At 35.4% G+C, this 55,264-nt stretch overlaps 1 protein-coding gene across 3 annotated transcripts; it reads left to right on the top strand.

Annotated features, from left to right (window-relative positions):
- Positions 1 to 2,254: 2,254 nt before the first annotated feature.
- LOC139685672 (leucine-rich repeat protein soc-2 homolog) lies at positions 2,255 to 52,752 on the top strand. 3 transcript variants are annotated; one of them, XM_071582644.1, is made up of 13 exons: positions 2,255 to 2,642; positions 3,315 to 3,588; positions 5,832 to 5,963; positions 6,054 to 6,122; positions 24,110 to 24,325; positions 26,408 to 26,503; positions 30,705 to 30,934; positions 31,025 to 31,338; positions 48,798 to 48,922; positions 49,026 to 49,183; positions 49,340 to 49,577; positions 49,667 to 49,748; positions 51,095 to 52,752. In XM_071582644.1, the coding sequence occupies exons 2-12, from the start codon at positions 3,352 to 3,354 to the stop codon at positions 49,700 to 49,702; spliced, it is 1,851 nt and encodes a 616-aa protein (XP_071438745.1). In that variant the 5' UTR covers positions 2,255 to 2,642; positions 3,315 to 3,351; the 3' UTR covers positions 49,703 to 49,748; positions 51,095 to 52,752. The 3 variants fall into 3 exon arrangements, with proteins under 3 accessions (XP_071438745.1, XP_071438744.1, XP_071438743.1); XM_071582643.1 differs by adding an exon at positions 3,089 to 3,136 and having other exon boundaries at positions 49,667 to 52,752; XM_071582642.1 differs by having other exon boundaries at positions 49,667 to 52,752.
- The last annotated feature ends 2,512 nt before the right edge of the window (positions 52,753 to 55,264 follow it).

The following is a 55,264-nucleotide window of genomic DNA, read 5'->3' as shown; positions in this document are numbered from 1 at the left end:
CGCCAATCGTTAAAATAGACTCTTAAATATGTGAAGCGGACTGAATTGGACTCTGAAAAGCGACCGATTTCGTATTAAAGACTCACAAGAGAAATTGTTGTGTCAGCCTAAGTTTTCTGTCTATTCCGGTAGATCACAGCTCATTTTGATCAGTGTGAATTTAATTCGCTTATTGCATTCGTAAGGATGATCAGCGTAAGTTGATTAACCTCCTCGCCCTACAAAATATGTTGCATTGGTGACTTAGTCAGCTGTATTGGAATTAAAATGATCGAACCGTTTCCAAGTAGCTAGATCCGAATAACCAAATTATATTTCAAATAATGGGTTCGATAATTTTATTATATTAAACCTGGTTAATTTTTAAGTCAAACATATGCTGTCGGTGGGGAGGTAAATTAACTCACGCTGATTGTGAATGCGATTAGTGAATAAAATTCGCATTCATCAAAATGAGTTGTAAAAGCTATGGTCAAATGTGATATGACTTCTCTCCCCACAAATGAAATGTCGTTTAACTGGGGTTCATTCACAATATGAAATCAATCATTTAATTGCCCTTGCAGCCCTCGATATTCCACGGCTCCTATATCTTCTTAGAACAGAAGCCACCAATAAGTAGTATCTCTCCACTTCCGGTCAAAATTTGTCAGCAAATGAAAGTCCTCAGAATGCAGCCTGCGTTCCGAACTACTAAATGCTTTCCGATCCATCCCGCGAACAGAATATACCTATATATTTTCATTCAATTCTTTTGCACGTGAGTAAATGAAAAATTTCTTGATAAACCCCCCTCCCGTCAAATTCCTTCTATGGGACTCGTTTAATCATTTAAATCAACGCTTTTGCCTTTTCCAAAAGAAAATATCCTCCACGGAAGCACTCAAGACATATATGATGCCTGGAACTACGAATTCACGTTTCACTTCTTCCTAGCAAGGTGAAGGAATGACTTTTTCCCATTAACATATTTATTTCCCACGCCGCACCGTGATTCGTTCCATAAAACATATCTCATAACGACCTTCCAATGCCGTCCAAGTGTATATATGAATACTTAGGCGACATCTCTGAATTGCTTATTCATTTACGGTTATCAGCGTATTTCCTTCCTTAGCACAGATATTCTCAGGATACATCTTGCATTCCCATTCCTGATACTGTACAAGTTAACAGTTCAGTGGCAATCGTTGCTACCACATTTTTTATTTGTTCGTTTAAGGGTTTATGTAGAGAAATCGCCCATGGTCAATTACTAATCCGCAATAATTCATAGGGATAAGCAAAGCATCGCTCACCGTGCCTCTCACTGTAGATGACTGAACCGTTCGTCACAACGGCAAGGGAGATTATTAGTTTCGGAAATTAGAAGGGTTAAGTGTAATAATAAAAGTAATTACCTTTCACGGCGAGACTCAGAGAATGAGACCGTATTAATACCAAAGAAAAGAATCGTGCTTTGGTGTGATTGAACTCCAAAATGCATATGGTATCAATGATGATCAAAAACGTGAAAATGAACAATCGCGAAAAATTGCGAAGGTCATTGTGTCGCAGGGGGCGGGTTGGTTAGCACAACCAGGCGAAAGTTGAGGCCTATCTGGGAGGTCTGGATCCCCAGAGAATTTCATCCCTTCCCCTCCTTTCTCTCAGCTCCCCCATTCTCCGCCGTCCCCCTTCTGTAGGGAAATTCTGGTTACCGCTCCTTCTACGGGCTAGGATTTAGTTGTCCGATAAATTCTCTAGTCTTAAATCAAAACAATGATGGAATTGAAATTTAAATTATAAATTAAGAGTTACTACGTCAGGAGCTGATAACGCCACGGGCTGGAAAACATAATGTGAGGTTGCAATCGTAAATAAAATTCATACATAATTCACGTTAGTGGAAATATCTAGAAAGGAAATCGCGATTAATTTCCTCCTATAAAAATGATGGCACGTGGTATAATTCTGGTTCGTAAAATACATTAATCGTTTTTTCCAGTTTTCTCATGGTGGTGTTTGCGTGATAACAAACATAACATAATTATTATCGATGATTGCTCATGAGTATATCGCGAATTCAGTAAAGTCATGCGAAACATTAGCGTTACCAACCCCTCCTAATGAGGTTTATTAAAACCCCTAACTCGAATTCTATCGGGGTGAGGGGTTGACGTCACTTCGCCCGGGAATTGGAGGCTACTACGCATCACAGTCTGCGCAGTTAGACATAGCTCAAGAACGGGTGTCAGACTAGGGGGTTGTGCTGTGTAGAGATGGCGTGAGACGAGTGAGGTTGTACGAAGTAACTGTGAAAGATTTAAGTAACTAATTACAGCCATTGAACACCCAACAGTGATTTTAATGAAAATACGGGTATTTATATGAAACTGGATATTGAATTTGCTGTTATTGGGCCTTAAATACGTTAATAGGAAAGACAGTTGAAATTGTGTACTTAACAAGAAAATAACATAGGTTTCGTGATATTAAGGATTGTGACGTGGAGAAGGAACTGTTATATTTTTACGAATAGTGGTCTAACTTTAGAACAGCGTGGAAGCTTATATTGTTGTAAACATGAATGAAACTGGAATATTTTTTGCCGAAGCTGAGAAACGACTAACCACTTTTCAACTGGAAACAGAGGTTCAATCGTGAGTAAATTATGTAAAAATCTTGAGGAATTACATGAAATTGTGAATCAAAAGAGATCGTCCAGAATTTGTGATTAGCATCCGACGTTCAGTGATAGTCTTATATCTGTCAAGGTTATTTAAAGTGTTGTTTTTCGAGTGAATTATGGAATGTAGCCTGTTATGATTCATGCTGTGGTGATACTTGCTAATTTTCATCGTATGCACATTTCCATTTGTAATTGAATATTGTGATGTATGGGTATGAACGATTGGCGATATGTTTACTTTAGGCCAACTGGCCGCTAGTGTTTACTCTATGTATTAAGCGTACGTAATTTGACATTGCAAAATAGTGGATCAATCTCATATCTGAATCAATAGAATTTAGTATATTCAAGTATTTCCTCGGAATTCTGCGATGTGATACGTACTTCATGGAATGTAATGCTAAGCTCTTGTTTCAGTTGAATGCATATTCTTTGTAACTCAGAGAATTGCTGTTTCATTGAATTGTAAGTACCCTGTGTCTACTATTGAATTTTTGGATGAAATATGGCCACTTCTTCTGAGTGAGTTGTCAGCTTAGCTTACATTTCTCAAAGGTGCAGTGTTTTGTGGTTGTCATCATTCCAAAGAAGTGTTTAGCTGGAAAACAGCTGCCACTGAATCCTACCCTTGGCATCCTTTCAGAGCCTGCTAATCAAAGGGATGCACATGGCGGTGTATCATGAAGAAATCTATCAAGTCCCGTAGTACCGAGAGTAGTGCTGCTGCCGAACGCCTTGCTGATTATAAAGGAGAGGGAAGTGTTAGTTTTGCTGCGAATTTAGGAAGCCCTAGTTCAGGCTCACCAGAAAACGAAGGTTGTCTTAACGTGCCTACAGATATGCCCGAGGCCTCTGATCAAGCTGCTGCCGTAGCTTCGGGGTCGGCGTCGTCCAAAGAAATGAAGGACAATGCGAAGGTAATATTATCTTTCATATGCGTAGCTTCTAAAACTAGAACAATTTTATTTTAAATTATGATCCACTTTACGTCTTTTGGTTGACATAAAATTGATGTTTGTCTGTCAATGAGAAAGGTGCAGCTTTTAAAGAATTATTTGAATTTTGCTGCAGTTTAATTTTTCACTGCCTGTTATTGTGTACTCATGTTTTAAATTTCCCTATACTCTAACGTGAATAAGGTTCACATGTCGACTCATTTCAGTTTGGTTTAATTTCGACTTCATGTTGGAAGTACTTCAGTTGCTAGGTTTGAAGTAGTTTTAATTTGACAGTGTCTTCCTCTCAACCCGAATTTACTCCTTTAAGTAACCGATGATGGTATCTGAAAGGTTTTATTAGTTTTTAGTTGCTAAAATTGCTGAGGTCTTGCCATTTTGAACCTAGTGAAACTTAGCCCTTATTACGCCAACTTATAAGTTCAAATGTGCTGAGGAGCCTACAGTAGCTTCATGGAACTTTTGGGAGTGTAACGATATGCCTACCATAATCTGAATGGGACAAATACGGTAATAGGTGACTGATGATCAGTTAGAATGAAAAGGGACATATGCTTGCAAAATGAGACTGTTTTTGTGGAGAAAAATACAATTGTCATAACAAATTAAAATACCTGTGGATTTCACAAAGAAGCAATTTTATTATGTTTATGTATGCATAATTATTTTGAGAAGTATACTGTGTAAATACTTGTTATGTCAATGAAATAAGTTTTCATTACCTTTGTTATTTTTTTATATTACCTCCTCATATGCATTGTTATGAAAATTCGTGTGTATTTTAGGTTCAAGAGTTTATTTTTACCTTATTAAATTTGTGGAGAATTATTACTGTGCATTGTGTTGGCTGGACTTTTTGAATTCCTTGCTTGCATAATTAAGATTGTTCCTGTTAGTCTAAAAACTAGTTATTTTATGTGAATACCAGATATCTCGTGTTGCTTTGTACCAGTTCCCTGGCATTCAGAATTCTGTCATATGTATTGACTTTGAAGGTTTATGTTAATATATTTAGGCATTTTCAGGGTATAATGGGGTTAAAATTAATTTAGGCTGCCAGATTTATATATCCTTTAAAGAGCTGCTAGGTGTTTAATGCGTATCATAGAAATGTAACAAGTATTTTTGTGATACTCATCAAAAACTAATAAGTTTTGAGGCCTTCAGAGCTGTATGAAATACAGCCATTAGTTGATGCTGCAGGACAGATTGAGTTAAAGACACTCATTAGTCATATGTCCCAACTAGTGCCCCATGAGCATTTCAAGTTAGATTTTTAATTGCATTGGATATATGGTGGATGTTTGAATGTAATTATGCCCAGTAGCCTATGAGGTTATCCAGGTTCATTTGATTAGTCTGAGTGTGACCTTTTGAGCCTTATTTGCTTGAAATTCTGGGTGTCTGAGATATGATGAATGAGCAGACCATCTAGTTCCCAGTCCAGTTCTCAACTGCATTATTGGTGTGCAGCTTAAACACCTGTTCACTATTGGATGAGTTGTCATAGCTTTTGAACCCCCAGGCTATTTATCAGTGGCTCATGAGGACCTTAAGCAGTACGCAGGCATGATAATGTGAGACTGGGGTAATGCAACTGATTGCATAGTAGATTGAATGCTCAGGCGTCTGGTCTGAGAGCTTTGGCCGAGGGGAATTACACCTTGTTTTACTTCAGTTTTGTCGTCCAGGCTGACATATAAACATTGCTGTCTCCCATAGTAGCTAAATGGAAGTGGTTTGAGTCAATGAATCTTGCTTGGTTTCTGTGTAAAAATTTTATTTTTAGTCCTGGTAAGCCTCTTGTTTAAATATTGTGGAGGTGGGAGGGGTTGCAAAAATATTCTATGAGGGAGGGAATGAATTTATGTGTAACTTATATCATGTCTCTAACATGTACAGGTTATTTGTGCCCACTTTTACCTCTCTTTATATATTTTATGATAACCTTTCACATTTGTTGACCATTTCTATTAGTATGCCAGTATGGTCTCATGCATGCAATGGATTTCACTTGAAAATACCCTCCACCTGGGCTCATATCATTAATTGGTACTGATGTTTTTTCATGTTCCATTAATGCACTTTAAAAGCTCTATTACAGTTTAAAAGTTCATTCGTAGACTTAGTCTGATGCTGGTTATTACATAGAGGCATGATGTTTGAAAAGTTGTTGATTTTTGTGCTTTGATCTTTCATTCAAGGAGAAGAAATTGTCCTCTGGGTCTCTGGGAGGAGGAGATGGTGCTAGACCAAAAGTTGTGACTGTAAAACACCCCGAGTCCAACAAGCCCAAGCCCACTGTAAAAAAGAACAAACCTATTCAAGCTGATCTGGTAATTTAGTAACATTAGTGTTGTGCTTCCATACAATTTGCATTATAAAATAATTATTTCATTCTTCATCACTTAAATTTTCTTTTATAGGATGTGGCCAAGGAGTTCTTAAGGTGCAAGGATGATGCAGCTTTACGACTGGATCTTAGCAAATCAAGCGTGAGTTTTTAAAAGGCATTGATTTCTTGTTGGTCATCCTCTTTTCTTTTCTTTTTGTCAGTTGAAACCTGTAAATGAAATTATTAGTTACAGGTGTGAATAAGTGCTAATTCTTTAAGAAATTTTTGTGTTTTTGTTTTATTAGCAATCTTAATAGAGCATAGGAGAGGAAGTTTATTATTGGCCTTCTCCTTATTGCTTTTATCATTGTGCATTGGAAATCAAGCTTCACAAATGCTTTGTTGTGTACAAATTATACCACAATTAGTTGAAAAATAGGCTAGTTTATACAATTATCACAGCTTTTCAGTGAAATAAACTTTAAACTAGTATAATTCTGCATTCTTTTATTTTGGCTGTTTAAATAGTTTAGTTTATTGTTTATTAGTGTGTAGGCTGTGGTTGACAGCTGTTACTACATATGCCGACATATGGTCTGTCTGTCCCTCAGATGGGAATGGGTAAATGTGTGCTTGGTCAGATCATGATTCAATTAGGGAGAGAGGGGGGATTAGGGGCCCAGGTGATGCTGATCAAGAGATAGAAAGAATTTGTGACATTTGTTGTTCTTAACCATCATAGTGTCACCTACTGTTTTGAGTGATGCTGGCGAAAATGCTAAGGGTATTTTAGTAAAATGTAATACCTAAGCAAAAAATATATTGTGAAGCTAATTTTAAAATTATCAACTGTAGTTTTTTTATTTGACCAAAATTCAGTACTTTCCGTTTGTACAATTTTTTCAATCATTTGAACTATACATCTAATTCTATCAATATTATAATCATAAGCAATGTATTTTTGGCAAAAATAAATTTTTAGTACAAACCATCATTCATTATTTTAATATTTCTAATCAAACTACTAATTTTATGAGTGGTTTACTGAAAACAATGCAGTAAAGTTTTTAAGAACCTACTCTAAAACTAGAAAATGTTAGTTTTCGTAAGCCTATGCATATTGTGATTGCCGGGAAAAGTCTGATTGGAAAAGCTCTTTGCGACATAAAGTTCAGTATTTTTCAAGACAGTTGTAGCACTTGTAGTGAATGAAAATACTCCATGAACATATTTCCCACCTTAAATGCAAACTGTTTGATATGATTCTTTTTTGCCATATTACCGCTGTAAAAAAACACATTTTTCTTTCTTGCCTGGAAGGCAACGGGATCGGAATGGTGTGCTGGCTAACGTACTGGCTCCCAACCCATAAGGCCCAGGTTCGAATCCTGGAGATGGCAGATTTTTTCACTGGTATCCTTATCCTTGCTTAAGGTGCCTTGTGGAGAGCACTTTAAGTGAGTATGCCATCCATCAGATGGGAAGTTATTCTGCGGACCCCTTGGTGCATTTTGTTAAGGGTAACATAATGTCAACAGTGAATTACTCTCGACCCTTCTGCCATTTGCATACATTCCTAATGGTGCAAATGACCACAGCTGTTGGTCATCTCCCTTAATGACTGCTTCTACCACTGGAAGGCACTTCAATCCAGGTAGTGATCCTCCTGCTTGTTGTGATACCTGACTCCATTCCCAAATCACTCTTTACCCCAAATCCTTGATGATGCTGGATGTGAACTGAAGCCATGTTATCATTTGACAGAATTCTCCATGCACGATAAATTAATTGAGCTCTATGCGAGCAGTCTTTTTCCAAAATTATAGGCTATAGCTATTTTTTCAAATAGGAATACACTGATCTGACCCATGTAGCTATTGTATAAATATATTATTTGTGGCCTTGTTTTTTTTGCCCTCGTAACTTCTTGTATTTGTGTTTATTTATAGCTCTTGCTTTTGTGGAAAGCAAAAGCAGAGGATTCTTTTGAATCTTTTTTTTTCTCTTTCCTTAAAAAACAACCTCACCGCTTGTCTAGTATTTCTTTTCCTGAAAATAAGATTTTCTTTCAGTTTATTTGGATTGTTCTTTTAATTTTGTTGCAGAATTTCAGTCTAATAAGTCTGATTTTTGTGAAACTTACTTACCTAGTCTATGCTAGTAAAACAGACATCCATGATCAAATGAAACTTTGGAAATAATTTTCTAATGCAAAGGTTTTTTCCAAACACAAAACTTAATCCATGCTCCTTTATGCTATTTTTGTCTTCTTTTATTTTTCCCGCTGTGCTAACAATAGGAAGCCAGGCATTAATTCACAAAGGAATCAGAAACCATCCAGAACTGTATTCCCCATTTGTGAGGATGTTAATAGGGCAGATACTGAAGCAACTTGGAGTCAATTTTAGTTCCAACTAATGTTGCATCAATGCTGAAATGTTTGTGGAGTATATAATGATGGCAGGAAAATGATTTACATGGTCAATAATAGAATGAAATTTCGCAGCAGGGTCATAATTTACATGATCAAGTGGAAAGAGCTTGTCAATGTTCATGATTTCAAAACTATTCCCTATTAGTTGGAAACAATTCTGTGAAATCATCCTACCAAACCATGGTATGGCATAAAAATTGTTTTCCTAGTAGGAAAAGACGGCCTTTATATAATCCACATTTTTAATAAAATAGCGATGACACTGCTTGTCATTGTCGCCTCCTTGATTTTGGAGACAACAATGCTTGGGCAGGTTGATACTGCAGAGTATATCTGTTTATTTTCTGAATAAATGAAGCACATAGTGTGGGAGTGAAGAACAATAACACCAGAATATTGACATAATTGAAGGGTGAGTTTTCCCAATGTCCCAGCCTTCGGAACTAAACCCCAATAATCTGAACAGCATTGGTCATGTTACTACTCTCATTGTCTTCATTTGATTACTTCTATAATTATCGGTTTCTTCTTTGGCACTATAATGCCACTGTCGTCAGAATCAGTATTCAACTGATTTTTGTGCATTTTCACTCTTTTAGTTATCTTCATCTTAGCATTCGTTTTTTTCACTGAGGGATAACGAGTAATTGATCAAGTCTTCATCCAGGTATGCTTTCATTGCACCTTCATTTGCCATTTCAGGGAACTAAAAGACAATCTTCAGAAAGAGGTAGTATACAGTCTTACAACAACTAAAGTCACTTATTCAAAACCTTGCTATGCTTAGCCTTTTGTAAAGGAAAAACCGGCATGAGTCATTTCTTCTGACTAGGGTTCAACTCATGGTATAAACAGAATCTCTCTCTAGCATTGGACTGTTGATGTAGTCTATCTATGAAGCTGACATAACCACATCAGAATCAGGGCAATTTAACAAAAATTAGTACAAAGTAGTATTAGAATCTGCTTCCTGTCACTAAGGTCTATGCTATCATTTCTCAAAGTGTATGGTATCCTCCACCAATTTATGGTCTCTAGGACAAAGAGGTAATGTCATGAGTTTATTAAATAGGGCAAAGTATTAGGAATTTATTGTGACCCACTAAACTTCAGAGTGATATCAAGGAAGTACAATTTGGACTGGTTTTCCCGACATATGTACAAATATGTTATGTTTTTGTTAATAAAACTGGTAAAAATATTGATAAAAAATGAGGAAAAGGTCTTATAAATTAGAGTAGCAACTCTTTTGCAAGGATAAAAACATGTCTTCCATAGCCAAAATTTAATTAAATGTTGTGATTTTGATTGTAGTCTTCTCAAATGCTGATAGTGGCACTTCTTGCCCATGAACTGAAAGCCTCTGTTATTGGCCTGTGGTACTAAGAAGGTGAAGATGCTGCTGCTACCAATTATACAGTGTGGCGTTTGATTTGTTATTCTCTTGACCTGTTGGGCTTGGTAGGATGAAGGTTTGAAGACCACCATTTGCAGATATGCTGAAAGAGCTCCCATCTGTGGCATTGTTACTGTGGGTAAGGAGGGAAATATGTCAGGGTCAAACAGGAGAATCTCAACTGTCTGTCTGATGCTGGGATTGAGGAACTGGGTTTGTCTTTCAGGGACTTCTTCTTTGTCATTTGCATAGGAGTTGCAGTCACACTGGAGAGGGGGTACTCTTGCTGCTGCCTAACCGAAGGGGAGATGGAATATTGCATCTGCTCACACTGATACTGATTTTTGCTGATCAGATTATATGCCCTTGGGGCTGCGGTATTTTGTCTGCTTGACAAATCAACATTTACATCAAGGCCAGGGAGCGAGCAAAAGAGTCTTCCTTAGCAGGTGACAAAACTCTGGCCGTATCATCATCCTAAAGAGGGGGTGTGTGAGAAGATCCCTGGATGACATTCATGGGTATATTAAAAATGAAGAGGAGAGTTCTTTGGGGTTTCAAATTTCACTTGGCTTATGGTTACAATTCATCACCAGAAGTCAAAAAATACTCTTTAATATATCAAGTGAATCAAAATAATAAAATTCATCTTGGATGGTGTAATGTGCACATAAAATTACTAGCCACCTCATTTTGTCAATTCACTCTTCTTGTGGCATTATCGGTGGCATATTCATCGCAGTTAAAAGTATGTTTGATCAGGTATTAAGTAAGCACTTCAAAAATTCTTGCTTGCTCATGGATTTATTTGTTTTACAAATCAATAATGATTGCTCAATACACATCTTGCACTATTTGCACTTTACTTTGTTTCTGAATGGGACATGAGGGTAGTTCGATGTTTCCAGAAATTTTAGTTTTTTCTAATTCATCATAGCCCTTTTTCATCACTGATTGGATATCATTTTTAGCCTTGTTATGGCTGGTAATAGCATCCATTCCATTATGATGGACTTTTTGTCTTCATTTAGAGGTGGCAATTGGGATAAGGATGTCTTGTTTTACTCTTGCACATGAAATGGTGTCCATGTCAAGAGTACTGCATTTACTGCTCTTTGATCTGTCACTTATAAGAAGTTTTGCCTTCAGGGTCATCTCATAATGTAGTGGTGCTGGGCTAAACTTCTGGCCTGTAGCAGTTTTTTGGTGGATGAAATTTATTTTAAGTTGCTCTGCTGAGGTGAAGGCAGGGAGCATCATTCTGGTTCTGTATATTGACCCACCTCATTGCTGAGCTTTAGTGTCTTCTAATCCATTGACTTAGTAATGCCGTGGTTCTGAATGCAAAGTTCTGATTGAAAGAACTTCTGGATCCTCTGGCATCTTTTCTCAAATGACTTAGTAGTGTTGCCAGCTGTTGTGAGCTTGGCTCCTGGTATTTTGGGTTTGGTAATGGTGCATCTCACTCTTGGTCATTGCTTAGCAAGGGCTGCAAGATCCTGCCATTATTAAGATGTTTAAGGCATTCATGGCAGTTTATTTCACTAACATGGCTAATAAAATACTGTCATCAGGGTCACAGTGGATAATCCTGGGTTCTTAGTTATTCTGAGATTGATGGGTTGGGTCATCCTTTTGGAACATGTATGTACTTGGACCTTGGAGGGGGGGCTTGTAATCACTGGACTAGATGTACTTCAGTTGCTTTCTAATCATAAGATAAGTCAGGGATTCATTATGCTTCTATTTTCCCCTGCCTCCATAATAACTTGCTCTGATCACAAATTGTTTTGTATGCTCCTGGGGTGAGGTTTGGTTGCGTGGTGCAACAATCAACATTTTGATGAGAGGTAAAATTTTTGGATCACACAAAGAACCATGATCTGCATTCATGCTGTGGTGTAATTGGATTCATAGTATACGGAATCTGATGAGATAGGGTTCATATTGTGTGCATAAGTTATTCCTAAAACAGAAACCCATGTAGATGCTCTTCCTCACTTGGATGGGTTCTTATTACAATAAATTTTTACATTAAACTTTTTGATGTATGAGAAATTGAGGAGATAATGGCTTATTGTTATTATGAACTTGCTCGCTACCCCACATATTGTCCTTTTTCCCCTTTGATAGAGCATTGTGTTGTAGTGTTGCCAAAAATAGGCGTGGATGCTTGTGAGATGGGTCCAAGCATTAAAATTTAAAGAATAAATCCCCTTATCTTTCCATGAACACTATTCCAAGAGAGAATTTTATCAGCTGATTGCACCTAAATAAAGAGTAGACGTAGAAGGTGGAAATAGAATAGGGCTTATGCATTGCTGATGCAGTGGAACCTAATAATACAAGCAAAATCTGTTCCATGATCTTTTTTGTAAAGCAAAATACTTATTTAGTGAAAAAACTTGTTTGCTTATAAATTAATGTAAAATACAATACTGCATTTCTTGCAAAAAACAATTATGTACAAGGTTTATTCAATGAATATTATGAATGCATTGAATTTGATGGTTTGAGGCTCTACTTTGTGAAAATTCATGATCACTGAATAAATAAAGTTGGTATTTTTTCACAAAAGCTTTATAATACTACGGGTTTCGACACATAGGCAACATCATCAGGTATAAAATCATCCATGGCCAGGAACTTTATGTATATATTTTTTAGGATCGTGGATCACATTCACCTTTTCTTCTATTGCAGAATGAAGCACCCAGGAATTCGAACTCAATTCGTAAAAGTAAAAAAGAAGCAAAATAAATTAATTATTAATGACACGAACCTAGTTCCTAGAGGCAATTGTTTTCACCAATGCTTCAAAATTTGGTAAAAATGCAACTCAGAATTAAATATTTTTATGGTATCCACCACCACTGCGTAATTAGGACGATGCCTCGTACGCATGGTGTGACGCAAAAGTTTCCTGTGACCTCCACATCCCATTGAGCCTGCTGTTTTGGACTTAACACGTCTTGAAGGCTCTTGGAGTTTCTGAATGGTAAACAAGCAGGAGTTTGATTTTCAAATCACCACTCGCATTTGTGCAAAATAGCAGCATGAAATGACCTTCAGTGCCTTGTGGTCAATGCATTCTCTTCTACTTTTATATGCAAAAATATTGGATTGCTTCGGCATCTTCTTCCTGAAGAGAACCGTCTCGTCACAATGATAAACATGTTGTGCCAGGGCGCTCTAAAAATTTTGAAGTTTCTTGAAGTCACTGATGCAATTCTCTACTGCTTTGACTCGGAGATTGTTGCTTCACCATGCCTCACAAAGTCATAGATCAAAGGGTTCTTCTTATTAACTTCTTGAACCACGCACGGCTGCTCTTAAATACTTTTTTGGCCCTTGATAATCCTGACATCGTATTAATAAGGCCGGCGAAATCACTTTCCCCTTCTCAGTCATTATATTCTCATTAATGGTGTCAATCAAATTGCAATTCCTTTTTGTTAATGCATATGAGAAGCAGCCTTTCAACCTCATTGAGAATACATAATGCTTTGTAGGTACTCTTTTCACTCTATTTGAAGCATCTATCTCCTTAGTCTCGTCTGTGTCAGCCATGTTCACTCCTTGTTCCCAATTTTCAAAAATTTTACTTTTCATTTCTACTGCTATTTTTATTTTCTTATGGCTTTCTTCTAATGGATTTTTCTTCAGAGTCAATTTTAAAATATTAACAAAATATTTAACATTGCACAAAAACATCACTAATATTTTTGGAAAATATGTGATCACTATTCATGCTAGTGGTACAAGTGCTAGAGACAAATTGCATTAGCAGGTGCACAATGAATCCAGGAATTCCCCTCATCACTAATTATGCGAGAAGTTGCTCATTAAACATTTCATTTTCAGGACCAATATTTTTGCACATCATGCGGATTACTCACTGTGCGAGATGCTCGTTAAGCAAGGTTCCACTCTACTACCATTATTCCACCAGAATTCATTGCTCCCTAAACATTGGTATGGTTGCAAGCAGGCATTGCATGTTTGAAGTTCCATTCATGAGAAAAGGCTAACAAAAACATTCTCCTCTTCAGTAGTATCCCTTATTACTCTCTCATTTTTCTCTCTCTTATGGTGCCTGGGTTCATCAAATTCCTACTTTAACTAAGTAGATTTACTGTTGTTTGTAATGAATATCTGTTCAGTCCTTAGAAAAATGTTAGAAGACCTAAGATGGGAGGAGAGTAAAAGCTTTTACACTTTTTAATGTAAACAAAAAAATAATTTAGATTTGTTCAAGTTTATTTTTCATTGGTATGTTATACCCTGTTAGTTCAAAGTTGGAAATCATCAAGGCTTTCAGTTTTGCAATTCTGCGTTTATGTCTGAGAGTATGCAAAGTATGAAGTTTTCCATGTGCGATTACACTTTCTTGTCAGAATGGGATTGTATACATAAGTGATCAGGCATTGAAATACTCACCTATTATGTATTGTATTATTAGAGTATTAATATATTGGTGGAGGTATGAATACAGTGGAACCTCGTGCAATAAGCATAATTTGTTCCTGAATCATTCTCATAAAGCTCAACACTTGTTTGGTAAAACAATAAATAAATATTTAATAATTTTCCTGTATAAATTAATGAAAAATTTGTTTATGCATTCACTGTGGAAAAAAATGTCAAGGTTTGTTCAAAGGCAATGATATATCCTGACCCCTAAAACATACTTTTTCACACCAAAATGTGCTCTGAAATTAGTCTGCATCTCCTTGGCTGCGAGTACTCAGATATAACTTCTCCTATTAGTGCAAGCCCATTAATGAAATAAATGTAGTATTAAGTACATTTTCCTGCATCATGCATAGAATATGGTTGCCTTTACTACAAATTTTGATGATGTCTCTGTTTTGAGTCATTATTATTATTATTAGGTAATCTACCGGTTAAGGTAGGTTTTTGGATGGACGTAATTACTAATTAAATAATTTGTGGCCCCTAGCAAAACACAACATCCTACTCTACATCAGGTCCCTCTTCAGCTCTGAGTACTTTCTTCCTCCCTTCATCCCGTCCAACATCCCTATCCTTTTCCTTCCCTTTCCTCGTTTGCCTAACATTCTCCCCTCTATTACAGTCTTCAACATCCCACTGCCGGTCAATACCCCCTTCATCCACTTTTCCTGCCTCCATAGGATTGCTCCCAACAAACCCCTGTCTTCGCCCTCCATATCAAGTACTTCCTCATTTGTTTTCTTCTCTGTCCATTTTACCTTCTCCATTCTTCTCCACACCCACATTTCAAAAGCCTCCAGTCTACGTCTATCCTCCTGCTTCAATGACCACGTTTCCGCTCCGTACATAGCTACGCTCCATATCAAAGTTTTTACGAGTCTTTTCTTAGCATCCTTACTCAACGTCCCCGTCATTAACTCCCTCCTTCTTGTGAAAGCCTCTTTGCCTAGCGCAGTTCTTCTCCTTACGTCCTTACTACTTTGACCGTGTTGGTCCAAAACACTACCGAGATACGTGCACTGTTCTACCTGCTCTAGTTTTTGCCCTCCTATTTTAATGCTAAGCTTAGCCTTTTTCTTTCTAGAAAATCGCATAACCTTTGTTTCATTAATACTGATTCTCATCCCATACCTGTCGCACTGAATTTCCAATTCACTAAGCAATGCTTGCAGCCCCTTGGCTGACTGACAAACTGAAGCTTGGTCATCAGCAAACCTAACTGATTTTACGAATTCCCCGCCCACCTTCATTCCTACCTCCAGTTCTTCCCATGCCTCTTTAATCATTTCCTCTGCATACAGGTTGAACAGCAATGGTGATAATGGGCAACCCTGCCTTACACCTCTTCCTCACACTGCCCAACCGGACTCCCCGTTCCCCACTCATACCTGAGCAGTCTGAGACATGTACAGGTTGCGGATTAGCCTCCTTTCCCTCCAATCTATTCCTATTTTCTGCAATATACTCATTAGTTTTTCCCAATTCACTCTATCAAACGCTTTTTCGAAATCTACGAAACAGGCAAATACCTCCTGGTTGTGTTCTATATTCCTCTCGATTAATAATCTCATTACAGCAATGGCATCACGCGTACCTCTCCCCTTCCTAAACCCAAACTGATCATCCCCTAAGTAATTTTGAGTCACTAGTAAGCCATTACTTCCTAAATAAATTCCCAAATAAATCATAAATGCATACAGTGCACGTTTAGGTACGTCTCACATGTGGTGCTGCTGTAAAACTTAATATATGTTGGACTAATGGGAATTTTGCCCCTCTGCTAGTATATAGATGCATTATCTCTCCCCCGATAAAGTCAGGTACAGTGGGTATTCCACCTTTAGTAGTATGAGTTTGTCATAAATGTAGAGAAAATGGTTGCTTTTAATACAGATCTCGATAATATCCAAATATTAACAGAAACTAAGAATTGCATAAAAAGTTAAATTGATACAAACTCATTGGATCTCAAGATAGAAGATTGTCATAGAGTAATGTATTTAAACTTGAATTTGTGAATTACACTTCAGAACATGGAAAAAAGGCAGCTTAAAGGTATTTTGGCCCAGTGATATTGAATTTTTGGAATTTTTTAATGAATAAACGCTGATATATTTGTAGCTGCTAATTTTTCAATGTAACAACTCAATTTATTTTGCATTTAGTGTTAACATCGACATATTTTGATCTTTTCTGTCTGATTTAAGTATTTTTTGTAAATTCTTACCTGAAAAATCACTGTGAATCTCATGGGCTAGGAAATTCACCACATTGTTTAGGATCGTTGATCATCTTCCTCTTTTCTTCTGTAAAGAAATGAACTATCTAAGAATGCAAACTCAATATGTAAAAACAAAAATAATCAAAATAATTGGTCAATTATTTATGATAAATTCTTACAGCTTATTTACTAGATAGCAGTCTAAAGACATTTGTTTTTGCTGCTGCTTCGAAATTTAATGAAAATGCGATGCAGTATTGTTATTAAATAAATTTCTAGCAAGCATAGCCACTGACTTATTACAGTGATGCTTCAAATGTATGGTATGATGCAAGAGTTCCCTATGACTGTCATGCTACAGTTAGTCTGCTCAACTGGATTTTGGGATTTCTAAACTAGCAGGGCTCATGCTCACACCTTTTTCTTACTTTTAGATGATTTTACTTTTCATTTCCATGGTTATTTAATATTCTCTTAAGGCTGTTTTGTTGTGGCTTTTTCTTTGGGAAAACTGTAAAAACTATGCAGAAAGTATTGTGAACTTTGCTCAAAAAATCGTAAATAATACTCATCACAAGTTAAGAACGATAAGTGATCACTAGCTGCTCCAAGATGCTGGTGGGTTGAGTGCTAAACACAACATGAAGTAGCAGGTTGGCAATCATTCCAGGCATTCATCACTCGTTATGAGAAAAGTCAATTGATAAGCACGTTTTTTGTGACACATTAACTCCTCTTAATCATTTTATGTTGCTGCAGATAAGGAGCAGGCTTTTGATAGTGAGGAACTATTGGGACATATATTCAAAGTTTTCTCTTATTTCTATCATATTTACCTAAAGCTTTCTTTTTTTGCTGTAATTAACATAGGATTTGCACCCTACATAAATCTTCAATTCCTCTTCACCCTTTTTATAAGCCAATGGCGACACCATTGTCCTACTTAATGTTCTTCTTCTGTATATAATCATCATGGTATGATTTATAAAGCATTCAATGAGTGTTAGAGACAATATAAATAAATATCCCCCCATTGGGTTGGTGCTTGTGTTTAAATACCATCCATTGGCTCCATGGTAAAAATTGATACCAGATGTAAATTATGGTGTTTTTTATGCAATAGTATGTGGAATTCCTAGTCAGGAATGTCACAATCTGTCAAAACATTATAAACAAGTATAAATTGAATGAAAATTTAAATAATTACAGTTTTACCAAGCAATATTTTCTTTTTCATGAGTTTCCACCGGAATATGCACAAATATTATGTAGAGCTTTGTATTAGTTCATAGCTATGTTGAAAGTCACGAGGTGTGTCCAAAAAGCATCGAACATGCGTTCATAACTCCATGCCAGAATGTTCAAGCGACCTCTGTGGGGTGAGAACGTAGCCTGTAACTCCTCACAAACTTGCCAGTTGCCACAGTTACAAGATGGATGTGTTAATTCACGTGCAGTGTGTATTTATATACCGTGCCTTTTTTGCATTTGTTGGATTTTATCATTGAAAATGATGAAAGAGATAAGACCAAAGAATTTGCATCAAGGCAAAGAGTTTTGTGGAAACTATTGAAATGATACAGAAGGCCTTTGGGGACCAGTGAATGGGCAAAACGCAGATAAACGAGGGCACACGTGGTTTAAAGATGGCCACACATCTATCGACGTTGACCTGTGTTTTGACTGACCTTCGAGCACAAATACCCTGGAAAATATTGAGCGAGTGGGACTTGCAACTGAAGAAGATTGTTGTTTGACTGCATGAACTGGAAAGTGATATTAGAACTGCGAAAACTTGTGTTTTGATAATTCTAACTGAGAATTTGGGAATTACTCATGGGTGAGCGGTGACTGGTTTCTTCACCACCATTGTGCACCAGTGCATTCATTGAACCTAGTGCTAAAGTTTTTGGCTAAACATAAGATTACACAACTTGGCCAGCCACCGTACAGTCGTGAGTTAGCTCCCTTTGACTTTCCTGTTCCCAAGGGTGAAAATCCACTCGAAAGGACACCGGTTTGACAACATAGAGATGATTCAAAGGAATGCGACAAGTGCAAAGATGGTAATTACAAAAACTGACTTCCAGGACTGCTTCAGGATGTGGAAGCACCAATGGGACTGTGTTGTTCAGTGGGATGGGGATTACATCGAAGGTTGCCACGAGCTGGATGATGATGAATAATGTCAGGCAGAGTTATGAATGCAGGTCAGATATTGGATACGCACGATATATATTGGATGGAACTACCTCTGATAGTTAATGAAAGAGAGCTATGTGGTGCGAAATTTCTTTTGACATAACAGTGCTGTATGGAGACAATTTTTTGTGACAAAGCAATGTATGTGCAAAGCTTAATTATTAATTTTGAAGTGAAGTCAAAATTCTAAGCCTAATAAGACTGCAAAGATTCACTGTCTAAAATTATAAAATTAGTTTCATTCATTCAAGCTTCCCATAATTCTCAGTTTGAATTTCATGGAAATTAGCAAATTTTTTATTTTTTTGTGTAAATTATCAAGGTGAAAGAATTGAGCACATTATTAAGAATATTTTCAAGAAGATTGGCTTATTAAATTTAAACTAACATCTTCTAGATATTTATTTGGAAAGTATCTAGAACATCATTAGATATGCGACTGGTTAAGCCATTACTCGGTGGAATATTCCATTGTACAGAAACAATGACAGCTCTGCAATTTCCAAAATTAATTTTTATTTTGTGTTTCCAATACGGACTGGCTTTTTCTGTTTTCTTGACTTTAAAATAATAAAATTGTTTGCTTCTCCTAACAAAACACAACCTGATATCTGAACTTAACACAACCCGATATCTGAACTTAAAATAAATCCTTTCTCAATTCCATGTACTTCCTGCCTTAATTGAATCCATTGTGCCTATCCTTTTCTGATACCTCCTTTTTTGTCTAATGTTCTCCCACAGATTTCAACATTACCTTGTCAATGAAAATTATCTACATTCATCTTTCCTGCCTTCCTACAGTCTGATCTCTTCCCCCACAATGCCTAGCTCTTCCTGGTTTGTTTTCCCTTTTTCATTTCACCTTTTCCATCCTTCTCCATGCCCAAATTTCAAAAGCCTTGAATCTATTTTTACCATGCTTCAATGTTTGATTCCTCCCTGTACAAAACCATGCTCCGTATCAAAATTTTTAAGTCTTTTCATAAAACCTCCTTACTCAACGTCCTTGCTCAGTTCCCTCCTTGTGAAAAAGCTTTTCCTCATGCGGTGATACTTATTATGTCTCTACTACAATGACCATCTTGGTCCAAAGCATTGCCATAATACTGCTTTACCTGCTATGGTTTTGGCTTTCCAATTTCAACTTTTAATTTGGCATTCTTCCTTCTAAAAAACCTCAAAATCTTTGTTTTTTATGCATTTATTCTCATCCCTTACTTATTTAACTCTTTTTATAATTCAAGTATTTAAAACCCCTTGGCCGACTGATAAACTAAAGCTTGATCATCTGCCATCTAACTGAGTTTATGGAATCCTTACCGAATTTTATTCCTCTTTCTGGTTCTTCCCTTGCCTCTTTCACCATTTCTTTCATTTATTGAGTAAACTCTTGCTAATATGTAACATATGGAGCTTTAGGCTGTCTGGATTAAGTGAAATATGGATTAACTGGAAATTTGACGCATGTAACACCACGGAATATTTTGCACCAGTATTCTTTTGTTTGATTAGTGCGTGGAGGATTGGAAAAAATGTTGACACAAGTGTATAATATCTAATGGGGATTACTTTGAAGGGGACAAAATAGATAGTCATGAATAAATAAATAATTTTTGAAAAAACAAAAAAGTCACAATACTTTTTGAACAGACCTCATATATCCCCTGATCAAAGATTTTTATTCCCGTCATGCCCTTTCTATCCTGCAGTAGTCTGCCAGGACCTCAAGTATCTCCATTAATGTCATCTTCACTTTTTATGTTTATGCTTACCTGCCTGATATCTTCCCTATATAAATCCTTATTGTATTCTTTCGATCCCTCTTGAATATTTTCTGGTTAATTTTATAATTTTCATAATAAATTCATCTTTGATAGCTTGCACAGGCTTTCCCTTCCTACATATTGACAGTTGTTTTACCTTCCTGCAGAGTGTATCAATTTCACCCCTCTTGTGTTAACTTTCCATAACCCTAGACTTTATCCTCCACCACTCTTATTTCACCCAATTAGTTTCCTACCTCAGTTTATTGTTTATATATTTATACTTTCTTTTGCCCAAGTCTGTTTATATTTCTCCATTGACTGTGTTTATTGTGCTATATCCTAAATATTTGGGCAATATTACTGCCTGCCCTGGCTGGCATATTTCTTTCATATTTTGCTTTATAACTATTGCTCCATATGTCCCCACTAATCTTCCATCTCACTGGGTACAACTCTAAAATATCCTCTCTCTATTACTCTGTATATTTTATAATTACACTGTCTTTAATATCCCAACGTTTGAAATCCCTATTCTAATTGGTTTTGTCCTTATATGTGCTGCTGCCATGGATTTCACTTTTGGTTTGCAAGGATATAGGTGATATTCAAACAATATAATAACCCTGCGTGCTTTTTGGCTCCCACCACAAATAACATGGTTGCAAATGACTTTATAGCTATATTGTTAATTTGTAACCTATCTCTTTAAACTATTACCCTATTCATAACTACTCTAAAATAGAGGCAAAGACCACATGAAATATTGATTTATATTTGGTAAAAAATGTAAAGAAATAGAAGAATTCCTGGGAAGATTTTTGGTAAAATATTGATTGATTAATGCAAGATGCCAAGCCACATAATTGAATATTACTGTATGTGGGGATAGAATATCTTATTTTTGTTTGTGTGCATTGAAGTGATAGGAACCCTGATAAAATGCCATCATGTAAACCTATAAACATCAGAAGTCCATGGGAATCACAAGCTGGAAAGTTGTGAGTAAAAGTACTGATTAATCACAAAATTATATATCATTGGCATTAAATACAGACAGTTATTAAAAGTAATGGCCTAACATAAAAGCGACTATTGTATTTTGGTTTGTTGGTTAGTTCTCTGCTCTCTCTGCTTAAAATCCATCTCACTCTTCTGACTATGGCTTTCAAGACCTTTAGGCGGAGTGATTTTTTTAATGTCATTGGTACTGTTAGATTGTTACAATGTTTCATGGCACTTCAGAGAGTTATTTATTTTAATTGTAATGTTAACATGAACATATTGTTTTAATCCGGAATATTTACTTGTGATAATGAAGTTAAAATATGGTCTCTACTTAAACCCATTCCACCTAAGAAATGTTCATGCAGGATATAAAAAAGAAAGGTGTATATGCAAAGTGATTGCACATATGTTGGCCCTAATTCTGGTCTTAGTGCAATTCTATGCCGACTTTGGAAATGCAGTAAACTGTCGGAAATCAATGTGTGGATTATATGTTTGGAGGATTATCTGTGCTATTCTCTCGTCAAATGAGATTTGAAATTTTGATATACCATCAGAAGAAATGCATGTTTAAAATACCTATAAGTTAATACAAATATGTACTTGAATGATTTTTCTAATTATTTTTGCAGTCAAATAAGTGCACATACAAATTTGTTGTGGACGGTGGTGCAGATATTAATAAAGACAATTTTGGTAACACTCCCTCATGCGATTAATTTGTTTTCTAATCATACTCATTTGTTTTTATACTGTTTTAAATCATACAAATTGAATCCATTTTTATCATAACTTTATTTTACCTGTATTTTGGGTTTTTGTTACCCTAATTATCCCTTCTTCCATAAGCACAAGTAATTGAGAGTTTACTATGGTATGAAAGGTAGAAAACTGAGGCTATAACCAGCATCTCCAATGCACATGGAACCTCACTGATGATTTAGCTCAGTTAACAATTCCGGTATCCTAATTTCAATATTCTCCCATATATCTATGAGCGTCATAGTTCTGCAATTTTAGTGCTAAGTTGATTGCTATTAGCTGAATTTTATTTGAACCTAACAACATATATGGAACATTGAAAGATATTTGTATGACAAATGAGGCCCTATGGTGTGAAAATACCACATTTCAGGGTTTAATACTCTTTATAAGTTACTGTAATTCGGTGATGGCAACATGCAAGGGTACTACTATTTGGAAGAATGACCACAGAATAATACTCAGGTGCTATATATTGATTATGTTGGCAAAAATATTACGCACGAAAAATGATATACTCCAATGGCTTCTGAGAGGTTAAAAATATTTTTCCAGAAATATTAAAAGTCAGAAAATGCAAAGGATATGGCATAAAGGATGTGATGAAATATTCTTGGCAGAAAAAAAACATTGACCACCAGCTGTACTTCTAAAGGGAGAGTGTTAAATATCAGTAACCATGATGATTATTATTATTATCATCATCACTCACTGCTGTTAAGTGAACGATTTTTATTTAATAAATGGTTGTTATTCAATCTCAGAGTTTTTCTTGCTTCACTCCAGAATTTTTCTCTGTTTGATAGAAGAATTTTTGCATCTGATAGTTAAGAATTACACAGTTCACTGGTGTTAAGGTAGTAGGTGGTGTGAGTGGCTAGATCTTTTGGTACTACAGTCACTTCTGAATTAAGTTTTCAATGCATGAATCCCTCATATTCAAGGCAACACTTATGGTTCTCTGGATGCAGAAAGGTTTGGGCAGAGAAAGACACATCTTTTAAGGGTGGTCTTGGCTTCATTCTCCCACCTCACATCATAGACATGCACCCCAACTGCTCAACGGATTCCCTTTTATATTTATCCCTGGTGTTCCTACCTCATGCTGGAGGCACCTCCACTCTACTTTTGATATGCAAGCATCACCATAGTGAGGGTAGAATTAGGAGTGATTGGGTTGGTCCAGGGGCGCAGTTGGGAGAAGTAGGATGCTGTGTTGGCAGAAATGGCCCATACGTGGTTATAAGAAAAATTCAAATATACATCTGTAATGAACAAGATACATTGGTCTTTACAGGCCCTGAGCAAGGAAAATGTCCATGGCCATGGGCCAGAATCTATGGGTCTTCTTTTTATAAAGGTTGAATATCAACGTTAAGTCCACTTCTGCTAATTCTGAGGATTTTTCTTTTAACTAACCTTTTTAAATAAGACATTTGGAATTGACCTCTCTTTATTCATATTCTCATTACAATGATTGTTTTCACATTTGATTGTGTGCCTAATACTTTGTGTGCAGAACCCTTGTGCTACCTAGTGTTCAAACAATCAAATGTATTATTATTTTACATATTTAGAATTTTTATCACTAGGCTTTGGTGCCTTGGTTGCCTTATTAATGCCAGGCTTAGTGGTGGGATAACTGTGTACATTTCTAAAGGTTGTGGGTGAAAGTCATGCCTTGGTCATAGGTGTTAATTTTTCCTTATTGCTAATTTATTGTTCATGCATTGTAGTTTACAATGGTAAGTATATTAAGGGCATACTGCATGAAAATAAGTTATTATTTAATACCGGAGAGGAATATTTCCTTTTACCCTGGAGATAATGGCCTGGTTGCAGTGATTTCATGTTATGATTCATTAATGTCTTTTATTTACAGATTACTCATTTGCCACCTACCGTTAGGGATTTGACACACCTAGTGGAGTTCTATCTCTATGGCAATAAATTGGTTACATTGCCCCCTGAAATTGGATGTCTAGTCAATCTTCAAACGCTGGCCCTAAGTGAAAATTCCTTGACAAGTTTGCCTGACACTTTATCAGGTCTCAAATCTGTGAAAGTCCTAGACCTTCGTCACAACAAATTGAGTGAGGTGAGTACCTTCAAAAAGGTCTATGAGTGTTCATGATTGAACTTCTGGAGTATTAAAAAATACCATTGGGGTCTAGTCTTTTTATTGATAATCTCATGCACATTTCATGCATGGGAAGTGCCTAGTTTGTGGTATGTTATGTTAATGAGCACAAAGTTGTCCTAAAGAATTGTGCAATTGTGAAAATCGTATAGAAGGACTTCACAAAACTTGAAAAACATATGGAAAGCATGAAAAGTCTTGGAAATTAAATACATATTTATCCCAAAAAATCATACCATTTAGTTCTAGCGATTTCAGGTTATGCCTCTAAGCACTCTGCTTCATCTGACCTTTGTGATTTTTTTGAGACCCAGATCTTCTGGGAAACCACAAGAATCACAGGGGAAAGAACTGGCTACCCAACCCTGGTATATGAATTTCATACCATATTGGGGTTAATATGGCATGATCTATAATCTCAGATATCGAACCAACCCTCAGGTAGATAACTTGAGGTTTTATTAGTGTAAATTTACAATTCTATGAATGGCTGACGTAGCATGTGGCCAAATTTTGGCTGTCCGTAATATACTACCTTGATCAAAAAGTTCCCGGAATAACCACCGTGTGGCGCTCCCATCGTTCCGATTTGAGTTCTGTTTTTTTTGTTAAATTGGTACATCTGTTGTTGATATTCCCTTTAAATCTTAGTGTCATAACTTGACATTTGCAAAAGTTACGGTCGGTTTTCGGTATGTCCATCAGTGCTTCCTGCGATTTTTCCATTACTTCCTCTCGGCTGCTAAAACGCGTTCCCCGTAATGGTTTTTTAACTCGATTGAACAGAAAGAAGTCACAGGGAGCCAAATCAGGTGAATTCGGTGGCTGTTGGATGGTATTTGTTGCATTTTTCGTCAAAAAATTACGAATAATGATAGCACTGTGCGACGGTGCGTTATCATGGTGCAAAATCCACAAGTTTTCTGCCCACATTTCTGGTCTCTTTCGGCGAATTGCTTCACGCAAACGTCTCATAACGCCCAAATAATACTCTTTGTTTACTGTCTGGCCTTCTGGCAAAAATTCATGATGCACTACACCGTTGTAATCCATGAAAACCGTCAGCATTGCCTTCTTTTTTGACTGAAAACGACGTGGTTTTTTTGGTCTCGGCTCATTTGGTGAACGCCATTCACTTGCCTGATGTCTGGATTGCGTGTCGTACTCATAAACCCACGTCTCGTCTCCAGTAATGATCCTTTTGATGAATGTGGGATCGGATTCAGCCTCGCAAATCATGTCTTTTGCGACGTCAACACGGTCTCTTTTTTGCATGAAGTTGAGGTCTTTTGGCACCAACTTTGCTGCTACACGATGGAAACCCAAATCATTAACCACAATGTCTTGGGCGGATCCATAGGCAATGTTCAAGTCCTCCGCTATTTCTCTGATGGTTAATTTGCGGTTATTGACCAACACTTCTTTTACTTTATCAATTTTTTCACCGACTTTCGATGTCGATGGTCTGCCACTGCGTTCATCATCTTCGATTGACTCACGACCACTTCTGAACCGCTCGTGCCACTGGTAAACGACCGTTTTTTTTAGAGAATCGTTGCCGAAACACTTTTCCAACATTTCCAACGTCCGTGCGACACTAAATCCGTTTTTTACGCAAAATTTAATACAAGTTCGTTGTTGCAAATTTAAATCCATTTCTGCAATTGTAAAAAATCGCCAACACACACAGAGATAGATGTACTCTTGGCTACGTAACTTTTGCAAATGTCAAGTTATGACACTAAGATTTAAAGGGAATATCAACAACAGATGTACCAATTTAAAAAAAAAACAGAACTCAAATCGGAACGATGGGAGCGCCACACGGTGGTTATTCCGGGAACTTTTTGATCAAGGTAGTATATTTCCCCTCTGCATTTGAAATTACCAATCATTAAATCTTCTAGAATAACGTGGCAATTAACATCGGCATGAAATTCAATTCCTAAAAAAGACCCATATGATATTATTATTCTGTGCATACTCTAAGATATCGGATTTTTTTGTCTCAATAATTGCCATGTGTAAATTTTATTTCAGATTCCAGATGTTGTTTATAAGCTTACATCATTGACAACATTGTTCCTCAGATTTAATCGTGTTAAGGTTGTTGGCGAAGAAATTAGGCAATTGACTGTAAGTATATCATGTTTGTTATATTTGCCAATCCTCGTTCATTTATCTGTGATGTTGCATTGTATTTTTGTACCCGTAGTTACAGTTTTGACCATTTAAATTGTATAATTCTCTCAACATCTAAGATGAAGCTAGACATGTCAAATCCTTTAATATTCAAGATGTACCATGTAATTGGGTAGTATTTAGCTATGTTTAAAATAAGTGCTAAAACTTCTGCTAAGAGGCCACGTTTGCCACGAGGTCATTGTGTCAAGTGGTCTCTATGAGGAAAATTTACTTCTTAATTTTATTTTTAACTTGATTATAAACCCAAAATGTCAAATTTAGTACTAATTTTAAGTCGTATTTTCAGAGGTCTCAATTTCAGATGGTGATTTCATAATCATCTATTCACTGACTCAAAATAGTTAAAATGATTTCTGTGGGTATTTTTTGTCAACTGGGAAGCTTTTAATAATTGTTAAGATTAAAGTTTCTGAGTGCGCAGTTTTAACTACATAAATGTCATATTGTAATAGAAGGATGAAAACATATAGCATTTGATCTTGGTGACGGAACTGGATTTACACTAAATATTGCCCATTACTGGTCAGAGGTTATACGTTGTATCTTGAAACTAGTTAGAAATGCAGTCTATTAGTGTTAAAACTCTAAAAATGTTTTTTTTTTCAACTTTAATTTCTAACTTTGCCTAAAAATGTTGAAAATAGCCTCCTAGATGGATAAATGGGTGTTGTTGTGTCATAATTGAAATTTCATATCCCTTACAAATTCATGTATTCTCTACGATAGCTAGTGTAGTTTTTTCTCATCTATTTTTACCATAATTTTCCAAGTACAGTATGCATTTTCCATGAAACATTTGGAGAAAGTTAGGGCGCACATTATTCATTGTAACCAACTTGCTAGGCTGCAGCTGAGGTCTATATCTCCTATGGCAAACATGGAAACTGATGCTCCCCCCTTGCATGGCTCCCTGCCCTCCAATGGAGTGGTCCACCTCTACTCACAGTCTTACCTTCATGCAAATTGTATGCCTTGTTAAGTTATGAGAATTATCATAAGTGTTGAGAAATATTTATTATGCATAAAATCATTTTACCATTACTGCACTCCTCAATATGGTGGATGGGACACATGCTAGCCTCTCCTATTTTTCAACCAGTAGGCTTCCTCCAATCATGGTTTGCTGTTTTGTGGGGAAATAGTAGATATTTTATGTAGCACACTCCTGATTATCCATGCTATTAGTTGCATAATGAAGTGCACAAAATCATAAAACAAGGATAACTAAAATAGGCATAAAATATAGTCTTGATATAAACAGATTCAATTCATATGAATCAGGTTTAAAAAGCAAGTGATTGCAATTATAAAACAGGCAAACTCTCCTTTTTTATTCAGTGTGATTAATTTGAGATTTTTAGCAATGGAAAATACAATTTTGCTCATTTTCCAGCCATTTTTGTATGGGTGGAATTCTAGTTTTACAAGAACACAGAACTGTCATCAAGTGAAGAGAAGAACGTTCTTTCCGAAAACTAAACCAACCCCATAGCCAGGAAAAAACAAATGATTGGTAATGGATGGATATTGACAAAGGATTGCTGATATGATTTCGTATTCATTATATAATATCGATTAAAATAATTCGATTTAGATATTTTATGCCTCACTTGTGTAGTGAAACTATATATTTGCTCGCCTTATAGGAGAATATACAATGCTCAGGGCTAATGAATGCGAGAGAAACGAAAATGGGAAAGTATGAATGGTAAAACAATGTTAAAATTAAAACATGCATAATATTGTCAGCTTTTGAGTTGTTGATCAATATTAAAAACTTAATAAAGTTAAGAAAGTTTTCAAAATACTTTTAAAAAGTATATTGAAGTTTTGAAATGTTGAATTATCTTTACGGTTTTATTTATGTTACATTTTTGAGGTGTTGGAAAGAGAGAATAGCATGGATAATCCAAGAAATGGATAATTCACACATGGATAATCAAAAGTTTACTGTATACATTTTAGGTAGTTAATGTCTTACATTTTCATGTGCTTAGCTTGTTAATTTTTACTAAAATTAAAAATACTAATCGTGTAATTTGTGGAATAAAATCTCATAATTTCAATCCCTTTTCGTAATAAATAACCTCCGTCAGATTCTTCTAACAATTTCTCATCAGTCTCAAGAAGATTTATATTTCAAGTACAGATGTTCCAATATAGTTTTAGAAAGTTTAATTGGAGTCTGTTAACCACTCTCTTTAATCAAAGCAGTAAGTAATGGGATAAAACTTTCGGCAGTGTGACGGTCATCAGAAGCTGTTTCCTAACCCAACCAACTAATTTTACAAGATGGTATTTAAACCATGTCTATTTAAACCTATCGAACTGAACAGCCCTTACCATGAAGTGAACACTGGAAATTAATGCGTAGCGTATTGAATAAATTCAATACTGTGCATAATAAGATGGCTGAACTCAAAGATCTCCTCTTCTGGTTTAGATCATATATCCTTAGGCTAGTTACGTACTTAAAAAAGCTTTTGTTTTGGACATCTATTAACTGTCACACTGGTGAAAATCGCACCTGCTCCAGCTCTTAATGTCCTCATTTTTACTAATGGTACCAATTGTAGATTTATTAACCTCATATTACCACTCGAAAATTGCATTTCTTTTAATCTAGCCTGGTTTTATTTTATCTAAAATTGCACTTTTCCCACATGATGTAATATCTGTATGTTCCATTTTCGTCTTGTCTGACAAATAATTAGTTCAATGAGGAGACATTTATTGGTGCATACCAATGAACGATACAAAGTATAAATGGTGCCCATGTAGTTGATGCTACTAGCTAGATCTCCTTCCAGGTTTTTTCATAAAATGCTGGAGAAGTGGGGATTATTTTCAACTGCAGAGCTTGTGTCTGTGCTGAGTTTATTTCATGATATTTAAGAGAAATGGGCTGCAAATTTTGACTAGGGATCAATTGATGTATATTGTGTAGTGAAAACAAAATAAATGAAATCATTGGATAGTGATTAAGGGAAATAGTTACTTCATCACTCCATACAATAAAATGATTATGTAGAAGTGTTATAGAATACCGTATGTCTGTTTCTTACCTTCTTTATTTGAAAGTACTTTTTATTACATTACTTCAGTTTCACAATCTTGAAATGACAAGAGACATTGAACTGGATGAAATTAAAAAGTTTTATGTCAGCAACAGCACTTACAACTGCAGCTTGTGGAATTGGTTTGACAAGTCAATTGCATCCTGGCAAAATTGCACTGTAGGAATTTGCTCAATGTGAGGGTTTGGTGAATAGATATTTTCTGCCATGGATATGGTTCTATGGCATGGCCCTGCAAGTCAAAAAATTTAGTTAACTTGAAAATATTCGGGATATTGAGTACCTGATGGAAACCTTTTGTGCACTATTTGCTTTAGTGAAAAATTCTGGTGACTCTGGTTCATGATGACAATTATAGTGAAGATCAATTAACAAAGTAGAAACAGAAAGACCTGGGCTCCCAGTGCTTCTATAGAACCACAGGCATACCATCACTACTGCTAGTTTTTATAGCTATTTCCATTATGTCTCAATGTGCTCGTTGCCGAATTTTATCAAAGGGTAACTTTTGTGATGGCAGGATTTGTTAGTGAGTGGTTATTATTACATTCACATTAGATTGGGAGTGATAAGGGAGAAGATTCTATAAGGGCATTCTACTATGTATGTAGGGTATCTATTTACGAAGTGGAATAGTAACTGTTCTACCTGCTTAATGTATGTCCCCTAAATTTAATGTTTAAAATTTCTTGAGGTAAAGAGGTTTTTTCTCTCGTTAGGAGCATCATATCAGGGAAGAAATCATGATCAGTTAGAATGAGATGGATCTTATAAAAACATTCTTTCATTCTACCTGTGAAAATATGGTGTATGTTTTAATGGGTGTACATTATAATTTGAAAATTACAGTAATGGCTCCCCTCTAGTCATAAAATGGATCATTAATGCTCACCAGGAAAGATTTATTTGCTCCTCGAATTTCTTACTGCATGCCCAAGTGTGAGCTTTCATTTTTCTTCCTTGGATAACCCTTTTTTCAATGTTATGTTTTCATTCTACTTCGATTTTCTACCGAAAATAATGATTTATTGTACCAATGAATGTTTTGTCCACAGAATTTGACAATGCTCAGTCTTCGCGAGAATAAAATTAAGGAGTTACCTGCAGGAATTGGGAAGCTGACGAATTTGATAACCTTCGATGTGTCTCATAACCATCTTGAGCACCTGCCTGAAGAGATTGGCAACTGTGTTCAGCTTTCTACTTTGGATCTCCAACATAATGAGCTTCTTGACATACCAGAGTCTATAGGAAATCTAAGAGCTCTGACTAGATTGGGGCTCAGGTAATGTTTCACATATAGTGTCTATGTGTAAAAAACTATTAAGGTCTCTTTTGTTCTCCTGGACTGATGTTAACATTTTTCTTGATACAGGTACAACAGATTAAGTGCAATACCGAAGACACTCAGTAATTGCGTGCACATGGATGAGTTCAATGTTGAAGGAAATGCTATATCTCAGCTGCCTGATGGCTTGTTATCAAGTTTGTGTAATTTGACTAGTATTACATTGTCCAGAAATGGCTTCACAGCATATCCATCAGGTGGACCTGCCCAGTTTACTAATGTCTATTCTATTAATCTGGAGCACAATCAAATAGATAAAATCCCCTATGGAATTTTTTCCCGGGCCAAAAACTTAACGAAGTTGAATATGAAGGAAAATCAATTGACATCGTTGCCTTTAGGTATGTGTTTTTTCAGAATTTTTGTTATGGCAATAAAGTGAGTGTTGAATGTGTTAATAGTTGTTAGACTATTTGTAAAATTTGCATGATAACACTATAATCCCATTTGACTAACACTGCAAACACTTCTAATGACTAATTGTGGCTGAGGTTTCATTGGAAGCCCTTGTTGCTTGGTTTGGCTGTTTTTTGTGGTGGTCTTATATTTTTCTGTAAATATCTCCAATATTAGTAAAGTATCAACTATATTTAAATGTTTAAAAAAGTGACCATAAGATATCATCTTAAGCAGTAAACATGCTTGAAGGGTCAGCTGTTTTATTTTTGACAAGAAACAAGCTAGCAATGAATTAATTTACTAGTATTTTTGTCAAAAGTTTTGACTAAGCTTTTGACTTCTGAAATTAATTTTGGACTTTTTAATAAAAATGACAATTATATAGAAAACACGAACCTAGTTCAATATCAGTATTACCATCCACTTGTTGCATTTTGATGGTGTTTTTGTTTAAATAATCATTTCATAAAAGATTGAAAATCTTCAATTGTAAATATGTCATAGTTTGTGCTTCCTGCATGGTGCACACTACTTCTCTCAGAAAAATAGGCCTGTGTTATTAATACTTGTGGAAAAAATGATACTATCTCAAATGCTAGAAGGTGAGTTTTTGTGTAAACTTTGACCAATTGCATATTTAAATTTATTTACTTGTTTTGAATCAAGCCCATTCATTTAGAGGGACTCCAGGTTCAATTTAGAAATTCAAAAATTCATGGAACAAATGAAAATTTTAGCTGCTTAAGTTTGATACCCAGTCATCTGATTTATGCCAATTTTAATGTTTACATGCAACGATGGCCCATATTCAAGTAAAAGTAATGGATTACTGTTCATGATTACTTTCTTTAATTTTTGCTGGCAATAATTGATTTTTTTAAGACAATTTACTTTTATCTCATGAGAACTTGCAATTTATCATTATTACTTTTACTTTATTTTTATTCATTTGGTATTAATTTATGTATGTATGGTTGGCTCACTTGGTGCAGTAGTGCAAATGTGTGTTACCTAATTAAATATGAGCTGCCCTTCAACTCTGGCGTGCTGCTTATAACATTTTGGACTTATAGTTGAACATACTTTAAGTTTTCTTATTAGATGAAATTAAAGCTTTCTGTTTTTCCCATGTTCATGGTTGTTTGGTTGATAGTTGCGAGTAAAAGATATCCAGGCTTTCATGTGATATCAGATCACTTAAAAGGAATGGAGAAGAGAAAGTAGTGTCTTTGTTTTTTCATTTTTATAGAAGTTAGGCTTAAAATCATCTGCAGCATAAGAAATGATATTGTTCAGCAGAAATTTTCCATTAATTGGAAGTTTGTTCAACAAGGAATGAAAATGTATGTCACAGAATTGGAAAAAAGTAGGGCCCATATTCATTCTATGGATTTTGTCTACCATGGAGGTTTGTAATGAAATGGTTTGACGAGTCTTACCGATGATATCAGCCAGCATCCACTTCCTCCCTCCCAAAAGCAGATAATCTGGGGAGAATGCAGAGCAGAGAGATTGTCCTCTAGGTTTGGTAGACGTTGACCTACTGATGGATGGTCTTTCAAATATCCCTGTATTGCCAGCCCCTCAATTACTATACTATGATCCTCTCACTACCTGAGATCTAAAAATTAAGGGTGCCAATTTCCCCTTATGCTTCCATTTTTCCTGTAGTAATGTAAAAATTCATTTATTTTATTTAGTTATGTGATGCCATGAATACCCCCTTGAAAATGGAAACGGAAGAGGCACATCATTGCACTTCATTTTCTCAATTTTTAATTTTAATTAGGCTCACTGTAATGGGAAACGATAATGTGGCTGACGAAAAATATCTGGGACTAATTAATCAAATGAAGCTTAGCCTAATTGATAAAATATTTCAAAATTAGTATCCTCTTAATAAATAAAAAATTAAATTAAAACGCATTTATTTATAAATATTAATTTTCTGTTTGCACCGTTATTTCTTTTATTATCCATTGAGTCATCTCAGATGAAAGAAATCGGTAGGACATTAGAAAGGTGGGCTGGTGCATAGAAATGGAGGATTGAGAAGGAGGGAGAGGGGGAGATAATACTTAAGAGCTGCATTTAGGGTCCCAATGAAGTGGTTTGCTGCTTATTCACTGATTGTAATGAATATACTGGGGCCCTAACTTTTTTATCTCTCATCACCCTATTTGGTTAACATGTTTTCATCATCCACTTACGTTTTCCTTCCCTTTTTTTCAATAAAAACTTGTCTTGAAAATTCATTTAGCTTTTTGTGACATGTCTTCCCAGGCATACATTGACCCAGACAATGTTTAATTCCAGATTAATTGGCACAATTTTGGAATATTTCAATATAAGAATACTATTTTACATTATTATGGTCATAAAGAATAGCTTGCCATCAAGATAGGTTTTTGATGGACCAAGAGAGTAATGCTCTGATAACACAACACATCAAGCTTAACCTAAAAAGCAACTGGAAACCCTATCACCCTGTATTACAATAGACTATTTTCGACTCAACATACTTTCTATTCCGATCATTTCATTCAACCTGCCTAATATTTTCCTAGCTTTACCTTACTGGTGCCTGTTCCCATTATTATTCTTCAGCATTTTTGGTACTCAATAATTCATTCAATTCAATGCCTGCTTTCTATTTTTCCCTTCAATATTCTCTTTCACTATTGTGAATGCTATCACTTTTTCCCCCCTCTGTTCATTTTACTTCATCCTTCATTTTCCATAACCATATCTCAAATTTCTCTAATCTGCATCTGTCCTCTTGCTTCTCCGAGTTTGATCTGTACACATCATACCTACAATCCCTGTAAAAAATGTCTCTAGTCTTACCTTAACACTATTACTTCAGAGTTCTGTCATTAACAATATCCTCTTTTAAAAATCTTCTTCTTTTAATTCAATTTAAAAACGCCATTCCTGGTTTGCTGATCATCATTTTAAATACTTCTAGAAGCAAAAGGTCTTTGCAAGCAGATGCTTGACTCTGCTTTTGGTCATCCATCAAAACCTTCGGGATGAGTTTAGGGTAGATCTTTTACATCACCAAATGTTCTGTATCAATGGTGTGCACAGTCATCTAATCAATGCCAATAAGATATGCAATTATGTACACACTTAACCGAAGGTCTGAATTCAGCACTTCACGCACACGATGCACATTTTTGTTGGTTCTTTACATTGATGGCCATAAGGTGATGGCTCGTTCTCTACACTCTCTTGACCATCTTTGAAGAGCTAGTGCCACTTAAATACTCCAGTTTGTGAAATGCTTTAATCCTTGTATGCTCAATGAATCATGCCCGAAGTCTCGGTACCCGATTCCCCAGTCCAACACAAAATTTGATGGTGTACCGATGTTCAATCGTTCGCTGCATTTTGCACTTACGGAGTCACTCGACAGGGTTCCACTAAAAACAATCTAGCCTGAACAAACCGTCGCAGGCGATTGGCACTTGGTCTGTTGAAGGTCAGACCCCTCTTTGCCTAGCCTGCACAGTGTGAGCACACTGCACTGTACAATCATGTCAGGAAATATTGTTTCCAATACTTTATATACAATCCATGGATGCTGTATTCTCTGCATTTTAATTTAGAAAAAGTAGAGATGATATCTTCAAGATTTTAACAAATATAGCTGATAGATCAGCTCACTGGCATTATTAGGGCCAGTGATGGTTACCATCCAGCCTCTTATAATTCTCGGTTCTATACTTGTACTTATGCAATCTTAAAAATTTTAGACTTGGTGCTCTATCCACCCAATGTACTCCTATCTTCTTTGATTCATTCTTAAATTGTGCCCACTTTACTCTGTCGAATGCCATCTCAATTACACAGGGCAAACAAATATATCCTATTTGCATTCTAAATTCCTCTTTATGAGTGAAAGTAACTGCTACGGTATATTATGCGTACCCTTCTGTAAAACCAAATTAACTTTCTCATGTGCAATAATTTTCCCTGTCTTTATGCTCGTCTTGATGATTATAGTCACCACCTTTGAGTTTGAAATAAAACCTATAGTCCTAACATACTGCTACCTACATCCTCTTTAGGATGGGAATAGTGCTGATAAAATTCTTCTTTCTGCTAAATTTCCTCCTTCATAACTTATAGCCAAATAACTCTGTTTAGAATAATACTGATGGGCCCAGAAAATATTCCCTTTTCCATAATCTAGCAGCAGTTCTGTAGGGTTATTATCTATCCCCAAAGCCTTGTTTAATTTCAGTATCATGAATGTTATCTTACATAATTTCTATGCAAGAGCTTAAAAGTTAATAGTCATTAAGATATTAGAATAAGGAGATTCATTTACCTGATGACAGTATTTTAAGTACATTTTCGCATTCTGATATTTCACATGTTATGAAAGGCTAAAGGGGAATTACTGTTCCTGCCTTATGTGAAGCACAAACTTATCAGTGTTGAAATAAGAGAATGGCCATACATATTGCTAACATTATTTTTTCAATGAGGAACCAGCTGCTATTTTACTGTTTACTGGGATATCCTTTTGAGTACTAGAGCTGTAAAAATGTGAAACAACGAAGTGATATATTTTTATGCATGTTCACATGATTTAATATGTATTAATGAACATGATGTGATTTGTAAGAAAGTTTTGATTGTGAGAAAAATGTTATTGTAGGTATTGCTATGTACATATAGTATCAGTTACCTGTCAGATGGTGTTTATAATTCTCAATGTGCATGTACCATAGAAGTTTAATGGCTTTACTTAAATCAGTTTATTCAACGCCAATATCTTTTTATGATGAATGCCATGCTGTTCCAAATATTGTTGGTGGTTGTACCAAGTCACTACTTATTGTGAAAGCATTTTGTGTGTCTTTTTTATTAGTTAAGGCTTCAATTGCCGCTTAATGTGATATGGTAAAATCTATAATTAAAACAAAGGGACCAGAAGTCTATGTTCAGAATTTCCTGAGTTTAAAATAACTAATTTATGTACCATTTTGATGTCCTCCCTTCCTCTGATTTGACACTCCCCCTGAAGTATCCAAACGTCATGAAGGGAATTATCTGATAAAATGGTAACCATAAGTAATACTTGAATTACTTAAAAAGTATAGTTTTTAAGCCTGAATCATTCTCTTGGTGTAATTTTGTGTATTTGCTTGCCGTCTTTTGAAATCCAAGGAAGCATTTTCATTTTCAATGGGTTTAGCATAGTGGAATAGCATGCATCTACTCCTACATTTAATTCAATAGGGAGATAAAACTTTTTTAGGCAAGTATTTTCTTATGATGAAGGAGAAGGCTAAGGAAATTCAGTTATGGAAAGTTTTAGATGAAAAATAGCTGTTCACTGTGGTCACCATTTGTAAATAACCAACGCAGTTGTTTACAATTTATTTAGAAGTGATTTTGCTTTGATTGGTTTTACTGTGATTAAAGTAATTAAACTAAAAATCTCTGAATAGTATATCACCTACAGTTTTCTAAGAGAGTTTGTGTCTATGGTGTAATGCAAATTTTATTAATGTGCAAATTAAAATAAGGTAGATTATACCCTTGGTATAAGGTAGATTATACCCTTGTTTATCCATTGTAATTGACTGAGGAAGCAGGAAAACCTGTGTGATATGAAAGTCTTTTAATAATATGCAAAAATCCTCATTCAAATAGATAAACAGTTGAAAATAATGGAAGGCACATTTTTAATGCTTTAATCTCTGCTATATTACTGTAAGATAAAATGAATTTTTATATATATATTGTTTGGAAAAACTGGTTATCAAGATTTTTGGCTCAGTTAAATCATAATGGAAATCAAAAGTTTGAATTATAGTTGTCTTGAAATAGTCGGTTACTAATTAGTTGCTCCAATACCCCTCAGCAGCTGGAAAGTGTGTGCTTAATCATATGAGAACATCAAATGATTTTGTTTAAACATAACTTTTCTACATTATACATCACAGTGAATCCCTTACATAATATATCACAGTAAATCCACCTTCATGGTTATTGTCTCCAAACTATAAGGCTCACTGGTAATTGGCTTGCTGGTATTTTGCAGCTGCTGTCTTCACCTCACATGCATGGGTCATTCAATAAGTCCCGATGAAAAAGTATATAAAATTATTTTGGGTGGATGTTTTTATTTTTCAACAATATTTTAGTCCAATACATTTTTCCCAGCATATTTCCAACTTTTTTTAAGCTGGCCAAAAAGTAGAATTTCGGAAGGTCCTCAAAATAGACCTGAATGTTGGCGAGGACATCCTGTTTTGATGTGAACCGTTTTCAACCATGCCATTTTCTCAAATCTGGAAATAAACAAGCCACTGGGGACCAAATGTGGTGAATGCAGCGGATGTTGCAATAATTTGAACTTTCATGACATTCGTTATTGAAACTCAAGGTGTGTGCACCCATGCATTGTCTTGATGGAAAAGAAATTTTTTTCTTGATTTCTTTGCTCAATCGGTGCAGTAATCACGATAATACTCTCCATTTATCATTTGTCCTCTTTGCAAGTTATGGATTTTGATGTTAATGCATGCATCTCAAAAATGTTTGGTCATGAATTTGTTGATCAATTCTCTCTTCATATTCGTCAGAGCTGAATTGCCTTTAGAATCCCAGTGTTTCAACTGTTCCTTTGTCTCTGGAATGTAGTAGTCTATCCATGATTTGTCCGCAGTTATATATTAACCTAGAAACTCGTGAGGATTGTGATTTAAAAGCACCAAACCGTCCTTCGAATTGACTGCATGATTGTTTATTCTTCACTGAGAGGAAAAAGCACCCATCTTGCCAAGATTTTTTCACAAACAATTTTTCATGCATAATTGAAAACACTGAACCTGGTGTTATACATGTGGCCTCAACTATTCTGCAAACTTTGATTTGTTGATCACTCACAATTTTTTAAATCATTTTGGAGAAAGTCACATCTACTGGATGTTCGAAAAGATTTTCATCATTTGTGGATATACAGCCACGTTTAAACTCATTTACCTAATTGTAAACAGTCACAAACAAAGGAGTAGATATGCCATGAGCTTTATCCAACTTGGCTTTGTTCTCTTTAGGAGTTAAGACTTTAAAAATAGAAGTGTTTAATCGTCGCACAAACTCATTTTGTTTTCAACTTTCTTAATAAGCAAAAGCTTGTTGCTTCAATCAAATATGAAAATTAAACCACATGATGGTTATAGCTGAAACTTAAACAGCAGTCGAGTGAGAGATGTGGAGAGAGGAAATTCATGTCATAGGTCAGGGTCTAGCTCTCTAGCACATCCCTCCTTCTCTTAGCAGTGGATCAGGCCTGTTTATTAGCCTCCATATCTTTCAGGGGGGAATACTTTTTTATATTTTCTTCTGTGATTTGATTCTCCCCTAGGTTTAAGAGAACAATTCTTCTCTGTTACCCTAATTATTTGAGTAACCCGATGATGTTGCATTGCCACGAAACCATGGCCGTAAAAAATAAAAGGTCCTGTGAACATTGCAAAGTTAGTCTTCTTTCATTATCTATGAAAGACTTTCAAAAAGTAATGCCTGAGATAGTGTCTAATTGTTTGATTTTTAAATTGCTAAATTCTTCTGCTGCCAGGCAACCTCTAAATGGACAATATTGGCATTGATTGCAATACTCAATAACTATTTTATTATATCATGATGTTAATGATAATGTGATGTAATATTTTTGGGGAATTTGACATTGACTCTCACAAAGGCTTATATAATTATTTAATTTCATCAAACTTGAGATTTATCTCAGTAATCTAATATTTTTACAGGTCTAATTATTGCATTACTAAAATTGATACAAATTTTACCTTGGAAAAGAAAATACTTTGTTCTTCCATGTATGACCCAAATTTTATCTGGTTGCTTGTGGTCAATGATTTTAATGGTAAAATAAGTATAATATAGTGTTTACTAATTAATTATAATATGCCTGTCAAAGAAACACAATTTATTGAATTTAATGCATGAGATATAAAAATATACACCCAGTGAGAATGAAATCCCAGTGATAATAAAGGTAGAAGGGCATGCACTATCATAATTTGAGTTTTCAGTTATTATGTGAATGGTGAGCTCCTACACACAGTACCTCACAAAGCAATTTGACCTCATAATGAAGCCATTGGAAAGTGAGGGAGGGTTATTAGCAAAGCAGTATTCAATACTCTGCATTATCAAAAATTTAACTAGGATGCACCATGCAAATCCTTTTATACAGGCATACCTCACTTGATGACAATTTGCTTAGTGCTAGTTCATTTCAAAATCACATAAAGTAGTCATTTAGTGGCTTAAATAATTTCATTTTAATATAAAATAAGTCTAGCTGAACCCTCAAATTATACAGTGGCACATACAAATCAGACAACTTTTATAGGGTTATATACGAGGGTCATCCGGAAAGTAGTACCCGTTCGTGAAATAAAAAGACAAAAGTAAATATTAACAAACATAAAAAATTTTATTTGAAAGAGGATACTTTAAACTACTTCTCAACATAATCTCCAAGCAAATTAAGGCATTTGTCATAACGTGTGACAAGTTTCTGTATTCCTGCTGCATAGTCCTTCGCCACCAGCTCATTGAGATACGCGAGGGACCCATCTTGCACAAATTTTTGCATAATGCAGATGGTGTTTAACAATTTCATGAACAATTGTTCGAGAAACATTGGGAAAATGCTCACAGATGTCATCAATTGTGACGCGCCGATCGTTCCTCACGAATTCGTCAACTGAGCTCACCAGTTGGTCTGTAATGACAGACGGTCTCCCCGAACGCTCATCGTCGTGTGTGTTCCCCCTCCCCATGTTGAAGTTGCGACACCACCGCCGAACAGACGACTCGTCCATTACATTGTCTCCATACACCTCCTTTAATTGGCGATGAATATCACATGGGCGAACGTTTCTTGCATTGAGGAATTTAATCACTGCCCTCACTTCACAACTGGCGGCGTTCTCAATTTTTTTAAACATTGTAAACAATCACAGAAACAACACAGGCAATGCTAGCGTCACGCAACTTGGCTCAGAGAAGGCAGACAAGCCACTGAAGCTATCTGACCTCGTCCAGCGGCTACTCGCGTCGTCAGCACTTCATGCGGCACGAACGGGTACTACTTTCCGGATGACCCTCGTATATATACATGATTTTAATGTAATTTTGCATAAATAAATAAGTCGTGCAATTCTTATAAGTCAGCAATTTTTGAACAAATTGAAGCATTATGCTAGTTTAATCAGAATATTAATCGCACTGATGGATATACTTTTTTATCATGATTACTGAAAGCCTCAATATGGCATTTATGTTCTAAAACCTTGGTCAGTTATTATTGATAAACCAGTATGGATATTTACGATTAATTTCTCTTTTGTGACAAGGAGTTATACACTTTCTTTTTAAATTATTCCTTACTACAATACTCTGCGAATCACAGCAGCACAGTCTCACCCATGCAATGCAGAATGGTAAGTTTTCTGTTCATTATGTTGTTTAGCCAGCATAAGCCAATGACAAATAACTGCATAAAGATGATGCTGTTAAGTTAAACATGTTCATAGTTCATGCTGCAGTCCTATATGTTTCTCCCCTCTTTACCACTGTCAAATATGTCATTGGTGCCCAACTAAACCATGACGAAATTCTGCAGGGAAATGAGCAAAAAGGATTTATTAGATTAACAACTTAGTAAATGCATTTATTCTGCAAAAAATCAAATCTCTAATTGTTATTTAATATTTACTAATGCTCCAAGATGTAATGAAAAAATGTTGATCTATATTCGTATCAGTGCATAGTAATTTTCAAGGAGCACGTCAATCACTCTACCGAAAGAACAATTATAAAATGATCATTCTTAAAATAGCAATTCACATAGCAATCTATTGTGGAAAAGATGAGTTTTAACCTTTTACTAGAAGCAATGGGCTTCCACCTGGTAAATGCATTCCAAAATTAAATTTATATGGAGAATTAATGTTATTAACAGTTAGGTAATATAAAGGCAAGCATTTAACTTGCAGCCTTGTCATTTTTGTCTGTATAATTAAAAAAAAAATAATTATGCAGGATTATGTGCATGGTGTTTTTTGATGTTAAATTTCTTTGTAGTTGAAATATTCATAAAATATAAAAACTCTGGATTCAGCATGATTCCTAAAATAAAAAAAATCCACGGATAGAAATTGTGAGGTTACTCCATATTTCTTGCATGATCACTCTGACGTCCAGAGTGAATGCATGATGGTGTGGTAATTTCTTTTGTGTGTTGGATATGTGGGCATCACTATTGCACATGGTGTGCAGCTCTTGCTATGCTGGGTTATGTAGGAAAAGTAATTCTGGTTTCTGCTAATTTCTGGTTTTTATTCTTTTTTATGTAACCCTCCCTTCTCAATAGCACCTATGGTGCTATGTGGCATTTAAAGGTAATATTTGGGAGTATCATTTAAACGGAGATAAGTAGATACCAGAGAAAAGTTGAAAATGGATTTGGCTGTTAAAATGATGTTTTAAATAGCAAATTTTACCAATATTTGCTAGGGAACAAGTAATGGTGAAATTGTTCTCACATAATGGTATAAATGTGCTTCTTTCATTTTATTCTCAAAAGCAGGTTTAGAAAGAAAATTAAGAAATATTTTTTGACAAAAATTAATAAATTAAATATTATTCATTGCAGTCTTAGGTTATTTTTAGTTGGAGGCTTTCAGATTTAAGGACATAAATAAACAGAAAGTAACTCCTGAATGTTTGTTATATTGTTTTGTGGCAAATAAAATGTGTATGGTAAATTTAGGTGTCTAAGGTGGCTTGAGCAACATGACCCCTGTACCAATTAACGGTGCCATGGAGCAAACTTCAGTATTACTGGATGATTTTCAAGAGAAATTCACTATGTCTATAGATAACTTGAAATTCCATTTAGAAGTCTATTTTGAGCTATTTCTGCTGAAAAACTGGCCGTAACTTTGATTTTCTTTGCAGTTTTAATCTGTTTTGGATCATCTGAAGAGAACAAGATGTAATGTGTTTTAATGTAGAGATGTACAGTATGGAACCTCATATAATATCTCAAAAGTTAGCCAAATTAGAAATTCAACCACTGCAATTTTTTGCCTAATTGTCTACCCTATTTTTAGAGAGTTGTTTAATTTTAAAAAGGCAATGTCTGTTGCAGAAGCACATTTATTATGCCTTCTAAAACAAATTAAGTCACAGGTTATGCAATAAAAGGGATGGCGTAGACAAAGTGCAAAAAATGTTGACAGAATTTGCTCTGACTTCCATTCAAAAATCACTGTTTTAAAAGTGTCATTGTAGGCATTATATTTCTGTACATTTGATTATTAATGGCCAGACAGCATTAAATGAATAAAAATGATTCTTTTGCATTTCTCTTTTTTAAAGAATAATATAGAATTCTGAGCATAGTTCACTAAACAGGAATTTTATGATATGAAGGGATGGTTCAAGTTACTTTTTGTCTTTATTGCTTCTCCGTAATAAGAAATCATAGTTGATGAATGATTTGTAAAGGATGATACATGGGATTTTTTAGACTGAAGTGTTTTAATTTCTCAGCAATGAAAATTGTGTTTTGGTGAGAAATTTTGTTGCAATACATATGCTGTTTAAAAAAAGGTCAAAACGAGATCTTTTTGAAAGTTGCAAGAGTATGAAATTACTTATGGAGTGACAGTTATATCATAATGTAGAGCCAGGGTTAGGAAAAACAAAAGTAACAGGGTAAGCTTTGGATTTGTAGATATTTTATAATTTTGATCAAAAGAAGTATCTCTCAAAGAAGAACTCATGTTTACTGAGTCATTTTGTCCTGAAAATGCTTCTAAAGTAAGAACATCTGTCACCCAACTATACTGTCTACTTGTACAAAGCGAATTCTGTTCTATAACATATACATTAGGGTGAAAAATGAATCCAGTGAGAACATTTTAATATTTTTAATCATAGGGAACAAATTTTGTTCATGAAAATTTGCCCAGTTCCTCTTGAAAATTTGAAATCTTACAATATTTATTTGCCCACCATGTACACAGTAATCAACCTAAAGGGATGTTTGAAAGATGAAGGTGGAGTTCACCTAATACTAAGCCCATTTGCATAAAACATTCACACATCAAGGTAGGGGGCCAGTTCCACTCCCTGTGTTGCTTGTGGTTTCCGAGGAAGATATGGTACCCAAAAAATCACAGTTTGGGTGAAGCTGAGGGTGCTCAGAGGTATCACCCAGAATCGACTCAGGCCTTCTGGTCAGTAGCTCAGCACTCTACCCACTTGACCACCATGTCCCTTCCCATTACTATCTTAGATAATTTTAAATTATCAATCTTATTTCATGATAAACTAGGCAGTTTATTCTTTTCCCATAAGCTTCTTTCTGAACCTATACATTGGTAATGTGCATTAATAGGGATTGTTAGGTGAAGATTCTGATGGATGAATGAAACAATTTCTTCTCCTCCTTTCAGCTTGTATTGGTCCTTCATCTCTCAACCCTTTCTTTGCATCCACAGAATGTTATGTTTATAAAAAAATAGCCAGATGTTGCCAGTGAGAGTTTAAGCACATGCTAGGTTAATAATATATTATTGAAAGGGCTTAATTGGCTTTTATTCCACGCAAAATTTTAAATACATACACAAATTGCTATTATATTTTTTTAAATATTTACAGACTTGAGTTTTGCAATAAGGATTGGATGTCAATGAATTGTCGAGGGGGATCGAGATGGTGCGGGGGCTAGCGCACTGGCTTCCCACCCTGAGGGCGCGGGTTCAAATCCCGGCGGTGTTGAATATTTTTCAGAGGTATCTCGATCCCTAATTGATGTGCTTTGTGGAGGGCACTTTGAGTGAGTACGCCGTCCGTTGGATGGGACGTTAAGCCACGGACCCCTTGGCGCCTTTCGTAAAGAGTAGGCTAATGCCGACGCCGGGTTTCTCTCCACCCTTCATCCTTTCCTATTCATCCCCTATGGCGCAAATGACCTCAGCTGTCGGTCGCCTCCCCTCAAAACTACTACTACTACGAATTGTCGAGTGTTTTCTTCTGATTCAGTTATTGTGTGTGTTAATGGGCAAGTCTGAATAGCATCTCTGTATTCTCAAAATGTCAATTGGGTAATAATAAGCAAAGTTATGGTAGTGCATACAGTATCATTTGAAAATTTCACAAGGTTGAACTTGTATAATGTTTTAGTCTCTAGGGTTACAAGTTTAATGTAGGCATGGGGAGGATAATTTTCATACTGAATTATATTAGTATGCAAGATGCCAGTGAGAAATAAGATAATTATATTCTTAAGTCACCTTATGCTAAGAATTTTTTTCTTGCGCATATCTCTCATAACAACTGGAGAAAAGTTAAGCCTATTCAAATCAAACTAGTGTCTAACTTCTTCAAAGTTAAATGATTGAATCACAATTTTTTTTTAGTTGTTGTTCATAGAACACCCTCTGTCATTTGGAAATGAGTAGATGGTTAATGAGTGTATAGTGTGTGTGTGATATTAGATGGAACATTGATTGTCAAAATTAATTTTTGAGAATGCAGTGTAATTTGTTTTATTGAAAAGGGATTGGAAAACATGATGTGCAAACAGACGAGACATGGTTAACATTGGCAAATTATGAGTACATTTGTTACTTGAATCACTTGGGAATCTGATCTTTCAAGGAAAAGCATAGAATCAATTTACTGTCAGTGTTAGGTGTGTGTAGTAATAAAATTAGAGATGGGGGAGCTTTTTCCTGTGTAACTATGTAGAATGAATTTATTTTACATGAAAAAACAAGCGATATTGTTTTCACCCTTATATTTATTTAAAAAGTGGAAGACTACTAGTATTTTGAACTCTTGGGAGGCATTAAATAGCAAATTATATTCAAAATAGATGTGCTTGAGTTGAGTAAAGTAAATGCAATAGTGAACTAGTTGTAGAATTGTATTGTTACTAGCATAAGGGAAAAACTAGAGCAGGAGCCCACCTCCAAGGAATCAGGCCTGACCAAAACTTAAAAAACAAGGTCACCCTGAGTTGTGTGTTGATTAGTAGAAATAATTATAGCACCACCCTAAATCAGCAGTTTGACTTAATGTTTTGCCAAAATAGCTGCTAATTTTGCTGTGGCAGAAATTGTGATTATGTTAAATGTGTCGGGGTGTGCATTTTTAGTACTAACATGCGAATAGCAGGTGTTCTTAAATCTCGGGGAAAATCTTCAATTTGGTGCCCCCATACAAGTTTGGTTCTTTATTGTTTGGTCTGTACTGCAAATGTAAATCAGGTTGCTACATAGGTGCAACTCTCAAGAGTTAAGTGTTCACTGTGGTAGCTCTTACCAATGAATATTTATTAAGGATCATCTCCATTTCGTTCAGCACCCTGCTCAAAGATTGCATACCATTTCACTCAGGCTCTGCTAGTAATGCTTCATTGCATAATTCCTATTTATTAATTAATGACTGATGTTCTACTGCCTCCTTCATCTCTACCTTATGGGTGGTTGATTGTGCATGATGTGAATCAAGATCCACAGAATATAAGAGGTGTAATGTGTCAAGGGTCCTTTAATCTAGAGCAAATAATTGTACAAATACATGCTATCCAAACAGTTCCATTTTTCATCCAAGAAAGATCATAAAAATATTTCACCACACATATCATTGCTACCCCACTTTCTAACTTGATGTAAATATTGTAAATAATTCAAGTTTTATTGTATATTTTATTGAATCAATCAATAATTTTTTCTCTGCCTGTGCTAAGTTAAAGGTTTATATGCTTCCAGGAAGATGCATTGAACCTGGGCATCCAATGGTGAAATCCCACCAACACAACTGAGGATGATCAATATGTCACATTATTTATGTTTTGTGCACCTAGTATGGGATTCTGCCAGTTTCAGTACTGAATACTTGTTCAAAAATATAATGCCGTTGCAAAAGTAGCTGAATACCAGAACTGTACCATGGCCATAACTTTCTGGAATATTCTTCCATTTACCAGGTACAAGGGTTCCCACACTAATGAAGAAATGCCTCCAAGACCGAAATGCCCTCGGAAAATTCCACTGGATATCAAGATGATCTTAATATATTCTCTCAGATGTGAACTTCATTTTTTCATAGGTGACTCACTGAAGGTGACAATAACCATAATTGATAAGGACAGTATTTTCCAAACATTTCAATTAAAAAATTTTCTTTGATTTTTTTCCCTGATCCATGGGGAACAATATATTGAGAAGATAAATCCAGCGTATTTATGATTTCCATCTTGTCTAAATGAAAATTTGGTCACAGGTATTGATTTGGGTAGGCTGAATCATACTTCCAAGAGAGACAAGCATGCCTGTGCCTCTCTCTGGGATTGTAGGCAAGCTCTGTTATCCATCATGAGTTGTTTTGGGGTGGTGTTTGTGTGAAAGGTGTGGTGAGTAGAATGGGTAGATGGTGTGAATGTGCAGTAATTGTGGCAGGCCATTGTGCATTTGGCAGAGAATCTCTTTGAGCTCATTGGCTTATTTTATGCATGGGTTTACCAATGTAATTTAATGATATCTGCTACCCATTGTAGTTATCTGTTTTTGCGGATAACAGCGACAACCTCCTGGAATCAGCCCTCTCTAAAAGCATTTCCAAACACTTAAGTCAAGAACAGTGCGTATATTCTGGTTAAGGCAGTGTACGGTTACAGGCGATACATCCAGTGATTAGTCACGAGTTGGGTTGAAACATGGCATCACTAGTCCAAGGGTTGCTGACTTAAATAGTTTTCATGCACAGAATTAACTTGCAGATTCCTTGATGAGGAATTGTATTCTGGCTCTAACCAAGTATATATCCTCTTGTTTGTTGATCAAATTTTGTAAGAAATCCTTCATCACATTTAAATGTGCACTATATATGTGTTTTTCATTATATTTTGTGTAATGTAATTAGAGAATGTAATTTCTAATGTTTTTTTGGCTTCAAATTATAACTTTTCCATTTCAGCCAAGTGTGCACAACCTATGATGCCAATGTTTTTTTGTTTCATCCATTATAATAACGTTAGGTAATCATATTTGAAATGTTCAAATATTTTTTAGTTGTTAGCCATCTCATTAATTTGATATAGAGCATGATAAGCCTCTGTTATTTCTGTTTGCCTTTAGAGATTTGTTTGTATGCTACTGAACTATTATTTATTTATGCTGGTGACTAATTCATCAATATTCTTCCAGTTTTTCATAATTCTATTATTCCTTCTTTGTGTTTGTTCATTGTCACTCCTGTGTTATTTTGCATTTCTCTTGTAATTCTTGTATGTTGCCTTATCTTGTTTGTGGTGGTTTTGAACTACGAGGGTCATCCGGAAAGTAGTACCCGTTCGTGCCGCATGAAGTGCTGACGACGCGAGTAGCCGCTGGACGAGGTCAGATAGCTTCAGTGGCTTGTCTGCCTTCTCTGAGCCAAGTTGCGTGACGCTAGCATTGCCTGTGTTGTTTCTGTGATTGTTTACAATGTTTAAAAAAATTGAGAACGCCGCCAGTTGTGAAGTGAGGGCAGTGATTAAATTCCTCAATGCAAGAAACGTTCGCCCATGTGATATTCATCGCCAATTAAAGGAGGTGTATGGAGACAATGTAATGGACGAGTCGTCTGTTCGGCGGTGGTGTCGCAACTTCAACATGGGGAGGGGGAACACACACGACGATGAGCGTTCGGGGAGACCGTCTGTCATTACAGACCAACTGGTGAGCTCAGTTGACGAATTCGTGAGGAACGATCGGCGCGTCACAATTGATGACATCTGTGAGCATTTTCCCAATGTTTCTCGAACAATTGTTCATGAAATTGTTAAACACCATCTGCATTATGCAAAAATTTGTGCAAGATGGGTCCCTCGCGTATCTCAATGAGCTGGCGGCGAAGGACTATGCAGCAGGAATACAGAAACTTGTCACACGTTATGACAAATGCCTTAATTTGCTTGGAGATTATGTTGAGAAGTAGTTTAAAGTATCCTCTTTCAAATAAAATTTTTTATGTTTGTTAATATTTACTTTTGTCTTTTTATTTCACGAACGGGTACTACTTTCCGGATGACCCTCGTATATGATAGCATGATGTATATTTATTGAATTGAAGCTACTTCCATCTGAATATAATTTACTGACTGCAGACTCTTTATCTTGTTCAAATATTTCAAGTTCTAGAAATTGTGCTTGGTGTATGTAATTTTGCAAATAATTAAATGAAAAATGGACATGACAAATGTCTGACCTGCATTATTTATAAAAGTTGGTTGCATGTGACTAGTTAGTGAGACAGTTTCTCAATATCATTTGTTTTTTTTCTAAAATAGATGTTGGAACATGGTGCAATATGGTAGAACTAAACCTTGGGACGAATCAGTTATCAAAAATTCCTGATGATATCCAGTGTCTTCAAAGTTTGGAAGTTCTCATTCTATCAAACAACCTTTTGAAGGTGTGTATTATTTATCGTTTTTCCTTTGAAAGAAGAGGAAAAAGTTAATTTTAAAATTGTGATTATTTTGTACTGAATGTCTTATCTTTTGACAAATTTGTAGAGAATACCTGCCAGTATAGGGAATCTTCGAAAACTGAGGGTTCTAGATTTGGAAGAAAATAAGCTTGAAACCTTACCAAATGAAATTGGCTTTTTGAGAGATCTACAGAAACTAATTGTTCAGTCAAACCAGCTGTCAAGTTTACCTAGAGCTATTGGGTATGTATCTTAAAAAATGTTAGCTGCTTATAAGTATGGAAGCTAGACAAATCACTCACTGCTTGCCTCTAGAAGGCAAGGAAATCTCTGTTGAAATTTATATTGCTTTATCCTCAAGAGTCCTTGATATCTAAATGTCTCTGTTATGTTTCATAGGCATTTGACTAGTCTGACATATCTTAGTGCTGGGGAGAATAATTTAAGTTACCTCCCTGAAGAAATTGGAACATTGGAAAACTTGGAGTCATTGTACATCAATGACAACCAAAGTCTGCATAACTTACCTTTTGAGCTGGCTCTATGCACCAATCTTCAAATCATGAGTATAGAGAACTGTCCATTGACTCAAATACCACCTGAAATTGTTGTTGGAGGGCCATCTCTGGTGATACAGGTAAAGCAGAACTGATGATTTGTCCATGTGTACATTTAGGCTAAATGGTCTTTTTTGCTAGCCTACTAATGTGAATACTCTTTTTACAGTTCTTAAAAATGCAAGGTCCTTATCGCTCAATGTGAAGATACTGAAGAGGAGACCTGTCAATGGGAATAGTAATCTGGAGAGGTACACAATGCTGTTGAAATAATTTCATGTATTGATCAACTCTGCCCTCTTTCACGAAGGATTAGATAAACTGAAGTGATTAAATCAAAATTTGTTGCTGTGAAAAAAATTATTTTTTAATCTTGGAGACAAAAATGTGGTTTATTTGCTATAAAATTTTAATAAGTGAGGATATTTGATGAGTAAATTGAAATTTATGCGTAAGCCATAAGTGAAAAATTGCTTATTTGCAGTTTTGCTTGGTAAATTCATGTAGGACCATAAGTTGAGTAAATACATGAAATTTGAAGGTACTGCTGCGTTGAGGTGAGCATAAAAGCCAGAAAGTGAATGTGAAACTAATTCCTCCCAATTAAGGCAAATAGAGAAATATTTATCAATAGCGATAATTAATCTCGCTTAATCTCAAGTCTCATGTGCTATGAAATGTCTGTAAAGTGTTAATGTTTCTGTCTACATAATATGGGAATTTTTTCCATGATGGTTAATTCATGTTATTTCAGAGCGGCATTTTTTGCTGTACGTTGTAACGTTTATTCAAATTTATAATTGTTTTTAACTTAGTTACACTCAATATTTGTACCTGAATTAAACTGAACACAACTGCAAATCAGAGCCAAAATAGTATTGAGTGACATCTTAGATCTATGCTTGTTGCCAGACAACTCTACTATAATAAAGCTACCTAAGTAGCTCAAGTTGGCTATTGATTAAGTTGGTGTGGACGTTTATAATTCTATTCTATGTGATCTTTAAGAATTATTCCAAGTAAATTGTTAAAGCTGTGCCATTTATTCACAAGTATTTTGTATAATGTATATTTAGTTTTTAATTGAGACATTTTAGAATTTTATTTTACATTCATTGTCTGTTCTGTTTCCATCAAGAGACTAAAAATATGAATAATTTTGTCAAGTCCAAACCACCACTTCGGGAGTTGCCATGTGTACTATATTCCTTGTTGAAGTATATGTCTTTCAAAACTGTTTGTGGGCTCCGTAGAATACCCCTACAAGATAAAACTTTTCGAAGGTGCTTGTTTGTGTGATTTAAAATAGTGGCTTAATACCATTAAAATGATTAATTTTCTATTTTTAATGCTTTGTGTATATGGTGTCTCATGAGCAGTGTTTCTCAGTTACTAGTCTTAAGACTACTGCCTAATTATTGAACAAAGAAAAGTTGTGGCACAGACCAATATATTTTCCCTTGTCAAGTGTCCATCCCCAATATTATTGGTGATTCATAACATAATGCTATTTGGCTTCTGCCTAAACAGCTTGTAATGCCACCTCTGTGAAATGTGTCATATATACATAATGTTATTTTTCCTGTGTATATTTTAGGCTAACCCTAGGTAAAGTTCATACAGTCACAATGAGTGAGCCATTACTGGAAAGACAGTGAAAAATAAAAGTTGAGCTGAAGTCAAATTGAAGCAGTCATCTGGAAGTCATTAAATGATAGTTGGTACTTTAAAGGTAGAGGGCCATTGTTATGCCAACTTTGAGAATCACTGCTCAAATGTGTTAACAATGTTAATGTATGGTAACTAATATTCTGATCTCAATTATTTCTGAATATTGGATATCTACTGTGTATATTTAATTTTTAGGTGTATCACAAATGCAATTATACAATTTCACCTCAATTACCAATATGTACTTGAAAGCAGACGCAAATGTGCCTGCTTGAAGCTTTAAGGTTGTCTAGTTGATATGTATACTCCACAAAATAGTGTGAAATGAGTGCTCTGGAGAAAATTTTCTTAATCTTGTGTTATGTTGCAAGCTTTTGAGCTGAATATATATTATTTTCCTCTTCAGTTTCTTTAACACATGTGCATAGTGGTTCACAAAATGCCTTTTAAAATATGATTTTCATCTGTTTATCAGAAGATTTTTTCTATCGAAATGTTATCTCCATCAATCACCAATGGTCTTAATTTGGTAATTGACATGTTGTATCATTTGGATTTTACATAAACCCCTAAATATGTAAAATGTAACTGGTAGGACAATTAGTTTTTGAAACAATTTTGTCAACTCAAAAAAATTCTTCAGTTATGATAAAAATTATGGGGACTGTTGAATAAATTGGGATTTAAGGGGATTTGTTCAAGTTTTTCAGACATTCTCCGATGATGTGAATTCTTCACTTTGCTAGATCACTTCTGGTCCAGAGGTATTTGTTCTACTGATCTTGAGTGGTAACTTAGCATTTTTCTACGTGTTTTGATCAGTCATTTTATCAACAAAATTGAGTGAAGTTGAATTTCAGACAAATATACTAATTTATGCAACAAGCTGTTTTTTGATGTTTTTATCGTGACTTTTTTTTAAAAACACCTCCACAGAAAAGGCTGATTAATGAGGAACTTGTTGATAAAACTTTGTAAAAAAAATCTTACAAAATCTGAGCTTAATGGCACAAGAGGTGTTAAGTATTTAAGAAGTTAAAAATGTACTAATTAAAAACCTAGGTGGGATTGAATCCCACAAAATAAATGATGGTGGGTATATAATTATTAAACAGATTTTATTTCGACACTGCATGTTACGTATTAATTTCTCCCGTGTTCTGTTATCAGATGATTTTGAAATGTTGGCAGTACATCTGAGCATTGATGAGTGAGTCATTTTCAATAATTGGATTCAAGTAATGGGCCTAGGTAATAGTTATATGATTTTTACTCACTGTTAAGTGTGCTCATAATCAGAAAACCCTCATCAGCTCTTCTGCCTATGAGTGTTTGTGGATATTTGTCTTAATTTTCTGTCAATATATAGTTGTTCCCTGCCCAAATTCAAAATGGAAGCTTACTGTACGTTATTTATAATACCTGAAGTGGAAATATTTATGGGTTATTGTCACATCCCTTATGTGTCACTTGGGTTATTGTCATACCCTAATGTGTCATTTATGTTGATGTATAAGTGTAGGATGATTGGGCATCCTGGGATTCCAGGAGTTGCCCCAAAAATATATTTCCTACAGCAAGCAATATATGTTGGTTATTCACTGCCACCTTTGGATTGTGAATGATTTTCAATGTATTATGGCAGACTTTATGAGTGAAGGATAATAAGTTATTTTTTTGGATGATGGTGAATGAACATTGCATTCTGAAGTCAGGGTCACACTGGTTTAGAGCACAAGAGAAAGAAAGTTAATTTTGTTGTCCACAGACAATTATGAAACTGGGAAATTTTGAATGTTCTGGCAATTTTTTAAGGGAAATGATTGAAGGGTCCTAATATCATGAATTGTTTGAATAATTGGATATTATCGATGTGGTATCTGGTAAATCAGTTTTATTTCATCTGAATGTCCATAATGCCAAATGAGATACTAGGCTGATTTTTTTCCTGAGAAGTTAAACAGTATTTTGATTACTCATGCAGTTTTTGTTAAAGTTCAGAGTAGTCAAATTGTCAGGAGAAAGCCTTAGAATTGCTTAAATCATTCAGAATTTGAGGAAGTGAGACCACTTTTATCACTTGAAGGCCATCGTGCATGCAGACCCTGCAAAAACCAAGACTATAGTTAGAACAGCATAAGTGATATTGGAGGTGTGCAAAACGATGAGGGGTAATAAAAACATGCCAATTCGGATTTTTTAAAATGTGGAGAAAAATATTTGCGAAATGGTAACAGTTTTAGTGTCAAAAATTCAGGGGGTAAAAACCTTGAGTGTCTGCAGTACCCCAGTGACCCATGTTCACTAATTTGGGACCAGCTTCAAAAAATGACATAGATAACAACAATTGGATTTTTTGTTTAAACTCTGTTTTAACTCCCAAAAATTAGTTATCACTGCTGATAAAATAATATACCCAGTTATTTTCCCTGGGGAATTCTTAAACCTTTCTTTCATATTCAAGTAGTAGTTTTTTGCTATTGTACTTCTGGTGTGCATGCAGAGACCATTGCTATTCATCAATTCTTTGAACCATAATTTTGTCTCAGAAAAATTGGCAATAGAAATACTTATTGCTAATTTTCTTGCATCAATTAAAATCATTTCTGTTGAAACAGTAATTTTGTTCTTCCTGTGTTTTATCCAGTTCCAAGCATATTCCTAGTGCTGTGGATGTTAGGAGCGTATGAACATTCAGGTTTTTTTTACTCCTATCTGTATTCATAGAATCAATTTTCTGCCTCCTCCATTCTCATATCATCTGTCTAGTTATTCGGTCAAAATGCCTTTCTACTGCCCTGTTTCATTGTTCTGATGCATTACTCATGATTTACAAGTTTAAATGCTATACTCCGTAACAATCTTCTCTCTTTTAATCCCATGCACTTATTCTAAATTTAAATTTTTATGCAGCACTTAGTTTTTGTGTCCTGATGGGGACAAAATGGGGATGTATTACACCTTGAATGACACTCTGATTTATGATTAATTTGGGCATTTTATAGGAAGTACTGTCAATAAAATATTAAAGCTATCTTACTACTTACTCAAAACAGTGATCTTTATCAAAATTTGTGATGGACACTTAACTATTTATGAGGCCTGATAAGGGGAAAAATACGTAACAGAAGTAATCTTTTGCACTTTATGATTTTGAATATACATAAACAGTCAGTTTATTAAGGTCAGAAGCGCAGAACATTACCCACTGCATTATCATGTCCCTGAAATAAAAATAGGCTGTACAAAGTCATAATATTCATCCTTAACAATGAGTTGTATCTACCTTTTTCTTGAGTAGAAATCAGAGGCATGTCACCAGTGTCTGACACCATAGATAAGATGTGCATGAATGAATGCATGGTATGCATTGATGAGATACTCGAAAGTCTCACCATTTAAATTTCTTGAGTGAATATGGGACTCTGGAAAGTTTTTTTTTAATACTATGGATATGGGAACTAATGTTAGTTAATGGTCAAGTGAGTGAATGAAAAGTAAATGAGCAAGTAAATGAAAAGAATCCTTGTCACATGCCAGAGGTTTTAGGAAACTGGAAGAGAATAATTTTTATTAGAATAATGAAAAGTCTGTTTAAAGAGAACCATAGGAGTTCCGTGGAAGAAGGGTCTATGAAGTCTCAATGTTGCACCGATTAAGTCATTAAATAAATAAAATTATTAACTTATATTAGGGTGACAAGTGCCAGTTTGATTTCAGATATGGATAAATGTTTTATCGTTGGCCAATAAGATCTCTATGGGCCACTACCTTACTGTGCTGGATAGGTTTGTTTTTGTGTCCCTGAAAGCTAAACTGGTGGGATCTTAAGCTCCTGGCTTAGTCACCTAAGCCAGGCAGGTCAAAGAGTAGGAACCTGGCTTAAAGTGGCCCTGGGTCCTCCCAAATTTGAGGCTGAGAATGGGACTGACAACCCCACTCTATAACAAACCTTATTGTTGGGAAACATTTACTTACTTAACCACTTTAGTGGGGTGAGGTTGAGGCTTGATAATCCCTTCTTCCACCTCCTATACATTAAAAACAATTACAAACATCCAAGCCTTAGGTGGAGGAAAACCCTATTTACAAGAAG

The sequence above is a fragment of the Hetaerina americana genome, unplaced genomic scaffold (genome assembly GCF_022747635.1).
Source record: "Hetaerina americana unplaced genomic scaffold, ioHetAmer1.1.p SCAF_12, whole genome shotgun sequence".
In the NCBI taxonomy this organism is placed as follows: domain Eukaryota; kingdom Metazoa; phylum Arthropoda; class Insecta; order Odonata; family Calopterygidae; genus Hetaerina; species Hetaerina americana.
Note: the sequence above shows the minus strand (reverse complement) of the source record. Positions and strands in the feature narration are given on the sequence as shown.

Bases quoted from the DNA above. Each gene is read 5' to 3' on its own strand.
- LOC139685672 (XM_071582644.1), top strand. From the start codon at position 3,352: ATGAAGAAATCTATCAAGTCCCGTAGTACCGAGAGTAGTGCTGCTGCC. The intron at 5,964-6,053 runs GTAATTTAGTAA...TTTCTTTTATAG, and splicing joins AACCTATTCAAGCTGATCTG to GATGTGGCCAAGGAGTTCTT. The intron at 48,923-49,025 runs GTGTGTATTATT...ACAAATTTGTAG, and splicing joins TATCAAACAACCTTTTGAAG to AGAATACCTGCCAGTATAGG.